Genomic DNA, 71,684 nt, shown 5'->3' with positions numbered 1-71,684 from the left:
ACAGACAGACAGACACTGTAGATCAGAGGTGTCAAACTCAAGGCCCTGGGGCCAGATCCGGCCTGCAGGGTGCTTAGATCTGGCCCAAGGAACCACCCTGAAAACATTGAAGGACTGGCCTGCAGTGCCTCTGCCCATGAAAATAGAGCTCAGGAGGGCCACATGGTCTGTTTTCATTAGCAGAGGCCGTTGCGGCCAAAAACAAAGTTTGGAAGCCTGTTTTCACTGGCAGAGCACTCGGGGCCACTACAGGTGCCCTGACATGATTGACATCGAGCTAGCCACACCCAGCCTGGCCACACCCCTGTGGTTAAACGCAACCCTGACGCGGCCCTCAATGAAATTTGACATCCCTCTTGTACTAGATAGATAGGTAGATAGATGGATGGATGGATGGATGGATGGATGGATGGATGGATGGACGGACGGACGGACAGACAGACAGACAGACAGATATTCCTGACTCAGTAATAGTGCATTAAAATTGCAGTAAAAGTAGTTTGTTTTTATGTTAATAGGTCTTATGTGGTCCATCTCCAAATCTACAGGAACTCTTGCCCTGCTTTCACATCCAACTACTTGTGTTTTTTAAACAGGAATATCCAGAGATCAGGAGACCATGAATTCTAGGTCTGCCTTTGACTTAAAGCCAGTGGGGTGACTTTGGGTCTGTCTGTCTGTCTGTCTGTCTGTCTGTCTGTCTGTCTCTGTCTCTGTCTCTGTCTCTGTCTTTGTATGTGTGTGTGTGTGCGTTCTTGTGTCTGTCTGTCTTTCTGTGTGTGTGTGTGTGTGTGTGTGTGTGTGTGTGTGTCTTTCTGTCTCTGTCTGTCTCTGTCTCTCTTTCTCTCTGTCTCCCTCTCTCCCCCTCTGTCTTGCCCTAGGATGCACAGAAGAGCTTCTAAAACCCAGTCAATGGTTACCTGTCCAGGTATCCACAAGTAATCAAGATATTTGCTTGGGATTTTTTTGCATAGGATTACACATACAGCATGAAATGAGAATACAGATGGAGGTCCAGAACAGGGAGCAATTTTATTTTGTTTCTCTTCTGCTTAGCATGGAGGTGAGTTGATTTTATGTACTCCAGTTTGAAGTGCATAACGGTAGATACAGCAGCAGGGGTGGGTTGCTAACAGTGTTACTGCCGGTTCACTGCGTGCACATACGCAGTTGCCCATAAATTGTTCTGTGCATGCGCAGAACATTAGAAAAGGACAAAAAAACCATGCCCGCAATGGCATAGGCGACCGGGGAACCAGTTCGGGGGCATGGCCAGCCTGCTGTCCCTACCGGTTCAGCGACCAGTCGCAATTTCCACTACTGGTTCGCCCGAACTGGTGTGAACCAGGAGCAACCCACCTCTGTACAGCCCTACTGATTTTAGACTTCTATCTGTCCCACGGTTGATAAAATCTGCTTAGCAAAAAATGCTCTGACCTGGTCCAGTTTTATGGAGTGGTATTCAACCCTTCTCTTTTTGATGCAGGGATATTTCCATCGGTCTGCATTTTTATTTTATCGCCGCTAAATTAGCATCGTGTCTTTAAAATATATTTTAACGCGAGCAGTAAACCTAAGTGCTTTTTAACAGTTGCCTTCAAAGGCCACCACCCTGTATCAGTGATAAATCCCCTTGTAGAGACAGGGAGAAATTACATCATGCACACATTTGTTTTAGCTGTTCGATTTTGAAATAAAATACGGGGTGTTAATTGAAGTTTTTTATATGTAGAGGTAGATTTGATCACTGTAAGTAATAAAGTTTTGGCTCTGCTAGCCAAACATTTAAAGCATTAATATGCAGGAACGACAATAAATATAAAGGAAGAAAACCCTACCCTGGATCTTTAAATGTCACATAAATGGCCATTGATATATTAGCTTGTATACTAACAAGCTCATAACTTCCAACATTTTTCTAATAACGAGAAACTGCTCGCTTTTAATTATGTCTACTCTCCATCCTTTGGTTTGGGAACCAGCTGTTTTCATGGGACTCAGCGGTTAAAATACCTGATTCAAAAACATTCAAAAATTTAACTGAAGAGGTAGTCCTTCACTTATGACCATTGTTGAGCCCAGAATTGTCATTGCTAAGCAAGACAGTTGTTAAGCAAGTTCTGCTCCATTTTGCAACCTGGCTTCCCACAGTTATTGTGAATCCCTGCAGATGTTAAGTGAATAACTCCATTATTAATTAAATCTGGCTTCCTCGTTGACTTTGCTTGTCAAAAGGTCGCAAAAAACATGGCAACCGTCATAAATATGAATCAGTTGCCAAGCACCTGAGTTTTGATCATATGACCAATGGTCATGTAGAAAATTAGCACCCACTCGTCTCCTAGCAGAATGAAATATTCTAGGAAATATTAAAAAGGCAGAATATTACCCTTAAAAGAGAAATAAAAATCTTAAAGGAAACAGAAACACAGCCTAGGTGCCAGCCTATCTATGAGACACATGACCTTCACCCTCAGGACATAATAGGATTAGCCCTCCACCCACCTAGCAGCAGCGTTCACCACATGGCAACCGGGGATATGTTACATCAGCCCCAGGTTCAAATAAATTTGATTCAGATAAACATGACTCCATATGGGAGTCTGACAACAACCAATAGAATACATGTCCTTGCCACAGGAACAGGAAGCTCAAAGGCAAGGCCCAAGAGAGGGTATAAATAACATTCACTCTCCATTCCATGTGTTCAGCTACACCAGGACTTCAAACCCATGTGGTCCTGTTCATCAATAAACCGTCTTTCCAATCAGCCTCCATGTTTCCAGTGTCTTTCTCCCCACTTGGAACTGAACCCAGATGGGTATTTCTTCCAACAATCGTAAGTATGAAAAACTCACTTTTTTAGTACTGTTGTAACTTTGAACTGCTGCTAAATGAGCGATTGTAAATCAAGGACTATCTATACATTGTTTCATACTACCAAAGATAAACCCACCTATATTACAAATGTGACTTGCTTCCATCACTTCACTGAAAAAATCGAATTCATAGGTATTTTTTTAGAAGAGTGACTCTGCTATAAGACCCAGGACCCCAGGGGGAAATCTTGAACCCAGGACTTGTGCAGCTGACATAAATATTCATCGCCATATAGCAGTCCAGAGAAAAAGACAAGAGCTTTTCTCTTTTCACCTGCCTTTTGGCTGCTTACCTTCTTTTGTCTCTAAAGAGAATACAATTTAGCGGTGGCCTCTAGTGGAAAAGGACATTTTTATTTTCTGAATTGTCTCTATCTCAAGACCCCCACACGTGGGGAATTAAGTGCATTGCTTCCTCTCTTTCAAACTTGAACTGAAGCTAGGTCTCATGTTTCAATCCAGTAACCACCGTGAAAGGGATCTTGGAGTTCTAGTGGACAACCATTTAAATATGAGCCAGCCATGTGCAGCAGCTGCCAAAAAAGCCAACACAGTTCTAGGCTGCATAAACAGAGAGATCAAGATCACGTGAAGTGTTAATACCACTTTATAAAGCCTTGGTAAGGCCACACTTGGAATACTGCATCAAGTTTTGGTCTCCGTGATGTAAAAAAGATGTTGAGATTCTAGAAAGAGTGCAGAGAAGAGCAACCAAGATGATTAGGGAACTAGAGGCTAAAACATATGAAGAACAGTTGCAGGAATTGGGTATGTCTAGTTTAATGGAAAGAAGGACTAGGGGAGACATGATAGCAGTGTTCCGATATCTCAGGGGCTGCCACAAAGAAGAGGGAGTCAAGCTATTCTCCAAAGCACCTGAGGGTAGGACAAGAAGCAATGGGTGGAAACTAATCAAGGAGAGAAGCAACCTAGAACTAAGGAGAAATTTTCTGACAGTTAGAACAATTAATCAGTGGAACAACCTGCCTCCAGAAGTTGTGAATGCTCCAACACTGGAAGTTTTAAAGAAGATGTTGGATAACCATTTGTCTGAAGTTATGTAGGATTTCCTGCCTAACCAGGGGTTGGACTAGAAGACTCTAAGGCCCCTTCCAACTCTGTTTATCTATTCTAACCAGGGTTGTCAAGAAAGAAATAGCCAACTTGTGATCTTCTATCCTCGGCGGTTGTGGCTGCCTTGCATTTGCATATATTTTGAGGTTTTTTTTTTTGCTGTAGCCGTATCAGTGGAATAATACATACAGATAACCTTCGACCACAATTGAATCCCCAATTTCTGATTTATGACCTTTCTTGCCACAGTGAATTAAGTGAATCATTGATGTTGTTAAGTTAGTAACATAGTTTTTCAGTGAATCGGGTTTCCCTGTTGAACTTGGCTTGTCACCAGATCGCAAAAAGTGATCACTTTGTCAGGCCTAGAAGCCATCTTTCGCATTGGGCCTTCAGGCCTGCCACAATTAATGCTGTGGGAAATTGGGAGGGAGGATTATATGGAGTATGGGAGATGTATAGTCTAAATAACATTCCTTTCTCACAGAGTCAAGGTCATTCTGCCCTGCACCTGGAGTGGCATGACTGGGAGGCATCTCTAGTTATGGACGGTGCCTGATTGGACCATGTAATGGACATGTGGGTGCTGGACAGGGACTTGAACTTTCACTTGGGTGGGGAAAACCTGGAAGCTTACAGATTCGGGTTTTCCCAGATGTGACAATATGACATCTCTAATAAAACGGAACTTTGAGGAAACTCAAGCCTCGGAGTCTCCTTTCGTTGGGGGTGTTACTTGAACCCTGACACACATGACTTCAGGATACTGTGACCATCATAAATATGAACCAGTTGCCAAGCGTCCAAATTTTGATCACATGGGTATGGAGATGTGTTCTGACCCAGGCTTCCTTAGAAAGCAAGAAGCAAAGTCTTGGTCCCGACAAAACCTCTTTTATTTACACGACTGTGAATGCCTTTGATTCACAGTCAACAAGGCTTAGCAAACAGTCTTTCAGAGGAATATTTATCCACACGCACCTTATCTCATATGAAGTGCTGCCAGATAACTAGTTTCCAAACACAGGGCAAAGCAAAACTTGGCACAGAGTCTCTTATAATCATAAATAGAACTTTCCAGACCAAAGGAATGAATTATTTCCTGAAAAAGCCCATTCCCATTCGCTCCTCTTTTGTTTCCTATGGGAGGGGCCAATCACCTCCAAAGTGTGGCTTTACTTCCAAGTCGACCCTGCTTTCTTAGTTGTTCTTGTCTTCTGGCAGCTCTGTGCATGCGCAGACTGGGAACAGGCTCCAGCTGTTTATCTGCCTCACTGCTGTCTAGCTCCAAAGGCAGCTAAGAACTGCCAGATGGCTTTGGGCCCATCTCTGCCTCTGATGCAGAGCCCTCATCTGAGCTTAACTCAGCCCCCAGAACTGGCTCATGTTCCTCCCCAACCTCCTCACTGTCCGACTCTGCTGCCAGCTCTGCTGGCTGCCGGTGGGCCACAAGAGGATGCTAGGAAGGTCGTAAGTGTGAAACATGGTCACAAGTCACTTTTTTCAGTGCTGTTGTAACTTCAAACAGTCACTCAATGAACCTGTGCGGGGACTACCTAGACTATGAAATTTTCCTAGGAGTTTACCACAAGGTACACAGAAGTTTTTGTCCTGTGACTTTTGCAAACCAAAGCAATGTGAATTAGCACCCTTGGAGTATCTGAGTAGGTTAGTGAGACAACCACTCCCTGGAATTCAAGGCACACGGAGTAGAGCAACTCATCCATTCCTCTTTATTAACTTTGTCTGTGCTGCTTTAGAACTCACTTATCACTGCCCCGGCATCCACTGGGATGCTACCCCATAATACAATTTATTCTCTTGGCGGCTGCATTTCTCTCGGAAAAGTCCCGGAATGGAGGAACACGGAACTCTATTAAGTTGCATCAGAAGCACTAAGCGTCACGAAGCAACAAGGTCAGGGTGAAATAAAACCGTTTTCTTAGGGACTGGTACAGCAAAGAGCGGTAGAGATCTGGTGATTAATCTTGACAACTTGCACTGGAAAGACACCAGAAACCCAACCTTGGTTCTTTTGTGGATACATTAGTGACGGTGATAGGTTGTTAAATGGCATCTACAGTATGTTTTCAAGCCTTATAGGGACACTTTGCTTCAGGGAAGCCTTGCTGCCATCAAAGAAAACAGACTCACATTGAAGGTTGCAGGAGCAGATTGGAAGCGCAAAGATGTGTGCAAAAGCAGAATAACAGAGCTGGAAGGGACCTTGGAGGGCTTCTAGTCCAACCCCCTGCTTAGGTAGGAGACCCTAGACCTGTGATGGCGAACCTATGGCATGCGTGCCACAGGTGGCACACCGAGCCCTCTCTGCGGGCACGCCAGTTGTCACCCCAGCCCAGGTATGTGCGCGCACCTCCCACCGGCCAGCTGGTCTTTGGATCTCTGCCACGTATGTGCTTTCTTTTAAAACTTGGCTCAAGGCTCATAAATTAATTAGGTCATCTTTCTTACATATATATGATGGGCTGATGGCATCTGCATATAAAAGGTACAAAAATTATGAGCCAAAATACAGATATTCTCACAACAAAAATGTTAGGAGAAATAGAGAAGGCTCACAGAAGTAAAAACACAATTCTATTTTTATTTAAACATGTATAACAAAGGGCTGACAAACAGACGAGCTAGTGATCTGGAAATAATTAATATAACCACATTTCCTTATAAACTAAAAGAATTCTTGTGTAGTTCTATGTACACACAAATAATTAAAACAGACTCTCCTTCATCTATTTGTCCAAAATTTTGCAGACTTTGTCCTCTTAGTCTTAAAACGAAGCAATAAAAGGAAATCTTTTATCACTGAATATTTCCTCCAATTCTATTAAAATTAAAAATATTAGAAGCAATTGTGGTTTTTCCCGGAGATTCATTGAGGCAGAGGAGGTTTTAGATTTCCAAATCTTACTTTCGGTGAAGTTTCTGTTTTGAACGAGGGACTGTATTAAATCGTCCAAACAACCTGTTTTTAAATCACCAAGCTGGTCCCCCCAGTCAATTAAGTTCTTGAATACAAGTACTCATCTTATTGTATGTTCAGATACAAACAAAAAGCTTCTATAAACATTTGGAACTTAATGCAGGGATCAGTTAGTGCACCCCAAGAAATGCCCATGTTGATCAGGGCAAGACAAGAAACAGTGGATGGAAACTAATCAAGGAGAGAAGCTACCTAGAACTAAGGAGAAATTTCCTAACAGTGAGAACAATTATTCAGTGGAACGACTTGTCTCCAGAAGTTGTAGATGCTCCACAGCAGAGGTGGGTTGCTATCGGTTCGGACCGGTTCGGGAGAACCAGTAGTGGTAATTGGGCGTGGGTCGCCAAACCAGTAGTGATGGCTGGCTGGCCACGCCCCTGAACCAGCTTGCTCCCACGCTTGCCCTGCCTCGACTTCGCCACATGCATCCACACAACTGCCTCCTAGTTGCCTACATACACTGCTTCGCAACCACTGCCTCCTAAGTGGGATTGAGCCTCTCCATCTCCTTGATGCAGGAGGCAGGAGGTGGCAGTTTCGTTTGCTGCCTGCGAGCTTGGGGGGAAGCAGCCAAGTGAGCATGCCAGGATCTGCCGGCTGCCTCTAATATGCACTTTACTTGTGAGCAAGTTTACTCATGAGCAGGGTGCTCAGCAGCTGGCAGTTTTCTGGCTTGCTCACTCAACTGCTGCTCCCCCTGGAGCTCACAGGCAGTGAACAACACATGCTTCAGACCCTCCAGCTCTCCTGCGTTCAGCTTGGCGTGGCTCGGGTTGTTGCTTTATTTGGCCTTTTTTAAAAAAGTTTTACAGCATATTTTATTTCCCATCTCCAATCTGAAACATAAATTTGCCAAGCCACACCCATAAAGTAAGCCATGCCCACAGAACTGGTAGTGAAAAAAATTTGAAACCCTCCCCTGCTCCAGGGACGTCAGGGACAGTATACAGCCAGGGCAGTGGGAGCAGGCCCACCCACAATTTCCACTACTAGTTCGGGCGAACCAGTCCAAACCGGCTGACTACCACCTCTGATACTCAATCACTGGAGGCTTTTAAGAAGGACTGGACAGCCGTTTATCTGGAATGGTAACGGTCTTCCTGCTTGAGCAGAGGGTTGGACTAGAAGACCTCCAACTCTGTTATTTTGATCAATGGTCACTCTTTGGAATGAAGGTAGATAATCCAACAGAGAGTAGAATTCCACAAATGTCCTAGAAACAGTCTTAGGATGAGCTATCAAAATGCTCTAAATCACAAAAGGAATGTGCATTTTATTTTATTTTTTAGATACAAGATTAGGAAGCGTTGATATAAACCAGCTCAATCATCTACAGGCTTGCTCAGAAGTCAATCCTACCTAACTCAATGGAGTAGATTGAGTAGATGTGCATAAATTTACGGTGATGATCTTCATTAGGCTGTGGTGCATTTTGTAATTTTCTGGTGAAATCTATGAACATTTAAAGCACGATTAGAGAATTAAGCTATGTATTTGTTTAAGTTAGCGGTCACCAACGGGTGGTCTTTGGGCCACTGGTGGTCCACGAGAAAATTTTGGTGGTCCGCAGAAAAATTATTTGCATTTTTTATATTGCACTAAATCAGGGATCCTCAAACTACGGCCCCTGGGCTGGATACGTGCAATGAACGCTTGTGTTGCTGCAGAGAGTCTCCCCCTTCGGGGTCTTTTTGGACAAGTCGGAGGGGGGCAAAAATTCTGACTTGGGGTCTGCTTCAGCCTCCTGGTGTGGGGCTTTGGGCGAAGGCTGGAGGGAAGCGCCGCTGGTGGTAAAGAGCCGGAGGGCCTTGTTCCAGTGGGACTGCCTCATGGCCTGGAATTGGCTGACCATTTCAGCCCAGTAAACCTCCAAATACCAATAGCTGGCCTTGCACTCCTGCAGGTCTTTCCTCTGCTTGGAAACCCTATGATCATGGTCCTCAGTGAGGTGCTTCAGCTGAGCCTCCTTCTTGGTCAGATCCAATTTGAACTGAGCTGTTTTGCCAACTCTTTTTCACAGTGGCTGCTTAGCTCCAACAACTGCTTCCTGTTGAGGCCCTAAGGAGCCCGGGTGGGCAGGTGAGGAGTGGCTGGGAGGGGAGGGGTGAATAGAGGCTGGTGAGGTACCCCTTCACATGAGTGACATCAAGTTAGCCGCAGCCACCTAGTCACATGACCACCTAGCCACACCCGCCCAGCCAGTCATTAGGCAGATCAAATTAGTGGTCGGTGGGATTTAAAATTATGAATGTAGTGGTCCCTGAAGTCCAAAAGGTTTAAATAACTCTGTCTAAAAGGCCTGAAAAAGTGGTTATCATTGTCACACTCATCAAAAGTCTCAGGTACTCATTCCAATGGCTTCAAATTTAATAATATTTGAATTTAGGAGCCACTGCTTCTAAAGGCAAACCCACGACGACTTCATTCTCTTGCAAAAACAAAAAAAACAGAAGGATGGAGCAAAATTGTTGGCCACAATTCTTGGGAACCAAGGAACTGTCCCAATTCATACCAGCTGAGATTTCTTGCTTCAATTATTCCATTTCAGGCTGCAGAAACAGGGTCTGGATTGGGTCTGCTTTGACACTGTTCATGTCATACCGTTTTAGTAGAAGTGTAGGAGGTGTAAAAACCTAGAAATATATGAGGGTGGAGGTTATGGGTTGGTTTTCAAACATTTCATTACCAGGCTAGATAACATCTTCAGTGGAGATTTAGGGAATGTCCATGTCGGTGTTCTTCTGTTTATAAGGGCTTCAGGTGTGGGTGTGTCAAATGTTTGTCCAGTCTATTTATGAAAACCTCCAGTAATGAAGGACCCACAACTCTGAGAGGCAAGCTGTTCCATTGATTAATTGTTGTCCCTGACTTCTAGGTTGGGTCTCTGTTTAACAAGCATAAGACAGGACAGCTTTGAAGAACCATATCATTTTTTTTTATTTTTTGTGAAAAAGAAACTGAGATCTATGAGCCAATCAGGACATGGTGTTCTTGGTGTAAGTATAAATAGCATCACATTTAACTTGGTCCTGAAGTATAGCGGGACACGTTCTGTTGTGTATTTTATACAGAATAGAATAGAATAGAATAGGATGGGGTGGGATGGGATGGGATGGGAATGGGAATGGAATGGGAATGGGGATAGGATAGAATGGGATAGGAAAGAATGGGATAGGATAGAATGGGATGGGATAGGATAGGATAGGATAGGATAGAATAGAATAGAATAGAATAGAATAGAATAGAATAGAATAGAATAGAATAGAATGCAGGGTAGGATAGGATAGAATGCAGGGTAGGATAAGGTAGGATAGGATAGGATAGAATGCAGGATAGGATAGGATACTTTATTGGTCAAGTGTGATTGACACCCAAGGAATTTGTCTTCGGTGCATAAGCTCTCAGTGTACATAAAAGCTATAAGTGATAAATCATGATCACAGCCATCATAAAAATAGGTTCATCATAAATCATAAGCTACAACACTAATTCTTTTAACCCTACATCATTTCTTTGCTAGATGGATTGAGTCCGGGCACAATCCCATCCTATATCGCTGTGTTTTTGATGTCGCATGCATGTGCAGATAGCGCGTGCAAGCAAATTGCCATGTTTTGTGATGCCGCACACACGCGTGCACGCTCACGTTTCCGGTACTGGGCGAACTGGTAGTAAAAGTAAGTGAATCCCACCCCTGTTTGTGATGTTTGTATTTTATGATTGTAACCATAATTTATCACTTTTTGCTTGTATGTACACTGAGACACATCTGAGACAAATTCCTTGTGTGCTCAATCACACCTGGCCAATAAAGAATTCCATTCCATTCCCATCCCATCCCATCAGTGGCGTAGCGTGGGTTGTCAGCACCCGGGGCAAGTAATTTGCGCCCCCTAACCCGAGGGCGGCCCGACTGCAGTTGCCCCTTGGTCGGCATCAGTCAAGTGAGGCTCTCCATGCTGGCCTCCTGCCTTCCTCCCGAGGAGGAGCTCGACAGGGCAGCGGGAAAAGGCTCGACTGAAGGGAAGCAGGTGCCGCGGGGGTGGGAGGCGCACCGGGGGCTTCGGGAAGGCGCCGGCTCCCCGGGGCGCTCCAGGCGGAGCGGGAGGACGCGGTGGCGTTGCAGCCGCGGGCAGACGGAGCGCAGCGCCGCTCTCCTTCGGCTCCCGCGGGGGTGGTGCGGCGGGTCTTGGCGGCTCCGCTGGGAGGTAGCCGGTGCGCAGGAGGGGCCTGGGCGGGCCGGGGCCGGGGAGCTTAGTTCGCGGGCCAAGCCGGGCGCGGAAAGAGGCGGCCACAGTCCGGCAAAGGGCGGCGCGGGGCGAGTCAGGGCGCCCCCCCAGATGTTGCGCCCGGTGCGGCCGGCACCCCCTGCACCCCCCACACTACGCCACTGCATCCCATCCCATCCTATCCCATCCTATCCTATCCTATCCTATTATTGTTGTTAACATTCTGTTTTTAATTTTTTTTTATTTTTTTTTATTTTCAAAACAAACACAACACAAAGAATCTTCCTACTTTACATACTGTAGAAAATGTATCAGTTGGTTACAAAAAGGCTTTCGTGCAGCTCTTCCACAGTCATCAAGCATAATTCATATTAACTTAAGTATTTTAACCCAGATATTTATACATGTTACCATCATCTTACCTCCATTTTCATTTGACTATAATTGTTTAAAAATCCTTCATCATAAAATATATCAAGATTTAATATATAACCACATACTGGCATTTCATTTACTATTTCTAAGATCCTCCAATAACACTGAATCCTTATGGCCTATTCTAGCTAAACATCCATAATATTTAGTAACAAAATTTTCTAATCCTCCTTTCCAAATCACTGTTTACAATTTACATCCAGTTTCCTTATGTTGTATGTATGTGTGTGTGTGTGTGTGTGTGTGTGTATATATATATATATATATATATATATATATATATATATATATATATATATATATATATATATATATATATATATATACACATACATACATACATACGTACATACACACACACACACACACACACATACACATTGTTATCATTATCCCTCCTTTATTTGACTATATTCTGTATCGTAACATTTTCCCCCTAATAATCAAGACTTAACTGAATCTAACTTAGTTATTTTTTATTAACCTTTATATATAATCAAAAAGATTTCTAATCTTCCTTTCATGGGTGCCGTTCAATATTCATATCCAATTATTACTTATCATAACACTACACGTGTATACATTATTATCATTATTAATTATTTATTTGACTATATCTATTGTCACTAAAGTTCACTAAGTTTAACTAGTTTTAAATTATACACTTCCATCTATTAACCTGCATCTTTCCAGTAGCAAAAGAGTCTCATGTCTTTTGCCATTTGTGGTATCAGTCCTCTAATCATCTCCTTAATCAAATTTGTATGGACTCCTCTTAGCAACTCGTTGCTTATAAAATCTCTCATGTAATTTCAATGCCCTTCTTCTGTTTCCTTAATCAGCTTATCTTTAATTGTCAGTAGTGTTATCAATGATGTTGCTAATAAAATTTCTCTCTTTAAATCCATAAATTCTTTTGTTTTTTCTTCTGTGTCTTGCCATCTGGGGTAGAGTTCCCCTCCATTTAATTCCTCTTTCAGTATTCCACTCTTTCCATTTCAAGACAAAAACCAGTCATCATAAATATCAGTGGATTTAATTTCTTTGTGGTCATTTTCCTCTTCGGTTTTTAGGATTCTAACCTCCACTTTTTCCACTTGATAAACTTCTCCAACTTCTTCATCATATTTTACTGTTAGATGCTCTAAGTCTTCCAACTTTTTCTCCATCCTCTCAAATGTGTTTGATAATTTCTGAATTTCTAAGAATATCTTTTGCAGGCTTAAAGTTTCTTTCTGTTGTTGAAGTTATGCCATTATCTCCAGCTAACAAACACTGCTGCTCTGGCTTGGAAGGTTTTTACAAGATTAAGAATAAATTCACAATAAAGTTTTATTTTCATTTTTCTCTGGTTAAAGATACTTCAAAGGGACATCTCTATGCTTTTCTTCTTATCACTCTCTATAAACAAGCAAGTGAGACCTTGGATGCCAAGCCAGGATAATCTGTAAGGAAAGTAAAAGTGTTTCATTTCCAATACACAAACCTCCAGCCTCCGAGTAGCAGTGTTATTGTTACAGTTTTCTTTGGGTTTTTGTATCTTTTTTATATTTCAAGTTTAAAAAAGGTCCGATTCTTGAATGAGTTAGAAAAACACCCACAGTAATGAAAGAGGAGAATTTTAGTCCATAGGTTACAAAGAATAATAAAAGAAAAAAATAGAAATAGAAAACAATCCATTCGTTTTAAAAGGCTTGCATAAATTCCATCCATGAACATAACATTTAAAAAGTAAAGATAACCCACTGTCCAAAACCATTCAAAGCTTAATTCTGTTGCTTATTTCTTCTATTCTCCAATTTAAATTAATTTTAAGTTTTTTATAGGCAGTCTCTTTTAAAACAGTAAAAATTCCTCACCAGCTGGAAACACTTTCTCTTTTTGTATCCTTCCATTTTGGAGCCGCCCTGACTTCATCAGCATGGTGGCTGGACTTTTTGTCGCCGGCTTGAAGAACTTCTCTTGCATCGATCAGGGACTTTGCGATGTCTCTGAGATCAGCAAGACGTATTCTTCCTGTTCACCATCTCTGCGGGATGATTTAGGTCTGATTGGACCAACCAGCAGCAAAAGTAGCGGCCGCGGTCTCGGAGCATCGAGACCGCATGTCCCTATCATCACAACATTGGGTCCTCCTCTGTTATTAACATTCTTGGATATCAATTTTTCCCTTCAGCATTTGATGCTGATCAGCTGCAGCCAACTTCTGTGACACAACATTTTGCCATTTGTTTCGTCACCAATCCCTCCTCCAGTTTTTCAACTTTCATTCAAAGCACTTCACACACTGTCTCAAATTGTGCTGCTAAAATCCACATTTCAGAGAAGTGATCTTTGTGTGGTTTTTAACCCTGAAAACTGGAATGGTTTGCCTCCTAGAGACCTCCCTCTCCCAATTTACCCATAATTAGAGGGTAAATCAGGGGAGGGGGTTAAAAAATATCTGCTACTAGACAGAAGCCATTTTTGTCATCACTTTTCAGCAGTTTAATCTGAAGATACTAGTTGTTGTTTGCCTTGAGCTGTGTTTGTCCTGGTCTAGAGCATCCACATACTATCCATCCTGTGATTTATTATTATGAAGTTCACTTTCAGATTGACTAAACAAAAACGTTTGCAGCCTATTAAACTATATCGTCTACCGTGGAGTTGCAGTTCTAATTTTGGCTACAATTTCCACCCTCGCTTCTCTATTTCCTGATGTGATATTCAGGAGGCTGTTGCTTAAAATTAATTGCAGCTAATTAAACAGGATAAAATTAGAAGGACAATTGGACAATAGTGCCCTGGAGGCCGCTTTATTCCCAAAGGCACCAGCAGCTGGCTCTTGCATTGCTTCAAACCCACAGGAAGAGGCGATACATCATAATGTCATTTTACATTGTTATTTTCTCCAAAAACAGCAATTTAAAAGCCTCCAGTGAAATGGGGGCAACTTCACTCTAAAAAGGAAAAAAATGTTACCATTCAAGATCTTTAAGGGAAAAACAAACAAACAAACAACAAAACCCATATAATGCAGATCCAAAGGAATTGTTTCGAATGAATAATGGCATTCAATGTGTGCCATTATTTGCATGTGATGTATAATGTTGTCATAAAAGGCGAACGAAGCATTTTGGTTGCTCTGGGGGTTGATTCATTTTTTATTTTGGGGAATCTTTGTTCAAAGTAGGTCGGAATGTCTGCAAAATGTTTCTTGTTTTGCCAGCATGGAACTTATATCTCATTGGAGATTTATGTTGTGGCCTGCCTTTACCTTTACCTTTATTTTTGATTTTTATACCGCCCCCTCTCCCCAAAGGTGGCAGAGCTGGTGGCAGATTCAGACAGTAAGGAGGTTGGCATCCTAAAACCTCCCTGCTAGCAAAGGACTTACCCGGGCTTCCTTTTCAGAGCACGGGGAGATGGGCGGTATTTTGCGCTGTCCGTCTCCCCATGCTGAGAAAAGCAACTTCGGGAAGGTGCTTTGGTGGCAGCAGGCATTCTAGAACCTGCCTGCTAGCAAAGGACTTGCACAGGCTTCCTTTTCTGAGCACGGGGAGACGGGCAGCATTTTGCACCGTCCATCTCCCTGTGCTCAGAAAAGCAACTCCGGGAAGATAGTTTGTAATGAGGTTGTAATGAGGGGTCCTGGGTGCTCTCTGATCTTGGTGCAGACATTTCATTACCAAACTAGGTAACATTATCAGTGCTAGAAGGGAGTGGGGTGGGGGGGGGAAGGAGAAGAAAGATAGGACAAAAAGGAGAAAGAGAAGGAGAAAGAGGATGCAGAGGATAGTGGGATCCTTGCTGTTTTCTGAGCTTGGTGGTTTTCTTACAGACATTTCATTACCAAACTAGGTAACATCATCAGTGCTAGAAGGGAGTGGGATTGGGGGGGAAGGAGGAGGAGGAGAAGTAGAAGGACAAAAAGGAAAAAGATAAGGAGGGAGAGGACTGTGGGGTCCTTTGGTGTTCTCTGAACTTGGTGGTTTTCTTGCAGGCATCTCATTACCCAACCAGGTGTCATCATCAGTGCTAGAAAAAATGGGGTATACAAAGAGGAGGAGGAGGGCAAGTGGTACTTGGTGTTCTCTGAGCTTGTTTGTTTTCTTGCAGATGTTTCATTACCCAAACCAGGTATTATCATCATCATCAGTGCTAGAAAGAGTGGGATATATTGAGAGGAGGAAGAGCAGGGGGGGAGGGAGACGACAGCGGTGTCCTTGGTGTTCCCTGAGCTTGGTGGTTTTCTTCCAGAAATTTCATGACCCAGCTAGGAATCACACCAATGACAATAAAACATCTGCAAGCAAACCATCGAGACCACAGGGCATTTATTTCTTCATTTATTAAATGTATATGCCTCCTGCCTCGTGGTCATCACGAACTCCTCATCAGGACCTTCCACAATGACCAGCCTCAGAATTACATCTCCACAAACTCAAATTTTATTTATTGTGTATAGAATATTTTTAATGGTTTTATTTTAATTTATTGTGTATAGAATATTTTAATGGTTTTATTTTAATTTATTATGTATAGAATATTTTAATGGTTTTATTTTAATTTATTGTGTGTAGAATATCTTTTTTTAAATTATTTTTAGGGAATTTTTATTTATTTATTGTTTATAGAATTTTTATTACAAGAAATGTTATTCCTTTTTGCAAATGTTTTATTTGTGATGCAATATGTTGCTTTTAAGTGTACAGGTTGGTGTATAGTTTATGTGTCTCAAGGTGGCTGCTTTTCTATGGGCAGGCCAGGTTGGTGCAAGGTAGCTTTGCCAGATTTTGTGTGTTTCTGTGTGATACCTGGTTGTTTAGGTAATTGTGAGGTGGTTGCTGGTTCTGTGAGCTTCCTGGCACTGTCCTTTATAATTTCCCACAATGCCTTGATGGTTTTTATTCCAGTGGCTTTGTCTTTCCTGTTCTTAGGGTTAGGGAAAAAAACTCATTTCATCTGCACTCTTTTGGGGGGAAATTGTTATTTTGGGTGTTTTCCTGGCACTGTCATAGTTTGTGTGTGTGGGTGTGTAATGTCCCGCAGTTATCTACACATTAATAACGATCAATTGCTAATAATATTTCCTTATACATTTTAGTGATCTTTCCTTACATAATTGGTGTTTTATTTCATACTTTCAGATTTCTAATTGCTGTTTCTGTTAGTTAGCAATTGATAAAACAAATCCCATGTGAAAAAGTATTCGAAGCCTTCCTGATTTTAATTGTCAATTTATTCATTCCTGCACATTCTAATATTTATTCTTTTTCATATCTTTGTTTTTTGCACTATTGTGCAAACAAAATTCCAGCAGCTGTTAACATGTGTAAAATTAAATATGTATTGTATTCCCTTTGAAATACAAGTAGTAAGTAGTAAGCCATTTACCTTCTGTAAGTAGCTCTTTTATTGTTTTGTGTATTTATTTTAATCTTATTTAAGTAGTAAGTGCACAAAATAATACATTTCCTTTTTTATATCTTCTTTTTGTAGATCATCCATTGGGGCAAAGAATTCAGTGACATCGTCTTGGCCACAACCATCTGGTCACATGACTGCCAAGCCACTCCCACCCAGTCACATGGCCGGCAAGCAACTCCCACTCGGTCACATGGCTGGCAAGCCGCTCCCACTCAGTCACATGGCCGGCAAGCCGCTCCCACAAAGCAGGCCACACCTACAGAAGAGGTTCCAAAAATTTTTGAAACCCACCACTGATTTTCTTGTAGTGTTGGATTTGGAAGATATCGTCCTCGCAGCTGTCCAAGCCTGATGAGGTCTGTAGTTCTAAATTCACCCTTGAAAGATTGTTTGCCGGGACTTTGCTAGATGCGAATGAAAGGAATTCACATTAGCTTAATAAAAACGGGTTTTGTGAAGCCTAGGTCAGAACACACTCATGCATTCAGGAACATTAGTGGCGCAAAATCCAAAGCAACGCAAAGCAAAGCTTCACCAGGGAAAAGAAGGGATCATTTGTGAGCAACATGCCACAGTTGTTGCCAAAGGCTCTGTCTCATGTTGGGATGGTGGAATGAAGGCCAAGCATCTCAACTATTACAAGCACAAGCCTCGTCTCTTATGTAAGCCTGGTGCATTACTGTCTGATATTCTATTGCAAGGAGAAGGACGGAGGCTATTAAAATTTGCCTTCAACCTAAAGCCCAGGGCAACTCATCTCTGTTGTCGTAGAAGGCTTTCACTTTAGAAAGATGACAATGTAGACCAGCAAAGTTTGGAAGGTGGCCAGAAAATGCTCCCTGGATGCTACTTCTAAATTACAGAAAGATTTGAAAGCATAAAGTGAAGTTTGTGTCTCTGGTAAATTTTGTTCCTCCTAGAAGAATTATGAGTTCTGCCATAGATAGTGGTTTGTCTGATACAGTCAGATCTGGTATCCAAATAAGAAAAGGTCCAGGGTCCTTCAAAATCAGGGGGCATAGAACCTGTATGTTAGATAGGGTAATGAAGGCACAAAAGGCAAGTGATGACAACAGCTCTTTATTAGGTCAAGTACAGGCATCCACTGACTAAGGTCTGGCAGCTCCCCTTTTTAAGGGGAAGCTGCCCAGCTCTTCAGCCAATCAGGGTCTCTCTGTTCTGCCTGAAAGGAGAGGACCTGAGTGGAGACTGCGATTGTTCTTGTCAACAACTAGAAAGGGGGAGTATCTAACACTGTAGATGTCTATTTCTTAGGTTAAGGTAAAGGTTTCTCTCGCACATATGTGCTAGTCATTCCTGGCTCTAGGGGGAGGTGCTCATCTCTGTTTCAAAGCAGAAGAGCCAGCACTGTCCGAAGACGCCTCAGTGGTCATGTGGCCAGCATGACTAAATGCCGAAGTTGCACCAAAGGTGATTCCTATTTTTCTACTTGCATTTTTACATGCTTTTGAAATGCTAGGTTGGCAGAAGGTCTATTACTTTAAAATAGGCAAATGTTGGGGTTTCCCAGAAGACAAGTTTAACAATGGGCGAAGTGGTTCAACCAAGGCTTCCTAAAGTAGCAGTTACCATAAAGGATGGTGAAGACAGAATCTATCAGGGGTGAAATGCTACCGGTTTGAGCCGGTTCGCCACAAACCGGTAGTGAAAAAATGCTTTAAAAAAGTTTTTTAAAAGTTCCTTTGATCGTGAGACCCATCTGATTGTCACACAGTGATCATTGGAACTTTTTAAAAACCTTTTAAAAGCATTTTTTTACTACTGGTTTGGGTGAACTGGGAGTAAAAAATTGCTAAAAAAAAGTTTTAAAAACTTTCAGTTGTGCCACACGATTCATATTCGCTAGAAAGCAGGCAATTGACTTGTCATAGCTGAAGAACAGACCTGGATCTAAAGTCTGAGTTCAATAGCAGGGCCTGGAACATCAGGCAATACAGAACTTATTCTTCTATACCACCATCATCAGAACTGATGAGGCTTCTTAGATGAGAAGTAAGATTACTTCTTCTTCTTTCTCCTCCTCCCCAATGAAAAAAAAAACAAAACAAAAAAAACAGTCCAGTTGCTTTTTGAAGAGGAACAAAAGCACCTTTGAGACAATTATGACCTCAATGACTGAGAATCTCCACAGACAATCAGATAACACAGTTTCATCAATGTGAGCTTTCTGGCCTCCATACGTCTTAGCTTGTTATGGCCTGATGGCAACCAGTGGAGCTGGAGTTGGACAGTGTGGAGGTTGGGGAGGAACATGGGCTAGTCCTGGGGGCTGAGGAAAGCTCAGACGAGGGCTCTGTGTCGGTGGCAGAGTGGGAGCTAGACAGCAGTGAGGCAGTGTGCGCATGTGCAGAGCTGCCAGAAGACAAGAACAACTAAGAAAGCAGGGTCAACTTAGCAATAAAGCCACACCTTGGAGGTGATTGGCTCTTCCCATAGGAAACAAAAGAGGAACGAACGGAGAGTGGGCTTTTGCAGGAAACAATTAGTTCATTCAGTCGTTTCAAAAGTGGAATGTTCTGTTTGGGCTATAAAAGACTCTGTGCCAAGTTTTGCCTTGCCCTACATTTGGAAACTAGTGATCTGGCAGCTCTCCAAGTGAGATAATGTTTGTGTTGATAAACATTCCTCTGAAAGACTGTTTGCTAAGCCTTGCTGACTGTGAATGAAAAGAATTCACAGTTCTGTAAATAAAAGGGGTTTTGCCGGGACCAAAACTCTGCTTCTTGCTTTTTAAGAAAGCCTGGATCAGAACACCAAGCAAGCAGCTTGGATGTAGCAAATAGCAATATTGTCTCCAAGTATCAAAGCATTATGCTGATCAGGGACTGGAAAATTTGTTCTGATGAAAATATCATCAGGAAGTTTGGATGTTGCCAGATACAGAAACATAATGCTGTATTGGCTCATCTGATCTGGTTGTCCTATGTTTGATTACATGTGAAGATGGTTGGGATGAAGCCTAGCTAGCTTTCTCCAACCAACCTATAGACCTCCCTCCTTGGGCTGCTTCAGGCAAAACTACTTATTACACCTAAGGTGCCATGAAAATGCTACTGCTGTGTTAAATCTTCTTTTATGCAACACAGAGGAATATTTCATTCCAAAATTGGCCTTCATCGTGCCTTTGCTTACCTCTGTTGCACATTACTGTTTGTTTGGTGCTAAAAATAAGCACATCATGTGATTGCACAACTGAACAAGGGAAAGAATATGCCACTGAGGCTGAATGTGATATTTGGATTTTTTTTTTTCCTACCTAGGTCATGTTTTGTATAACATAACTTTCATGCTCTTCCTTTCAGGGCAATCAAAGTGTTTTCCTACATTACACCACTAGAGTTCTCTAAAAGTTTTTATCTCGGGTGTACTAAATATGATTCGGTTGATGTGGGAGAAGAAATTGGAAGAAGACAGATGTAAAGGCATTTGCTGCATAATGTTCCAATATCTCAGAGGCTGCCACAAAGAAGAGGGAGTCAAGCTATTCTCCAAAGCACCTGAGGGAAGGACAAGAAGCAATGGGTGGAAACTAATCAAGGAGAGAAGCAACTTAGAACTAAGGAGAAATTTCCTGACAGTTAGAACAATTAATCAGTGGAACAACTTGCCTCCAGAAGTTGTGAATTCTCCAACACTGGGAGTTTTTAAGAATAGATTGGATAACCATTTGCCTGAAATGGTATAGAGTTTCCTGCCCAATCAGGGGGTTGGACTAGAAGACCTCCAAGATCCCTTCCAACTATTCTATTCTTATTCCATTGCATATTCTACTCTACTCTACTCTACTCTACTCTACTCTACGCTACTCTACTCTACTCTACTCTACTGTATTCTATTCTCTTAAAGAACTGGATTTATCAAAAGACAACTTAAACCCTAGGTGGATATTGAAGTTAGAGGGAGAGGATTAGCTGCTGAAGCCCATCCAGTGCAACTATTTCTTGATAACTGACATCATCATGAAGGTCATAACCCTTTAGAAAGTTGCCAAGCATCCGAATTTGGATCATGTGACCATGGGGATGCTGCAACAGTCATAAGAAAATAAAAAGCAGACAAAAGATGTTTTGGAGGGTGACAGTGGCATAAGGAAAACTGAAGAAGGAGGTTACGCCCCAACAAAGGGAAATGTAAAAGATTTCTTTGACAGTGGTTTGGGGAAAATTGAAGAGGGTGGACGTGTCAAAACAAAGAAAAGGGAGAAAACAGAAATAGAGAAGTGGGACAAAAGACTTACTAGGAAAAAAACAGACAACTAGAAATTGTTATATAGGAAAATATAAAGCTGAGATAAGGGGTTTACTCCTAAATATGACAATAAAATTGAGTTGCTAACTGATTGAATATGATAATGGAAAGATAATTAAATAAAGGTTCAAATATATGGAATATGGACATATATTCCTGATATGGGGAGATTGTAAAGCAGAGGTTTGTGATTCATTTTTATACATGATAATTAAACTGAGTTGCTAATTGATTGAATATGACAATAGATGGACAATTAAGCATGGGTTAAAATATACGAAATATGGACATATATAAAACTTCTAAGATGATGAACAAAGTGAGATCTGTACCGCTTGTTATTCTATATAGTAGATTAAGAGAATTGTAATGAACATTGAACAGTAAGGATTGCTATTTACAGATAATTAAGGGTAACCTAAACCAAGATATAGAAAAATGGAGAGGGAACATGAAATATACTTACAATGGGAAATTATTGAGATTTAAAGACAGAATCACAAAGTTGGGTGCGTGTAAGGCTGCATAATTATATAAATAGAATGATGATAATAGCTGGTAATTGTAACCACGTCTACATCTCAGCCAAAACTAGGCTTGGGGGGGGGAGGGATTAAAAGCACAATGACTATGTATGTATACATTTTTTCTTTTTTTAAAAAAGGAGGAAGATATATGTTAAAATTAAATATGTATACTGAAAAGGAATTATAAATAGCATCAACATAAAATGGAGTTCACTCAGAAGCTGAAATACACCAAGTAAATGAGATGAAGAGTGGGAAGTAGAGGAGAGAGATAAGGGAAGAAGAGAGGGATAGGAGAGAGAGCAGGGGGGAAGAGGAGGAGAGAAAGAAGGAGTGGAAAGGGGAGAGAGGAGAAGGAAAGAGGAAGGGGAAGGGGAAGTAGAGAAGGGAAGGACAACAGAGGGAAGAAAGGAGGTAAGGAGGGGGAGAAGAGAGGGAGAAGAAAGTGATGGATAAGGTACAAATGTGGTGTATGGAGAGCAGAAGAGCCAATAATTGTTTTGGGGAGTTGATGGTAAAACGAATTGATGTAAACATTTAATAATACAATACGATGTTTGTATTAGTAATAGTATACATGTGGTTATATGTTATGAATATGTGTGTGTGTGTGTGTGTTGTATTTGTGCTGATAAATAAATAAAGGGAGACTAGTATAGATCTATTTCAAGCTATTTAGCTCTCATCAGCTAGCCATACCCTTACTGGGATTAGAACCTGGGTTGTATTACATATTAGGCAGATGTATTAGCCACTAAGCCACAGGCTCTCCTCCTTATCAGCTGAGCCAGGGAAATAGGTATGTATTTGTGTTACAACCCCTGGTATGCCCAAATATGGGAGGGAGCTCACTGCTCCCCCTTTCTGTCCTTCAGCTCATTACAGAAGACCATCCAGGCAGAAAACCATATTTTTATTTTTAATGTTGCCTTTGCTATGTTTGTGTTGTATTTGTGCTGATAAATAAATAAAGGGAGACTAGTATAGATCTATTTCAAGCTATTTAGCTCTCATCAGCTAACCATACCCTTACTGGGATTAGAACTTGGGCTGTATTACATATTAGGCAGATGTATTTTAAAAATATGGTTTTCTGCATGGATGGTCTTCTGTAATGAGCCAAAGGACAGAAAGGGGGAGTAGTGAGCTCCCTCCCATATTTGGGCATGCCAGGGGTTGTAACACAACTGATCAGCTGATAAGGAGGAGATCCTGTGGCTTAGTGGCTAATACATCACAAACATAGCAAAGGCAACATTAAAAATAAAAATATGGTTTTCTGCCTGGATGGTCTTCTGTAATGAGCCGAAGGACAGAAAGGGGGAGTAGTGAGCTCCCTCCCATATTTGGGCATACCAGGGGTTGTAACACAAATACGCACACACACACACACACACACACACACACATATAGTTGCCAAGCATCCAAATTTGGATCACGTGACCATGGGGACACTGCAACTGTCATAAGTGTGAAAAAATGGTCATAGGTCACTTTTATTAGTGCCATTGTAACTTTGAACTAAACAAAGGGTTATAAGTAGAGGATTAGCTGTACTACTTCTATGGAGGAATATAATAACACAAAGTTGCAGGTCTGGTACACATAAAAAAATTATGTCACACACTTAACACTTAGCCAACCGTTTGTTGGCACTGTTGCAACTGTCATCTTGCCTCGTTTTCGCCATCCTCTGATTGTGTAGATTGTCTAAGATTGTTCCACTTCAAACAAGCAGACTTTCTAACTTATTTCTCTTCTGCACACCCCACCTCTTCCTTCTGCAGACATGCCACTCACAAAATCCACCCTGATATTCTGCCAAGGTGTCCTTCATTTATTTTCTAACCCTGAGGTTGTGTTTTTCCCTTTGATCATCTAATCACTCCCAGGCAGAATAACAGAAGCACACATTATTACATCTTCATATTCACATAATAAGTGAAATAAAATGTCCTGCCTCTTCAGGTTGTTCTTTGGTGCCCATTTACAGGGCAGACTTTGTTTTCAAAATCTGGAACAGCTTCACTGAAAGAGGAAAAGTTGTTATGCAGCCCCAATTAAGAGAGAAGACAAATAATATTTTGTGCATTAAAAGAGAACCAGCGTCCTTCCTTTGATGGCAGCAGTAAAAGATGATCACTTCAGGTCAAACCTTTTCTCCCATGAGTTAGAACATAGAACATAGAATAATAGGGTTGGAAGAGTTCTGGGAGGTCTTCTAGTTCAACCCTCTTCTCAAGCAGGAGGCTAAATATCATTTTAGTCAATGGTTGTCCAATCTCGTCTTGAAAACCTCAAGTGATGAAGCACTCATAATTTCCTTCCTTCCTTCCTTCCTTCCTTCCTTCCTTCCTTCCTTCCTTCCTTCCTTCCTTCCTTCCTCATAGAATAATGTAGCTGGAAGGGACCTTGGAGTTCTTCAAGTCCATCCCCCTGTTCGAGCAGTAGGCCATGTATCATTTCGGTCAATGGTTGTCCAATCACTTCTTGAAAACCTCAAGTGATGGAGCATCCATAACTTACTTACTTACTTACTCATAGAATCATGGACCTGGAAGGGACCTTGGAGTTCATCACGTCCATCCCCCTGTTCGAGCAGGAGGCCATATATCATTTCGGTCAATAGTTGTCCAATCTCTTCTTGAAAATCTCCAAAGATGGAGCTGCCACGGGAGGTACACCGTTCCACTTTTAAATTATTCAGCAATGTCTCCTCTGCTGTAAAGAGCAAAAGAAGAAGAAACAGATACTTAATGGAGAATCTTTTTTTTTAATTTTTGGGAAGGTGAAGAACCTGGATGTTGTGAAGACTTTTGCTGCTCCATTTCATTTACTATCCCATGGGCCACCTGCCAAAACAGGAAGGAATTTTCATAAATTCTGCTGAAAGTTTCTATGATCTTAAAATGAGGTTGGCGCGACCCAAAAGAAAAAGTAACTTTATGTCTAATGAACTTCCCTGATAAGGGTGAGATTTCATCGCCTTCTGGTTTGAGGTGTAATTAAGGAGTCAGAATATTAACTCATATAATCTGGGCTTGCCGTATTATCATATTTTGGGTTGAAATCTAGAAGGTTATTAACATAATTTGAGACTGATCTAAATATAGGTGGTATACTTTTCCCCTGAAAGATACAGCCAGTAGTTGGAATCCATCACGCCACCAAAATCAATAATTTTCAGTGTTGGCATTCATTAGATTTATATTTCATTTAAATTCCAGGTGCTGTTGCCTTCCCACTAAAGGTGGTTCCTATTTTTCTACTTGCATTTTTTTACATGCTTTCAAACTGCTAGGTTGGCAGAAGCTGGGACAAGTAACAGGAGCTCACTCTGTTACGCGGCACTAGGGATTCGAACCACCGGACTGTCAACCTTTCTGATCAACAAGCTCAGCGTCTTAGCCACTGAGCCATCACGTCGCAGGTCCTCAAATACCTGTACATAAAACTCTCCTCAAACTGTTGTCTCTCCATCAATACATTTTGTTGAGTGTCTGTGAAGGAGTGAATATAATATGTAACCAGTGGTAGGCTGCTGCCGGTTCGAACTGGTTCGGGTGAACCAGTAGTTCTGATGATCAGCTGGCCCCACACACTGGCCCCCGCCCTATCCTGTCCTATATTTCCATCTTTGTGGCTCAGCTGATTCATGTGGCACAGCTGATTTCTGCTGTTCTACTTACCAGTGCTGTCTTAGAAGGTAAGCAGCTGAACTGAATGCTGCATACAAGCGCATTAGGCGCACGGTCACCAAACCAGTTGTTAAATCGGTTGCAGCCCACCACTATATGTAACCCCCTGATTTATTTGTTTTGAATGAAAATGGAAGAAAGAAAAGGGCAGTTTACTATAGCAAAAACAGTTTGGTAGTTTATTCATATTGACTTACAGATAGTCCTTAACATATGACAATTCTTTTAGTGATTGATCAAAGTTACGACAGTGCTAAAAAAAAAACACCAGTGGCTTATGAGCGGTCCTTTCACTTACAACCCTCACAGAGGATCCTCAGGTCACTTGATCAGAATTCGGCAACCTACCTAGACGGAATACGGATTCAGAATCCTAGGGTCACATTATCACCATTTGCAGCTTTTCCAATAAGCAAGAGCAATGGGGAAAACCGGATTTATTCAGTGACTGTGTAATTCACTCAGTGACCACAGTAATACGCTTAACTGTGGCAAAAAGGTAATCAATGTGGATGTAACTCACTTATGAGCCATGACAGGACTCACTTCAGAGCCATGGTGGCACAGTGGTTGGAATGCAGTATTGCAGGGTAACTCTGCCCACTGTTTGATCCTGACCGGCTCAAGGTTGACTCATCCCCCCCCCCATCCTTCCGAAGTGTGTAAAAGGAGGACCCAGATTGCTGGGGGTAATATGCTGACTCTGTAAACCACTTAGAGAGGGCTGTAAAGCACTATGAAGCGGTATATAAGTCTAAGCGCTAATGCTATTGCTAATGTTTACAAAAGTGCAGTTGACAAAATGGCTTAGCTCTTAAAAGACTGGAGTGAATTCAACCAGTGGTCTGTTAAATTATGTTGCTATGTAACATATGTAAGCTTATCCATACAGATATGCTTTCTGTCCCCATAGCATTTTTTTAAAAAAACTGATGGTTATCTTTCATAATTTTATTTTTATGAAGAAATTTGCAAATTTAGAAAGATTCTAGTAAAAAGATTGGCCAATGTGAAATTCTCGTCTATTTCCTTCCTCCCAAATCCAATCAAACATCCTGCCCCCGTTCCTCCCTGCTGACAAGCTGTCCTAAGCCAGAGGAGCCTGGGCTGCCTCGTCCTGCTTCTCCCTGCATTCTTCCGAAGCCAACCAGGCCACCCCCTCAACCTCCATCAGCCCCAGCTCCTACTCATCCTCCTCCATGGATTCAGGCTCCAATGAGGGTGTGACACACTGGGTGAGGGTTGTACAGGGGAAATTAGCTTAACGCAGGGGTGTCCAAACTTGGGAACTTTAAGACTTGTGGACTTCAACTCCCAGAATTCCCCAGCCAGCCTGGCTGGGGAATTCTGGGAGTTGAAGTCCACAAGTCTTAAAGTTCCCAAGTTTGGACACCCCTGGCTTAACGCGTCGCGTGGGAATCTTCAGACTCCACCCGATGTCTCTGCAATCACTTCTCTCAGTAAAAGTTCCTTTTGAAATACCATTTGTTTCAAGAGTCATGCTTTCTTGAGAAGATAGCTGAGACAGGTCCTCACGCTTATTTCTTTGCTATGATTTCATATTTTATTTTAACAAATCCGACTGCTACTGTCCACAAACCCCCACATCGAAGGAAACACATGGAATTCCTAAAGATATAGTATTAGAAAATCATAGTTACATCATACCTGTGGTTGGATCTTCTTTGAAAACGTATTATTCTGAAAATGCGGAGCAATGGCATGTTGTGTTCCTTGAGTTTTCTTGCAGTCCAGCTGTTAGATCGGGCAATGGATAGGCAGACACAGGCTAACAGTAACAGCAGCTCTTTATTTAATACAAAAAGTGTGAACAATCCAGCAAAGACCTGAGTCAGTCTGACAGCAACCCTTTTATAGGGAGCTGTCAGACCTCTCAACCAATAGAATCAAACCTCTGTTCCCGCCAGAACAGAGGACCTTGGTGGAAACCATAGTTGCTATTGTAGATATCTAACACCAGCAAAATAAGATATATTTTTTTAAATAGTGCCAATTCTTGTGTTTTTCTAGAATGATTCTGAGGTTTGGAGCTCCTCAAGCAAAGATTGGACTGCTGTTTGTTTGGGACGATCTGAAGACTGCCCTGGATAATGAGGTCAGAGTAGCTAGAACAGGGGTGTCAAACTCAAGGCCCGGGAGCTGGATTTGGCCCACGAGGTACTTAGAACTGGCCTGCAAGGCCACCCTGGAAAAAGAGAAGGACCAGCCAGTGTTGCCTCTGCCAGCAAAAATGGAGCTCGGGAGGGCCATGGGCGTTCCTTGCGAGTTCTGTGTCAGGCCTGTAATTCTGTTCCTTTTAGGATCTTTGGCCTGCCACACTTTTTTAAAAAATTCTTATGCTGTTTCATTGGTAATAGTAGTTGGGAGGGGGGAATAGAAAGGAGTAGGATTGTGGAATGTATTGTTATGGGTTTTCTTAGAAGCTCAAGGTCGTCTTTTGTCTCCGCACCTCGACACCTGGCCGGAAGCAGAGGGGTGTACATGCCAGCGTGGAAGATGAAGATTGGACCATGTGATGAATTATGGGGTGTGGGGACAGATGATGAACTTTTAACTGGGTGAACCCACAGGATGTGCATTAGAGTTGAAATTTCACAGCATAATGCCAAAATGTCTGTCTTATTAAATTGGAGTTTTAAGGATAACTTTGCTTTGGACAATGATTTAATTCTGTATGATATTTGGAACGCTGACATTCTGTTTTTTTTGGCAGAGGGTTGCAGGAAGCCTTTGCAGCCAAAAGTGGAGTTCGGGAACTCGTTTTTGCTGGCAGAGTGCCCACAGGCGCCCCTGACATGCATGATGTCAAGCTGGTCATGCCCACACTGATGCGTCCCTCAATGAAATCGAATTTGACACTCCTGAACTAAAAGATCTACAAACACTGGTGGGATTCAAAAATTTTTACTACCAGTTCTGTGGGCGTGACTTGGTGGGTGTGGTGTGGCTTGGTGGGTGTGGCTTGGTGGGTGTGGCAGGGGAAGGATGCTGCAAAATCCCCATTCCCTCCCCACCTCACTAACCTGCTTTCCAGCTCCATTCTCCTGTGCAGGGCAACAAAAGAAGACCCAGCTAAGCAGCTGGGACTCCAATCAGCTGGGACTCAGGAGACAGGGAATAGATGGGGGTGGGGCCAGCCAGAGGTGGTATTTGCCGGTTCTCCGAACTCAAAATTTCTGCTATTGATTCGCCAGAACCGCCTGAATACCACCTCTGTCTACAAGGTATCTTTCAACCTTCTGATTCAACAATTCTACGGTTATCCAGTGTTATCTACGATTATCCACTGTTATCCAGTGAAGTTTTCAAGAAGAGACTGGACTGCCATCTATCAGAAATGGTTTAGGGTCTCCTGCTTTGGTGGGTGGGGGTTGGACTAGATGACCTACAAGGTCCCTTCCAATTCTGTTATTCTGTTCTGTTCTATTACAGATGTTACAAGAAAAATTAATAAAATTTTTTAATCTGCAGCTTCCATAACATTTCAATAAATTAGCGTTGAGAGGAATTTTAGGATTTATTTGTAATTGGCAGTTTGTAATTCATTATTTCAAAATACTTTAATGTGTGCATATGCCTTGAAAAGATGAAGAAAATCTGTTTAGGTGTTTGATATCTCTAACAGTAATCCAGATTAATGGAATATATATTACTAAGCTTGTACAGCATTAAAAACGATGGTTTTAAAGAAGTTTTTTAAAGCTTGCATTTAAAGGATTAGCTGGCACTTTTTAAAAGATTCATGTGTAATCTTGTTCCTCTATTTTTTTTTAATGTCCAAATCCTTCATTTGCTTTTATTTAAATCTTCTATTCAATTTACTGGTAATATTTTAAATTATGATAAGAGCTAAAACCCATCTTTCAACTTTGGTTACAATTTTAGTAGTTTTTTTTTACTATTTTAATTTATAATATGCTTTTTCTTAATTTGTTAAAAAGCAGTTAATAAAATTGTAAAAAAATATCAATAAAAAGAGAACATAACTCTAAAATTACATTCCAATTCAGAAATAAGAATTCTAAAAGATACATACATATAATAGCATCGGGCTATTCTTTTTCAGGGTAAACTAAGAGCAGGAAAAGAATAAGAAGTCTAAAGCAGAAGAAATTAAAAGCAGAAGATAAGAGAAAAGAAAATTTTACCAAATTAAGTGTACATCAACACAATAAACTTATTCTTGTCCACAACTTTCTAGTCTTACAAAATGTTCTTACTTCCACACATCTGCCCATTTCTTCATGCATTGTCTTTTGGTCTCATGTCTCATTCATTTGTCAGCTCTCTCTCCTTGAGACTCTCATCCCTGTTCAACAAAACGTATCTTGATCTTGTCTGTGGAGATTCTCAGTCATCCAGGTCATAGTTGTCTCCGAGGTGCTTTTTCAAAAGGCACAACTGGACTGGGTTTTTTTTTTGGAGGTGGAGGAAAAGAGGAGGAAGAGGAGGAGAGGAGGAGGAGGAGGGAAAAGGAAGAGGAGGAGGAAGAAAAAGACAAAGAGGAAGAAGAGGTGGAGGTGGAGGAGGAGAAGAACAGGAGGAGGAGAGGAAGACAAAGAGGAAGAGGAGGAGGAGGGAAAAGGAGGAGGAGGAAGAGGAAAAGGGAAACTGAATTTTCTTTTTTATTGTACTTTATTGTAAGGTTACTCTAATACAGTGATGGCGAACCTATGGCACGCGTGCCACAAGTGGCACGCGGAGCCATTTGTCAGGGCACGCGAGGCGCTGCCCTGTCAGCTGGCCAGCACGCATGCGTGCGCTGGCCAGCTGAGTTCACCTTTTCAAAAACTATTTTTCGCCTTCCCCAGGCTCCAGAGGCTTTATAGGAGCCTGGGGAGGGCGAAAAGAGCATCCCCTCCCCCGGAGGCTTCAGGGACCTTCCCTGATGCCTTCGGAGCGCTTAAAACGACCCTCCGAGCAACCCGGAAGTCACTTCCGGTTTGCTCGGAGGGTGGTTTTAAGCGTTCCGAAGGCTTCAAGGAAGCCTCTGGACGGCCCTAAAGCCTCTGGAGGGCCTCCGGGGGGTCAGGGGAGGCTCTTTTCACCCTCCCCAGGCTCCTATAAAGCCCCTGGAGCCTGGGGAGGGCGAAAAAAGCATGTAAAAATGGGGGGATCGCGCGTTGTGCGCGCATGCGCACTGGGGGGTTGCACGTTGCATTATGGGTGTGGCACGCCCGCACTCGACCCCCCCTGCGCTCCCCCTTACTTGTGGCACGCGAGCCAAAAAAGGTTCGCCATCACTGCTCTAATAGAAAGGGACATGGTGGCTCAGTGGTTAAAGACATTGAGTTTGTCAGCTTGAAATCTGACAGCCCAGGTTCAAGACCCAAGTGTCACATGACAGGGTAAGTCCCCAGCTCCTGCCCACTTAGCAATTCAACAGCATGAACGTGCAAGTAGATAAACAGGTACCAATTCGGTGGGAAGGTAACAGCATTCTGTGCCACCTTGGTGTATAGCCATGCTGGCCACATGACCATGGAAGTGTCTTCAGACAATGCTGGCTCCTTCAGCAAAGAAACAGAGATGAGCACCATAATTGTTTTCTTATAGATGATTCATTACCCAACTAAGAAACATCATCAATGTTAGAAGATCCAATAGAAGAGAAAATGTGTAGTGCAGGATTGAGCTTCTAATAGTGATGATGTTAGAACATAGAATCCTAGAGTTGGAAAATATTTCAGAGGTCTTCTACACTGCCCAAGACAGGAGACCTTATACACTCCCAGTCAAATGGTTGTCCAGTCTATTTTTGAAGACCTCCAGTGATGGTGCACTTACAATTCTGGGAGGGAAGCTATTCCATTGATGAATTGTTCTCACTGTCAGAAAGTTTATCCTTTGTTCCAGTTGGATCTCTCTTTAACAAACTTCCACTCCTTACTTCTTGTCCTGCCCTCTGGTGCTTTGGTGGATAATCTGATTCCTTCTTTTCTGTGACAATCCCTCAAGTACTGGAAGACACTTACCATGTCCCTCCAATCTTTCTCCTTGAGGGGCTAGAACATTGGTCACCAACTGGTGGTCTGTGGACCACTGATGGTCCGCACGAAAATTTTGGTGGTCCGCAGAAAAATTATTTGCATTTTTTATATTGCACTAAATCAGGAGTCCTCAAACTACGGCCCCTGGGATGGATACATGTAATGAATGTTTGTGTTGCTGCAGAGAGTCTCCCTCTTTGGGGTCTTTTTGTGTGGGTCGGAGGGAGCAGAAAGTCTGACTTGGGGTCTGCTTCAGCCTCCTGGTGTGGGGCTTTGGGTGAATGCTGGAGGGAAGTGCCGCTGGCTTTGGGTGAAGGCTGGAGGAAAAGAGTCCTCAGTGATGTGCTTCTGTTGAGCCTCCTTCTCGGTCAGATCCAAATTGAACTGAGATGTTTTGCCAACTTTTTCTCATGGTAGCTGCTCAGCTCCAACAACTGCTTCCTATTGGGGCCCAAAGGAGCCCAGCAGGGCAGGCGAGTAATGGCTGGGTAGGGAGGGGCAAGTAGAGGCCGGCAAGGTGCCCCTTGGCGTGAGTGACATCAAGTTGACCACGCCCATCCAGTCACATGGCCACCTAGCCCCACCCACCCAGCCAGTCACTCCACCTTTAGAATCTCTAATTTAGGATCCAGATGGAAATCCCTTAGTAATCTCATCAAGAGATCTTTACTTGCAAAGCAGAAAAGGGAGAAGCAGCAATTCTTACTTAAAATCCTGCTTTAACCCACAGCACTACTCTTGGTAATGCTTATTTTTGGGGGCTCTGCATGTAACTTGCAAGTAACTTTAGAGTTCGTCAAGGGGGTCTGCTGAACCTAATGATGGCTCCATGGTTGGAGATGATTGCATCTGCCCAGCTTCCTAGTCCTCCCAGTGTATCTTCTGCACGACAACTTCAGTTTAGGTTTGGCCCCACAATGTCTTCACTCCCCCCGCTCCTCCCCGTCTCTGTGCATGTGGGCTGAGACAAGGTGGGAGAAATATACAGCAGTGACAGGGTTTTTAATGGCACCTCACCTTAAATGCATTTTAAAATATGTAAATCAATAAAAAAAAATATTTGTAATCGCCGTGCTAAGAGTACCGGACAGGCTGGCTGAGGAATGAATTGCAGGCTTTGGGCTCGATTAGCATACATCTCGGGAGCTGCAGTTAAGATTAATCTGTCAAAAGGGATAGTTTAGCGTTGATGAATATGACATGTGACCATTAATGATGTTGATTTTATCTCCTGAGATTAGCAAGATTTACTTCAGATGGATAATAATGTCATTTGCTTGATGCGGTAGATCTGTTTACGAGCTGATTAAATTGTGAGGCTTTGCCTCATTTCATGCTATTTGCTTTACAGCTTCATCGCCACGATCACAAAAGATGGGGATACATCCCACATTCCGTGTCACAATAAATCATTGTTTAAGATTGCAACGATGGAGTCGAGCAGTTCTGGGGGGTTTTTTTTCCACGGGCTGCACATTTCTTAATGAATATGTAATTGGGACAACATTTTAAAAAAAAGATTTGGGGGACGCATGCAGCTTTGGTAAGGAGGCCTGTTGGGATGGGTGGAAATAGGGAGCCAGCCCTCTCTCTCTTCTAATTGTGATTAAAGAAGCATTTGAGTAATTAGCTGTAACAAATTGCCTTATTATTTAGACAGAAAAATAAATGGTTGGCTTTAAAAAAAAATATTCCATGTGTTGCAAGAATTATCATCATAAATCCCCGCCAAAGTGACAGCCAAAACGACGACAAGGACAGCTTGCAAACAAAGTATATTTTATATTCTATGACCTTTAAGTAAAATATCAGATGCACTTAAAACAATAATGCACTTATTTTTTTTCTCTGTCTCCAAACATGGAGCACATGGACACATGCAAAATTTAAAAATAGGTTTGCAGGACCAGACCAAAGTTATGCCTTTTTTTCCCAACATTTCCAACGTCCCTGGAAACAAAAGCGTTTTGTCTATATGAAGTTCTTCATTCCATGTTCTTCAGACTGAATAGACCACGAGAGTCTGGCAACATGAATCGGCTTCAAGGCATTGCAACCATGTATGGTTCTGTCCTCCAACCAGGGGTGAAATGCTACCGGTTCAGGCTGGTGCGTCTGAAATGGTAGTAAAAAAAAAATGCTTTAAAAAGTTTTTTTTAAAGTTCCAACAATCAGCTGTGTGACAATCAGCTGTGCCTGATTGTTTGTGAAGTTCCTGCTTGTGGCAGGGGCCATTTTGTGTGAAGTTCAGCTGCTTTTGCATTTTGTGTGTGTGTGTGTCAGTTGTGCAGCTTTTGTGTTATTTCTGTGTAAAGTGTGATAGTTTGTTTTTGAGCTCTCTGTGCTTCTGTGAGGTTCCTGCTGGTTGCACCAAGCCAGGCCCACCCAGTCACATGACCACCAAGCCAGGCCTACCCGGTCACATGACCACCAAGTCACGCCCACTAAGTCATGCCTACCAAGCCAAGCCCACAGAACTGGTAGGGAAAATTATTGAATTTAACTACTGCCTCCAACATTATGGAAGATCCAGTACTGCTCGGAAGGAATAGCTATGGCAGCTTTGTTGGAGTTCTTTTGAAGATTTCAAATTCTCCAATATGGGCTACCTAAATCATTCTCTTCTCTCTAATCCATAGATGTGCCACCTTCAATAGCCCCTTCAGATCCATGTTGACATCTCGGAAACACCCACTGCTGTTTAATATCACGGCTAGCTTTTCAGTGCTTCAGGGCTCTACACCAAGGTTACACTAACACATTGAGTATGTTATGCTGTTAGACATGTTTTGATGTAATCACATTGTGGTGATGTTCTCACAATCAATTGTTCCTCTAAAACAAGGGTGTCAAACTCAAGGACTGAGCAGAACAGGCTGAACATTGAGAATAAAAGACAAAGAGGAATCAGTGTACTTCAAGACTTGGGGGCGATTTTATGATTGGTTAGAAAAGGGATATAAATAAAAAGGGGGGGAAGAGAAAAATAATAGAAAAAGCAACTCAGATAACACATTATTAAATCAAGGGGGGGAACAGAAAAGTATTACAATACAAATATACAACTTTAAAAAAAGGATTAAAACTGGATTTATGATAGGGAAATAAAATATGGAAGAGGAAATTTATTTTCATGTAAATATAAAGCCGGGATCGTTGGAATGCCACCCTGAAAATCCATCAAAGAAAGAAAATAAGCAAGTGCAACAACAGAAGAAGGAAGGAAGAGGAGGGAAAGAAGAAAGGGTAAAAGAGAGGAAGCAAGGGAGGGGAAATGCGAGTAGGAGAGAGGGCAAGAAGGAGAAGAAGAGAGGAGTGGGGGAGAGGGAGGGGAAGAAGAAAAGAGGAAGGAGAGGAGAAAAGAAGAAGGTAGAGAAGGGAGGTCGGGAAGAAAGTTGTTGCAAAATAAGATGGAGATACAGAGTGTCAAGAAAGCAATCCCAATTGTGTTTTAGATTGTGATAAATGCTAGAAGTCAACAGGTAAATGTTAATAGTATTTACGAGAATGTATATTTATGAATGTATATGGAAAGGAAAAAATAAAACTTTTTTTAAAAAAAAAACTCAAGGTCCGCAGGCCAGATCTGGCCCATGAGGTGCTTAGATCTGGGCTGCCAGGTTGGCCTGGAAATAGCAAAGGACAGGCCTGCAGTACCTCTTCTAGCAAAAGCAAGGTGCAGGGGAAAAAAACCCATGCCCCATTTTGACTGCCAGAAGGCTATCGAAACTAAAAATAAAAGAAAATGAGAAATGTTTTCCCTTTTGCATTTGAGCATGCAAGAAGAGGCAGGAAAGGAGAAAGGGAAAGAGGAAAGGAAAAGGTGGGAAGATGGGAAGGAAGGAAAAAGAAGGAAGGAGGGGAAGGAAGAAGAAATTAGAAGGATTTCCTAAGCCTTGGCTAATGAATACCCCAGGAGTTATCTAATACACATTTCATTTGCTGCAGGCCATCCCTAACTTTCAGCTGAGGTCTGCAAGTGATCTAACTACCCATAATTGCTACAAACTTTACACATGCATATTTCCTGTTGATAGGCATTCTTTGTTCTTGCCAGACAGACCCCACAATTACAGTCTTCCTGATTTACTTTCAAGTGTGTCCCATGACCTTGCTTTAGCAGCCAGCCCATCACAAGCAGGGACTCCTAGGTCTGGTAGCAACTTTGTCTGAATGGTAACATCAGCTGGAGCCCAGGACTGGAGGAAGGCGGTGTGTGCAGTGCACAGAATTCTGGACATGACTTCAGCAACATGTTGACCTGCAGGACTTCCCCTTGTATTAAAAAGGGGGGAAAGTGGTAATTGTGGAAAACTTTCACTTGTTCTCTTCACACTGTTCTAGTTCCAAATGCTTTCATGCCCATGAATCCAAAAGGAAGCAAATCCCAGTAAATCTGGTAATTAGCCCATGCTAATGACACTGTCATTAAGATTGTGTTAATACTTTCATTGTCCATGCCTCTCTTTTTCTGTTGTCGGTTATGAAAAGGTGTGGGGTAAATATTGGCTGATGGCTTTTCACATTCTTAGACATGGGTTTTAATTGTTTCATTTAACCCAGTATTGAATTACTGAATTAAATAAAACGATTAAAACCCGTGTCTAGGAACAAGAACATATAAAATCCTTTGATCGTCTATTTTGGATGCCATGCCTATGCAGATCTACCCAGGGTTTTGCACTCCAAAATCCAGCGGTAACAATTGTCTCACTGCATATCAGGTGCAAAGAAAGATCACTTTGGGATGCAAAAAAAGGTGTGAGGAGGAAACACCTGGATGGATGGATGGATGGATGGATGGATGGATGGATGGATGGAACAGAGAAAAATAAGGGCCCTGAAATGCAAAAGAGGCTACTAAGAGCAGAGGTGGGTTTCACATAAGTTCACCACCAGTTTGCCATATGCGTGCCTATTTGCTTCATGAATCTGTGAGTCTTCTGCACATGTGCGCAGCCTTCCGCATATGCACTTTGCTCATGTGCATGGTTTGTAAGCATGCACGTGGCTTAGAAAACATGGCTAAGTAGGACAGCATAGAGCCAGGGCAGATGGGCGGAGGGGGGGCGAACCGGTACAAACCGGCTGAATCCCACCTCTGACGAGGATACAGCACAAGAGCAGAAGGTGAGGTGATCCCAAGCAGATGTACATCCTCTTGATCAGCCTGTATTACAGAGGAAAAAAAGATCAAGGCTCTTGAACAAGGAACAAGAAGTGACTCCAGATGGATATTGCAATTCAGGGTAACTTACTAAATATAGAATTCGCTACCATCATGTATTCCTCTCTGTGTTCATATACAGATTAACAGACTTGGAAGGGACCTTGTAGGTCATCCAGTTCAATCCTCCCACACCCCAGCCCAAGCAGACCCTACACCATTTCTGACAGGTGGCAGTCCAGTCTCTTCTTGAAAGTTTCCAGTGATGAAGCTCCCACAACTTCCGAAGGCAACTTCTGTTCCATGGGTTGATTGCTGTCACTGTCAGAAAGTTCCTCTTTGTTTCTAGTTTGAATCTCTCCTTGATCAGTTTCCATCCATTATTCCTTGTCTGGCCTTCAGGGGCTTTGGGAAACAGCTTGAACCCCTCCTCTCTATGGGCAGCCCCTCAAATATTGGAAGACTCCTATCATGTCTCCCCTAGTCCTTCTTTTCATTAAACTAGACATACCCAGTTCCTGCAACTGTTCTTTGTATGTTTTAACCTCCAGTCCCCTCATCATCTTGGTTGCTCTTCTCTGCACTTTTTCTAGAGTCTCAACATCTTTTTATTAGTCTGGTGACCAGACTTTCCCTCCAAAATATTCCTCCCACATTATTTTTCTGTGGGATTATTATTGTCATCGAAATGCTTTTTTTTTCATACTTCCACCAGTTTCAATGTAGACATTTGCAAACCCTGATTGCAACCAAAGAGGAGTTAGAAATCTCCAGGCGGCTGTTGACTAGGGAGATCTCATTATTGTCCAACAGGAATGATTGAATGCATGTTCAATATCGGAGCAACCAGCTATGCGCCAGAGAACTTCACATCTGTGCCCAAATAGATGTCAGGAGCAACTGGTTGATTTATGGCAGAACTCTGTCTGGCCTGAATGATGTAGTTAATTGATCAGCAAATGTAGAGAAGGATCTTAGTAGGGATGGAATGTTAATTCTTTTTTCTGTCTCCCTCTGAAATGGCAGTCGGTGGATCTGTTATTTTCTTTTGGCTCCTTATCAGAGGAATCTTTCAGAAAGAGTTTTATATTATAACAAATTGCCTCAGGTCACCAGAATGATAATTCAGTGCATTTTGGGGGTTTCTGAAGATGCATTTCTCTAAGCGTGTTGTATCCAGGACCATGCGAATCAAAACAATGCAGCACAGTATTTTCAATGACAGTCAACTGTCTGGTAAGTACTCTATTATAGCAGTCGCCAACTGGTAGTCCATGAAAAACGTTTGGTGGTCCACAGAAAAATTATTTGCATTTTTTATATTGCACTAAATCAGGGGTCCTCAAACTATGACCCCTGGGATGGATACATGTAATGAACGCTTGTGTCTCTCCCTTTGGGGTCTTTTGGTGCCGGTCAGAGGGGGGAAGAAATTCTAACATGGGGTCTGCTTCAGCCTCTTCGTGCGGGGCTTTGGACAAAGGCTGGAGGGAAGCGCCCCTGGTGGCGAAGAGCCGGAGGGCCTTGTTCTGATGGGACTACATCATAGCCTGGATCATCTCAGCCCGCTGAGCCTCCAGGCATTGACACCTGGACTTGCACTCCCACAGGTCTTCCCTCTGCTTGAAAAGCCTATGCTTGTAGTCCTCAGTTAGGTGCTTCTGCTGAGCCTCCTTCTCGGTCACATCCAAATTGAACTGGGCCAGCTGTTTGGCCAACTCTTTCTCGTAGTAACTGCTTAGCTCCAAAAACTGCTTCCTATTGGGGACCGGGCAGGGAGGCGAGAAGTGGCTAGTAGGGGAGGGGCGGAGTAGAGGCCAGCAAGGCACCCCTCAATGTGAGTGACATCAAGTTAGCCATGCCCACCCAGTCACATGACCACCTAGCCACACCCAACCAAGCGGTCATTAGGCAGATCACATCAGTGGTCCGTGGGAGTTAAAATTATGAATTTAGTGATCCCTGAGGTCCAAAAGTTTGGTGACCCCTGCTCTAGTAAAGGGTCATCTGCTTGAGCAGGGGGTTGGACTAGAAGACCTTCAAGGTCCCTTACAGCCCTCTGTTCTATGGACCCTGGCAAACTCATGAAATTACCTTGGGTGATACACTTGCATGAGATCCTCAGCTATTGTTGTGGCTCTACACTTAAATGTCCCAAGACTTTTTTTTTGGCCTTGTCCATTAATAGGACCCTGGGTGATCTGCAACCACCACCACCCATCCCTGAACAAAGCAGGGGTTTCTAATTATTATTTTTTGCATTGAAACAATTAGGTTTGTGCAACATATTCTCAGCCATACTAAACTGTCTAAACTGTTAAGGCCAGGACTCCCAACAGTGAAAATGTGGGATGAAAGAACATCATGGGTGTTTTAAACTTCAGCATAATTTATGACAGGCATTCCCCACCTTCAAATCTCCCACTCCTGTAAAATAATATGAAAAGGGGCCAAACAGATCCATTCTGGATGGAAGTAAGGAGCGTTGAAGCACCAGATTTGAACTTGGGATCTCCACGCTGTCTCGTGGTGGCCATTTCCATCTCAACCTCTCCCAGCATCAGACTGGACAAGAAACAATGGATGGAAATTTGTGAAGGACAGAAATAGCCTAGAAATAAGGCAAAATTTCCTGTGAGTGAGAACAATTAAGCAGTGGAAACAGTGCTCTGGAGGGCCCAACCGCCTGCCCGCACTCCTTACCTGTATTTGAGCTGTTCTGGGCTTATGCGCAAGTGTACGGAGCATATGGCACATGTGTGATACTCCGCCGAGCAGCTGGAGCATCACAGAGCGTTGCAGGTGGTAAGTACACATGTGTGCATTGCGCACGTTCATGTGATGGATGCCCGGCCCTGTTGCATCGTACCGGTTGCACCGGGATCCGGAACCCACCACTGAATAGGACCATGTAAGGTTCCCTTTGCTCCTCCCTCCCATAAGCGAAACAAAACACATACACGCATAAACATAAACCTGCCAAGCTTTTGATTCATGGCAACCGCAAGGTGCATTTCTGCTTCAGCGGGAGTCTCTCAGACCCCTCGGACAGTGCCGGCCCAAATGAATTGAGCTGCTGAGTGGGGAAAAAGATATATTGTAAACCCAATCAAGCTTAATTGCCTAAAAGGCTTCATTTTGTGTGTTTAGCTCCTCCTTGTACAAGAATGCTCCTCGGAGACCGTGCCAGGAGTCAAAATCTCCTCCATCCTTTGATTTCCTTAAACCTTTGTTTATTTACGCTTAATAACCTACATTACTGACATTAAAATTCTGCTCGCTTCAAGTGACAAATAATCCATTCCGGCTTCCTCTTTTCTCTGATAACTGACCTTTAATATGGATCCAAGCTTAAAGTCTCCAAACAGTCATTTGCACATTCTCCCAGTAACATTCATCACTATTTTCAGATAATTGCCTGGAGACATCCGTCAAAAGTTAGATCCCGTATGAAAGAAAAGCAGAGATTCAGAGGGAGAGGTTACAGCTTGAGCGATTTTAAGTGAATTTTAAGGAAGGGGGCCCATTCCCTGGGTGTTTGGCAGAGGTCAGGATTAGAGCAAAAGTACAATAAAGTCTCTTTTGAGTCAAGTAGAACTCATGCTGATTTTGTGGGCTGTTTTTTTCTTCCTGGCGATGGACAGGCTCAAAGTCACGAAAAGAGTGGCACCCCATCAGCTGCTCCTTCCTGCACATGAGTAGATATCACACAGCTGCCCCCAAAAGCAGAGCTTCATATCACAATAGACAAGTGATCTGTTTCGCCCTCCTGGATATGAGAGGCATAACAATATGCCCCTCCTATATATGGCTGTGTGTGTGTGTGTGTGTGTGTGTGTGTGTTCCAGCATAACTCTGGATTGCCTTGAGTAATTTTAACCAAACTTGGTACACAGATGACTTACTTTCTGGAAACACATACAGTGGGGGGTAAGACACCCCTAACACTCCTGGGGGGGGTCTGTGTGTGTGTGTGTTCCAGCATAACTCTGGAACACCTGGGCCTCTGAAATGACTTGGTACACAGATGACTTACTCTCTGGAAACAAATGCTGTGGAGGTAAGACACCCATAACACCCCTCGGGGGGGGTCTGTGTGCGTGTGTTCCAGCATAACTCTGGAACGCCTGGGCTGCTGAAATGAAAAGGAGTGAATTATATCTACAGTGTCAAATCACAGTACTTTTGACAGTGATAGTGTGCATTTTGGATTCAAGTTCATGTGTGTCTGTGTGTCTGTGTGTTCCAGCATTACTTTGACTCGACACTATAGATATAATTCATTCCTTTTCTTATCTAATACAGGATTAGCATAAATAAATCCCCAGGCAATGCCGGGTTATCAGCTAGTATTTTATAAAATCCCCAGTCCTGCTTAATGATCTGGTGGACTCTCATCCAAGAACTGAACAGGTCCCACCATGCTTAGCTTCTAAATTCAGATGCAATCTGCCACCAAATTTGACATTATTTTAAAAGCTGGAAATCAGTAACTGTGTAGAGCAGTCGAGACCTGAGGGGTCCTTGGTGCTCTCTGAGATTGCTTGGGTTTTTTTTCAGACATTTCATTACCTCAACTAGGTAACGACTCTAGACCAGTGATGGCGGACCTTTTCGCCTCAAGTGCCAAAAGCATGCACGCACCCCCATAATTTAATGCCCCCCTGCACCGTGCCCCCTGCGCATGGACGTGTGACCCTCCCCCACTGCCCCGCGCATGCACACATGGCTTTCTTGGAGCCTGGGGAGGGCGAAAACGGCCTCCCCCGCCCCCGGAGGCCCTCCAGAGGCCAGAAATGGCCCGTTTTTTTATTTCCAGTGGGCCCAGTAGGTCCGTTTTTCCACCCTCCCCGGGCTCCAGAGCCCAGGGAGGGCGAAAAATGGCCCAACACACAAACCAGAAGCTCAGGAATGGACTTCCCTTAGACAGTTTTTCTCCCTCCGGAGGCTTTAGGAGGTTTCAGGGAAGTCTCTGGAGGCAAAAAACGGCCAAAAATCAACCCCAAAAATCAGTTGACCAGTGCACGCATGCACCGCTGGAGCTGACAGGCCAATGCCTCGCATGCCCTCGGAAATGTCTCCACGTGCCACCTGTGCCATGCATGCCATAGGTTCGCCATCTAGACTGATGATGTTACCTAGTTAAGGTAATGAAATGTCTGCCAAAATAAGGGGAAAAAAAGAAACCAAGCAAGCTCAGAGAGCACCAAGCACTCCTCATTTCAACTCTGAGCTACAAATATTCTCCATTACTAGTTGTAACTTTGTTGATGGTTCCCAGCCTGGATTTTGTGGTCAAAATAATAAAACCCTTCCTCCTCAATCACAAAAATGGTTTGCATGTTCATCTTTATTATCAGACCTGTACAGTGCTTATTTTCCATCTATGGCTGCTGTGGGACTATACCTCTTCCCCAAATAATGACCTTATTTTTTTTCCTAATGCTACAAGGTTATATAGGGAGCTAAAAAACCTTGCAATATTGACATAAGTGTCAATGTGATTGACAAGTCACGTCCAGTTATCACTGGTGTTGCCTATGTCTGTGGTTTTGTATATAATTATGTGGATGGTATGCATATGTTTACTTCCCTTTTGTCGTGTCCTCATCATACGCTTAATAAATAAATGTGATTAACAGCAAATGAAATATCTACTAGCCTTCTCCAACCTGGTTCCTTCCAGATCTGTTGGCTAGAGGACTACAAAAGCTGTAACCCAACATCTGGAAAGCATGTGTTTGGGGCAGGAGTCAGCAACCTGCAGCTCCGGAGCCACATGTGGCTCTTTCATCCCTCTCCTGTGGCTCCCCGTTGCCGGTCAGCTCCACAATTGATAGGGCTTTCATTTAGTACAGGTACAGGAAAAAGGACGGCGCACTAGGAGGAGACTCTATGGTGGGGAAATCGGACATCCTGTCAGCTCCAGAATTGAATGGAGGCTTCTGGTTAGGATCTTTGTAGCTCTTTGAGTGTTTAAGGTTGACTCCTGATTTGGGGAAAGTTGGTGCAAATTTTGGAATTGAGAATCACTTTTAGATCCACTTTTTCGATAGACTCTATCGAAAAACTGTGGAAATTCAGAATTGTTTTACAGGTGGTCTGACACCCTGGGTTAGATAAAGTCAAACTTAATTCAGATCAAAGTAGGGCTCCGGTAATCTTTGCATAAGATTGTTTGAGACAGAGGATGTAACATATCATAAAATTGGTGGTTGTACTCCAGTGATGGGTTTCAAAAATTTTTAGAACTTCCGTAGGTGTGACCTGCTTTGTGGAGTGGCTTGCCTGCCATGTGATTGAGTGGGAATGGCTTGCCAGCCATGTGACAGGGTGGGAGTGGCTTGCCAACCATGTGACTGGGTGGGCGTGGCCAACTTGTAAAATGTGGTGAAACTCACTTAACAACACTCTTGCTTAGCAACCAAAATGTTGGCTCAGAAACTCTGGCATTTGAAGCATGCAAGTCTTAAAGCTGTCAAGTTACAAGACCCTTGCACCCTTAACCCTTTAGGAAAAAAAACCCCAGGGGTGTTCAAACTTGACAGCTTTAAGACTTGTGGACTTCAACTCCCAGAATTCCTCCTCTCGCTCTTCATCTTGATGATGTGCGGACGGGCGGGGAGAGGGAGCTGGAACCAGTTCTAAACGGCACTGTAGATAGAACTGGTAGGAACCCACCCCTGTTGTACTCCCATGTTGGCTGCTCATGCATCCATCAGTTCTTATGAATTACTGTGTTTTTGCCCAGTTCTCACCAGTACCCATTCAGAGCAACATTTAGATGCGTAACATTGAAAAATGTTTTTGACGGCTTCATAAAATGTGCTTACCGTAGAGAATCTAGAATGAGTGTCAATAGTTTTAAAGAAAATTTGCCTTTAAATCCTTGTCTTGCCATGAAGCTAATCCCTAAGATAATGGTAAAGATTCCCCTCACACATATATGCTAGTTGTTCCCAACTCTAGGGGTGGTGATCATCTCCATTTCAAAGCCAAAGAGTTTTCTGAAAATGTCTCTGTGGTCATGTGGCCGGCATGATTAAATGCCAAAGGTGCATGGAATGCTGTTACTTTCCCACCCAAGATGGTTCCTATTTTTCTACTTGCATTTTTAACGTGCTTTCGAACTGCTAGGTTGGCAGACGCTGGGACAAGTAACGGGAGCTCACTCCATTACACGGTGCTAGGGATTCGAACCACTGAACTGCCAACCTTTCTGATCGACAAGCTCAGCATCTTAGCCACTGAGCCACCGGAAGCTGGCTCCTAGAACCGGGCAAATCATGTCTCAGTCCAACCTAGATTTAAAAAGATCTTGTATGGAGAAAGCTTTGTTTTAATTTGTCAAACAGCTTTCTTTGCAGTTGATCAGCAGAAAATTGACTTTTGCTGAGCTCGGCTGTGTTTCAGGAAAAACATTTCTGTCCATGCCTTCTGAAATTTGAATGCAGTTGATTAGGTGAAGATTTGTTACCACCACAGCTTACGGCAATCTGTAAAAGGGAGACACATTTTTGCCTTACTTTATGATGCTAAAATTCTATTTACAGTAATCGATGGGAAATAATGATTAAAACAAATACCAGTAACCAATCAATTGCTGGCCATTCCGACATGCTCAATAGATCATTTTATGCCGAATCTGCTAATTGCCGGGTGTTACTCAGGCAGTGTGCAGATAATGTGGTACAATAATGTAGGGTTTTTTAAACAAACATGTTTAGCATTATGGATTCGCCATTTAAACTGGATATTTTCTTGGGAACTGAAATACTTTCTTTTCAAGCATATTAAAAAATGCCCCCTTCACATTACTGCCTACATTAAGGGGACATTATTTGGACAAGGCCACTCCCTTCTCTAGGAAAATGGAAGAAATGTCTTCCTCCGGGGTCTCCTCTACCAATTACCCACGTTTCCCTGAAAATAGCGGATGGGCCCCCTCCAGTGGTCTGGACGGGCCGTCAACAGCGAGTCTTGTGAGTCCACTCTGGGAGGAGTTTGACTCTGTTGCCCCCGAGGATTTGGACAGGTTGCGTGGACGGCTGCGACCCACCACATGTTCATTGGACCCGTGTCCCTCCTGGCTGGTACTGGCATCCTGGGAGGTGACACGAGGCTGGCTTCTGGGCCTGGTGAATGCCTTGTTGGGGGAGGGATCCTTACCAACTGCCTTGAAAGAGGCGGTGGTGAGGCCTTTACTCAAGAGGCCTTCACTTGACCCAATGGAGCTAGCTAATTATCGTCCAGTCTCCAACCTTCCCTTTCTGGCGAAGGTTGTTGAGAATGTGGTGGCGCAGCAATTTCCACGTCACCTCGATGAATCCGACTATCTAGACCCACGCCAGTCCGGCTTCCGACCTGAGCACAGCACAGAGACAGCCTTGGTCGCGTTGGTTGATGATCTCTGGAGGGCCAGAGATAGAGGTTGTTCCTCTATCCTGGTCCTATTAGATCTCTCAGCGGCTTTTGATACCATCGACCATGGTATCCTACTGCGCCGGCTGGAGGGGATGGGAGTCGGAGGCACCATTCTACGGTGGTTCGGCTCCTACCTCTCCGGCCGGATGCAATATGTGTTGACAGGGGGGCAGAGATCGACCCTGAGGCCACTCTCTTGTGGAGTGCCGCAGGGGTCGGTCCTCTCGCCCCTTCTGTTCAATGCATATGTGAAGCCGCTGGGCGAGATCATCTGTGGTTTTGGGGTTGAATACCATCTGTACGCTGACGATACCCAGCTGTACATTTCAACCCCAAGCCACCCCAACGAGGCTGTCGAAGTGATATCCCGGTGTTTGGAAGCTGTCGGGGTCTGGATGGGGGACAACAGACTCAAACTCAACCCCTCCAAGACTGAGTGGCTGTGGCTACCGGCACCTCGGTTCAGCCAGCTAACTCCATCGCTGGCCATAGGGGACGAGCAATTGCCCCCTGTGGAACGGTCGCGCAATTTGGGCGTCCTCCTAGATGCCTGGCTGTCAATGGATGACCATGTGGCAGCTGTGGCAAAGGGGGCGTTCCACCAGGTTCGCCTGGTGCGCCAATTGCGCCCCCTACTGGACCGGGATGCCCTACGCACAGTCACTCATGCGCTGGTGACGTCTCGCCTAGACTACTGTAACGCTCTCTACATGGGGCTTCCCATGGGACGCGCCCGGAGACTGCAGCTAGTCCAGAACGCGGCCGCGTGGGTTGTCATGGGGAGTTCCAGATACTCCCACGTAACACCACTCCTGCGCGAGCTGCACTGGCTGCCTGTGGTTTTTCGGGTGCGTTTCAAGGTTCTGATCACCATCTTTAAAGCGCTCCATGGCATAGGACCTAGTTCCTTGCGGGATCGCATCCTCCCACATACATCCCTGCGGCCAATCCGCTCTCACAGGGAGGGGCTTCTCCAGGTGCCGTCCACTAGGCAATGCCAGCGGGCGGCGCCAAGGAATAGGGCCTTCTCTGTGATGGGCCCAACCCTCTGGAATGACCTCCCCCCCGATATTAGAACCACCACAGACTTCCGCTCCTTCCGACAAAAATTGAAGACTCACCTGTTTCGATTAGCTGGCCTGGCATAATTATAACTGTTACAACTGTTACCTCCTGGAAATATATTCTCAACTGGTATTTTAAGGGTATTGTTTTTAAATCTAATTGATTTTAGGGCTTTTAGAGCCATATTCATATTCTTCTGTACAGTTCTTTTAATTTTTTAACCTCCTCCATATGTATATGTATATTTATATTTGTATTTGTATTTATTATCTGTTATTTGTTGTGTGGACTGTACACCGCCCCGAGTCCTTTTTGGGAGAGGGGGCGGTCTAGAAGTGCGAAGAATAAATAAATAAATAAATAAATAAATAAATAGGACCTACTCAGGAAGTAAGTCCTAGCTTGATTTTTTGCCCCCAAATATATGTGGCTTTACTCCCAAGTTGACCCTTGTTCCTTAGCTGTTCCCTTTTCTTGGCAGCTCTGTGCATGCACACACTGGGAACAGGCTCCAGCTGTTCCTCTGCCCCACTGATGTCCGATTCCAAAGGCAGCTGATAATGCCAGACAGCACTGGCCCCATCTCTGCTTCCAACACAGAGCCCTCATCAGAGCCTTCCCCAGACTCCAGGACTGGCCCATGTTCCTCCCCAACCTCCTCACTGTCCAAATCTGCTGCCGCTGGTGGGCCACAACACTGTGGTCAGCCCTCCCAGAGCTCCGTTTTTGCTGGCAGAGAGTTGCAGGAGGCTGCCCAGGCCAAAAATGGAGCATACAAGGGTCGCAAGAGGCCCTCCCAAGCTCTAATTCACTGGCAGAGGGCTGCAGGAGGTCATCATGGCTAAAAATGGAGCTGAGGAGCCCGCTTTCGCTAGAAGAGTGTTCGGTCCACCACAGGTGCCCCTGAATGAGTGATGTCATCTGAATTTTGGTCATGTGACCATGGGGACCATGCAAAGGTATTAACAGTGAAAAACGGTTGTAAGTCACTTTTTTCCGTGCTGTTGTAACTTTGAACGCTCTCTAAATGAACTGCTGTAAGTCGGGGGACTACCTGTACCTGCTATCTAATGTTGACTATAACAAAGCTTGATTAAAGTTTGAGAAATGATGACATAATAAGAAAGACCATTCATCATAACACTTGGATGTTGACCAACAGTTGTTGCTCTGAAGTTTGTGGACGGCACAACGTTCTCTTTTCTAACTTACTTTAGTGTTCTGGTAGGCTGGTTATTCTTCTTTTTGACTCCTGTTAAACTGTGTGTTTTCCATTAGTTGTATCAGGGTCTACTTACCAAGAATGAATGACGTGCCCAGTGTTGGAAGGGAGCAAGAATCTCATCTAAAACAGGGGGGTTCAATCAAAGCTCCCCCCCATGTTTTGCGCCTAGATTTGGGCAAAGACTGAGATGTTGTTAGTTTTGGTTGTGCAGATAAGTTGGTTGTATGACACACACACACGCACACACACTCCAGCCCTTGGGATTTGTTTAACAACTGGGAACTCCGGTCAATGCACAACCAAGTTGAGCTTGACTGTCATGTGTGAATCCTACTGCTATCTTCAAGGAAACCAAAGGGAAGGGCGCCGTTTATTCGAGAGAGGGGCGAGATCTCAGGCTTGACCTTTCGCAAGCCGATCTTTTGATCAGAGATCCATTTGATCTCTTTGGGTCTTTGGATAGCGGGCGGTTGATTGAAAAGCATGCGGCAGAGGGCCAAAGGGTGGAGGGTTTTAGATTCCCCAAATTCCCACCATCTACTGAAAGCAACAACTAATGTCTGTGTATGCTCTCCACCACCACCCTTCCCTCTTTCTCTCTCTCTCTCTCACGCACACAAATACACCACACAATTATTCCACCCACTCTTGCTTTTCAATCTCTCTCCCTCCCTCCCTCCCTCTCATGCCTATCTCATCTTTTCATCTCAAAAAGGCCCAAGAGAAGCCAAGTCACTTCCCAATCACCCACCCCAAAGAGATTTCTGTTCATGACAGAGAAGGAAAGAGGGCAAGAGAGGGAAAACATTAAGCCCGCCGTCCCCGACTGTTCTTCTATCTACAATCCGAGCAGTTGGTGCGTCCTTAAAACCATTTTCTTCCTGGTGTCTGCGTGTCTGTGTGTGTGACACCAAAGGATGAATTCTGCCACCTATTCCCTTTGCAAGTCATGCCAGAGATTCTACATCTCCCAAACCCTAATTTGTCATCACCAGCTGAGGGTCCCAAATGTGTTGAGCTGGGGAGTTAGGCTTTAACAGATTACAGAGTAGGAAGCAGAGGTAGGTTCCTACTGGTTCAGACTGGTTCAGCTGAGTAGGTAGTAACTCGTCCTGCCATGCCCCTGAACCGGTTATTTCGGTGGTGCCATAGGCGGCGCCATCTTGTTTTTTGCTTCTGCACATGTACAGAAGCATTTTTTAGTACTGTGCATACATGCATTGCACGCATCAAACATGTGCATACACGCAGTGCGTCCCTGAGCGAACCAGCAGCAGCCGGAACCCACCCTTGGTTGAAGGGACCTTGTAGCTCATCTAGTCCAACCCCCTGCCCAAGCAGGAGACTCTACACCATTTCTGACAGATGGCAGTCCAGTCTCTTCTTGAAAACCTCCAGTGATGAAGTTCCCACATCTTCTGAAGGCAACTTCTGTTTCATGGGTTGATTGTTCTCACTGTCAGGAAATTTCTCTTTATTTCTAGGTTGAATCTCTCCTTGACCAGTTTCTCTCCATTATTCCTTGTCTGGCTTTAGCTCACCCTTCATGTGTGTGTGTGGAGGGGAGTGTCCACAGGATATAGTCAAAAAAGTCACGATAGTGGTTGCAGTGGTGTGACTGAAGTGTTTTATATATGTGGTAGCACTGTTGTGGCTGCCATCTTGATTTTTTTTTAACCTGCTGTAAAAGGCCCAGACATTTTCCCTTTGCCTGAATTACTGAGTGTTGATTGCAGCCCACAACTACAGAGTTTACCCCATAGCACACAGTCACACTAACATCAGGAATTACTGCTGCTTTGTGAATCAACTGCCTTCCTCACTTTTCAAAAAGTGATTGTTCTCATTGCATGAGGGATATAGCGGTCTCAAATCCCATTTTATCCGACAGTATTAAACTTACGCCTCTTCAAGGTTTCTTAATGCCAAGTAAGTTTTACTCCACTATAGGGAAGGGACCCATATATACACCAAATCCATCATACAAACATCCATCCATCCATCCATCCATCCATCCATCCATCCATCCATACATACATACATACATACATACATACATACATACGTACATACCGACACCCATACAACAGGCGTCCTCTTACTCCACATAGCAGCTGATTACTTCACAGGAGACCTCATTAGAGATGGTAAAATGATAAAATGAGCCGTAGTGGCGCTGTGGTTAGAATGCAGTATTGCAGGCTAATTCTGCTGACTGCCAGCAGTTCGATCCTGACCAGCTCAAGGTTGACTCAGCCTTCCATCCTTCTGAGGTCAATAAAATGAGGAGCCAGATTTTTGGAGGCAAATTGCTGACTCTATAAACCACTTAGAGAAGTCTACAAAACACTGTGAAGCTGTATATAAGTCTTAAGTGCTATTGTTATTGACTCCGCCTTCCATCCTTTCAACCTGGGTCCTCGTTGATAAAACGAGGACCCAGGTTGTTGGGGGCAAGTTGCTGACTCTATAAACTGCTTAGAGAGGGCTGCAAAGCACTCTGAAGCGGTACATAAGTCTAAGTGCTATTGCTATAAGAAGTGGTGAGGTTAGTTGTGGCACGTTGATGATGCTCAGAGACCCTCGCTTAATAACAGATGATCCCATCCATGCAAAGCCCCCAGCAACCTCCAAAGATGAAGCCTCACCCAGGCTTGGTTAATTCGGAAATTTTGAGTAATTTGGAGAACCGGCAAATGCCACCTCTGGCTGGCCCCAGAGTGGGGTGGGAATGGAGATTTTGCAGTATCCTTTCCCTGCCATGCCCACCAAGCCACACCCACCAAGCCACGCCCACCAAGCCACACCCACCAAGCCACATTACGCCCACCCAGCCACACCCACAGAACCAGAGCTAAAAAAAATTGAATTTCACCACTGCCACCGAGCCATGTCATGCCCACAAAGCCACGCCCACAGAACGGGTAGTAAAAAAAAGTTTGAATCCCACCACTGTCGCCGTCTATTCGTCGTACATTTTCACAGCAGCTTTGCTGTTGGGGTTGTCTGACCGCCAGGCAGTGTTTAGCAACCGGAGCGCGCTAAGATCGCTGTGTAATTGGACTCTTATAAAAAGACAGCGATCGGTAGCTTTTTGATGTATCGCAAAAGCTATCGATTGCTGTGCGGTTTAGGAAATGAGTGTGAATTGGTGAATGAGGGTTTGAGTCTATATTCAATTCTCCCCCCCCTCCCCAATAATTTCAGATCTGCACAACCACCACCGTTTCTTCCGGCCTCTCTTTGTTTCACTGACATTGGTTGCAATCCCCTTTAGCTCCCTCCTCTGCACGGTGACTTTCTCGGTGCTTTGTATTGATGATAAATCACACAGCCGTGTTCTAAGTGCTTGGATACTGACTCGCCCAGCAAAAATGCATATGAATCATTTCACCTTGAAAGGCGGCCGTTGTGGGACAGGAATGCCAGGAGCTGCACAGAAATAAGACGAAGCGGCTTCAGGCCTGCGAACGTGGCTGCTTTTTCCAAAGTCCCACGGTTCACAAACAAACAATCAGAGGACAGGAATCACAATTCTAGAGCATTGTGCACCAAAAGCCACCAAAAAAAAAAAAAGCGGAGCTAAGGCAAAAAATTATTGCGGCCAGTCGTAAGTCGAGGACTTAGGACCAGTCACAAGTCGAGGACTTTACAAAAAATAGTTCCAGAGAAATATGCGAAGTGATCTGGAGACTGCAATTTTGGACACTCGCTTCGCAGGTTTATTCTTCCGAAACTACCGAGCGACTCAGCCGAGCAAGAGAGAGAAGGTGGCATCTCCCAACTGTACCTCCCTGAGCTTGTTGGGCTGCTGTGGGGATCCTTCCAGGGGGTTGGACTAGAAGACCTCCACGGTCCCTTCTGACTCTGTTATTCTGCTGATTCAGTTTGACCCACATAGGAGTCCTAATGGACATTTTCTTTTTGGCTGGTGATCGGGCCAGGTTACCGCACTGACCATCATGTCAGTCCAAGTATATAGGCCAGTGAGGGCTAACCTTTTTGTCGTCGTGTGCCAAAAGCATGCATGTGCGATCCCTCCCTAGTGTGCCCTGCCCCCCTGCGCATGCATGCACAACCCTCCCATGCCCCATTTTGGTCCTAGTGGGCCTCCCTGCAGCCTCCTGGAAGCAAAAATGGGCAAAAATCTCATTCACATCCAGCCAAGTCTTTCAAGGGAGGATTTACAGTCATAGACCTTATCTGGCTTGGAGAGCTGCCAGGCCGATATCTGCAAAACTTGGCAAGGAGTCTCAGAGAGTCACGAACCAATTAAGCGAACTAATTGTCTCCTGCAAACTCCACTCCCCTTTCGCTCCTCTTTTATTTCCTCTGGGAGGGGCCATTCATCATCCACCTGTGGCCGTACTCCCAAGTCGACCCCTGTTCTTTAGCTGCTCCCTTCGTCTGGCAACTCTGCGCATGCGCACACTGGAAACACGCTCCAGTTGTTCTTCTTCCCCACTTATCTCTGACTCCGAAGGCAGCTGATAACTGTCAGATGGCCCTGGCCCCCTCTCTGCCTCCGACACAGAGCCCTCATCAGAGCCTTCCCCAGACTCCAGGACTGGCCCATGTTCCTCCCCAACCTCCTCACTGTCCGAATCTGCTGCCAGCTCTCCTGGCCGCTAGCAGGCCACAACAGACATCACACACACACACACGGACACGGACATGGACACAGACACTGCAACCATCATAAATGTGAGTCACTTGTTGAGCATCTGAATGTCAATCATGACACCATGTGGGGATGCTGCAACAGTCATAAGTGTGAAAAATGGTCACACTTTTTTTCAGCCATTGTAGGGTCACTAAATGAACTGCTGTAAATCAAGGGCTACCTGTACTGAATCCTAACCACTGTGCCACCGTAACTCCTATCCCTTCTGTGATGTATGTTTAAAAAAAAAATACTATTTTTAAAATATTTTTCAGCCCTTTGCTATTCATAGTTTGAAAAGCTGCGTGTTTGTGGACAGCCATGGGCACTACACAGCCTAAAGGGGGAAAGGGGCAAAGGTAGCTCTTTCTAAACCAAACTAGGAGCACACCGCTTGTCCATCATTCCAGAATGTTCAGTTTTGCCCCAAATGTCATATCAAGGCCTCGAGTGAATAGCCAACATGCCCCTGATTGGTTAACAAAAGGCACTGTGTCAGAGAGAGAATGCTGATTGGCTGATCTTTGATCATTGACATGAATAGTAGTGTAAAGCGTCAAATCAGGCGATTTGGGCCTTTCAAATGAACATAAACATTTATGGCAAGCTTAAGCTCTCTACAAGAATCTGGTCAACTAACAGTCAAGGGAAATGAGCGAAAGATAAGAAAGGCATTCAAGGTGGGCTGGAGTTAGATCTCTTGTGAGGGCGCAGGGACTCATGGCGCAAGGGACTCCCTCGGGCTCAGCCTTGTCTTCTCCTACAAGAAAAGAATATTTGTAACTCAGGGTTGAACTGTGGGCTCGTTGGTACTCTCTGAGCTGGGTTGTTGTCTTGCAGATGTTTCATGACTCAACTAGGTAACATCATCAGTGCTAGAAGGGAGTGGGGTTTGCTCTATGTTTATATGCTTGACCTGTGCAGAACTACCAATTCAGACCAACAATCAAACAGCAACCAAGAGCCTAATCAAGGAATCACCAAGGACACTCCCACCAACACAGACAGGGCAAGTCACTCGTATATAAACAGAGAGAAAACCCCACTCCCTTCTAGCACTGATGGTATATATCATTTTAAGCCAGGGAGACTCAGCTAGCGACAGAAGGAGGAAACGGAAAAGACCTTCCCAGAGAAGCTGGACAGAATGATGGAAGGGCCGTGATTGATGGCTGTTTTCCTGCCATTATGGGATGTGCTGAAGGAGGAGAACCACAAAGCGAAGAGAAAAAGAAAAAAGCCAGTTTGCCTCCACAGGATACCCAGTGCCCTTCCAAAATGACTTGAAATGGGGCTCGAACAGACAAAGGGTGAGGATTAGCAATGGGGACAGTTAGTTTTGTGCCAGCCTCACTCACATTTGCCCCAGGACATTACACAATACTTTAACTTAATGCCTCAAGAATTAGAGATGCAACTATAGACTAACAGAGTTGGAAGGGACCTTAATAATAATAATAATAAATTTGGATTTATTAGCCGCTCCCTTTCCAAGTAGGACTCGGGGCGGCGTACAATGGAGCATATAACATGAAACATATATAACAACACCCAACGTACATACATACACAACACACATACATACACGGAGGAGGAAGCAAATTACATCAATAGACAGTTAAAAATCTGTTTTAAAATACCCCAATTGTAAAAACCCAATAAAATTAATATTTAAGAACAATTTAAAAATAGTTTGGAGGAATGGGAAAATTACGATTGGAGGTCATCTAGCTCAAACAGGAGACCCTATACCATTTCTGACAAATGGCAGTGCAATCTCTTCCTGAAAGCCTCCAATGATGAAGCTCCCACAACTTCAGAAGGCAACTTCTGTTCCATGGGTTGATTGTTCTCACTGTCAGAAAGTTCCTCCTTATTTCCAGGTTGAATCTCTCCTTGGTCAGTTTCCATCCATTATTCCTTGTCTGGTCTTCAGGTGCTTTGGAAAATAGCCTGATCCCCTCCTCTCTGTAGCAGCCCCTCAAATATTGGAACGCTGCTATCATGTCTCCCCTGGTCCTTCTCTTCACTAGACTAGCCATGCCCAGTTCCTGCAACCATTCGTCGTATGTTTTAGTCTCCTGTCCCCTAATCATCCTGGTTGCTCTTTTCTGCACTTTTTCAAGAGTCTCAACATCTATTAGTCTATGGACCAATACTAATGGAGAATTCCAGGTGTGGTCTCACTAAGGTTTTATAGAGTGGTATTAGTACCTCCCTTGATCTTGATTGTATCCCCGTTAATGCAACTTTGGATTGCATTGGCTTTTTTGGCTGCCACTGCACACTGCTGGCTCAGTGTGAAGGAACATCCTTTGCCATTTGAAAGGCCAGGGGGAAAGGGCTGGGTAGGGGGGGGGGGTTGGTGCTGTGGCTTCAGAGGGTTCATGCACCCTTTTTTGTCCAGCAAAGTGGGGAGGGGGTGTTTGCTGGTTAGGCCGAAGCAAAGGTTGGCAAGAGAGAGATCATAACAGGATAACAAGAGTCGGAAGGGACCTTGGAGGTCTTCTAGTCCAACCTCCTGGAAGGATCCCCATAGCACCCCAACAAGCTCAGGAAGGTACAGTTGGGAGATGCCTCCTCCTTCTCCTGCCTCTCACCTGGATGAGTTGCTCCCTTGTTTTAATTTGGGAATCCTTCCCACTTCAGAGACTGGAGAAAACATACCCACATTCAGCTGCTCTGCAAGGCTTAGTTAAATGGGGGGTGGGGGTGGGGGTAGAGATGAGAAGTGTTTTTATTAATTAGGGTCTTGATGTTGTTATTCGCACAAAGTTGTGACCAAGCCATCGTAACCCCATGGATAACGTTCCTCCAGGCCTTCCCATCCTCTACCATCCTCTGGAGTCCATTTAAGCTCATGCCGACTGATTTGGTGACTCCATCCAATCACCTCTGCAGTCCCCTTCTTCTTTTGCCCTCAATCTTTTCCAGCATGAGGCTCTTCTCCAGGGAGTCCTTCCTTCTCATTAGGTGGCCAAAGTATTTGAGTTTCATCTTCAGGATCTGGCCTTCTAAAGAGCAGTCAGGGTGATCTCCTCTAGGACTGACCGGTTTGATGGCCTTGCAGTCCAAGGGACTCGCAGGAGTCTTCTCCAGCACCAGAGTTCAAAGGCCTCCATTCTTTGGCACTCAACCTTCCTTATGTTCCAACTTTCACAGCCATACATTGCAACTGGGAAAACCATAGCCTTGACTATAGGCACCTTTGTTGGCAGGGTGATGTCTCTGCTTTTTAGTATGCTGTCTAGATTTGGGTCTTGTTGCTCCCTCACACAAAAAAAATCTACCTCAGGGTGCCTCCCAAAAAGGGGAGGGTGGCTGAGATGTCTCTTAAGATACCAAAATGTTGTGCTCCCCCCCCCAATTTCTTTGGAAAAGAGTTGGGAGGATTTGAGGAGGGGTCCCTCAGCTCAAAGGGGCAGAGAGAAAAACACCACACCACCACCAAAATATTGCTGATGTTTTTATCTGTTTGAAACAGTCTAGCCTCAAACGGCTTGGATGGGACCTCTGAATTTGCTGTGTGCCTCTCATGAAAAGTTTGGAAGAGTTGGGACAGAAACCTGAAAAATATGGTATTAATATTGTGCGATAGATAGGAATTGGATATGTATACGTACTGATAGTAACTATATAATGAAAGGGATTAATGGGTAGGTAATTTGACTGATTACACATACCTATGTCATGGATATAAATGTTATTGTTGTAAGATCAAAAAAACTCTATGGAAATGAATATGCCAGAAATGTCGCACTATGTCCAACGTTTTTAATGTTCACTTAATAAAAACCTTTTTATATTAAAAAAAATGTTTTGAAGAGTTAAGAGAGGCGTCTTGCTTTGATGTTCTTCCCATTCTATGCATCCCACTGTCCTTCCCTTCCTTTCTCCATCAAACCGTTTCCTAGAACCTACCCCATCTCCTCTTCCGTGAACGCAGATGTGTTAGACACACATAACGCAAGACATAAGTACAGACCCAGCTACTCGGCGCAAGAACCACGTTAAGAAGTCGCGCTCAAAGCGGTGGGGTTAAACCTGTGGGTTTTACAAATCGTTTCGGAAAGATTGAATAGCGCCGCCTGGCGGTGCATCTTCGCTGGAAATGGGGAAATTACGCAGGGAAACAAATGAGGCGGAGGCCGGAGGGAGGGAGTTACGCCAGGCAGCGAGCAAGCGAGCATCCTTCTTACTTTCCCCACGTGCAATCTCTCTTTAGGTCATCACAAGGCGACGAGAAACCAAAAACAACAAAACGTGGCGAGGACGGGCTAAAGGAATTTACCCGTGCGTGGATTAATGGGTTACTACTAGTAATAGTAGTAACCACGGGAAGTTGCGGTTCGACGAAATGATTTTTCTTCCGACGTCTCCGGTTGATGATGCACAACGAGCGGGAGGGCAGAAGTCTTTGGGTGATGCTGGAGTCACTGGGATAACACGCAAGAATTTGGGGGTGAAAGGAGGAAGAGAGGAAGAAGGGGAGGAGGAAGGAAGGAAGGGCAAAGGCAAAGAAGAATGAATAAAGGGATAGTAATAATAATACTAATAATAAAGAAAGAGAAAAGGCAGGCGAAGAAAGGAAGAGAAAGGATTCGCAGCTGAGGCTTCACAAGTGCTCTTTTCCAGCCACCTGAAAAAAGTCCCACGCCCACGCGTCTTGTCTCTCTCCCACGTCCACTGGCCGAGGGCGATAGTCCAGGTCGTAGCCGGCGTCTCCCGAGTCACGATGCTTCCCGTCCTCGGCGCGCCGTGGAAAGCAGCCGACAGCGTTCTCTGGCCGTCTGGATGAAGACAAGCAGACAGGCCAGATTTAAAACGCGCGCGCGCGCCCTTCCGGACAGACACAGATTTCAGTTGTCGGTTTTCAAAACTTTGCCGGTGTGTGGAGTATACACGAGCGCGCAGCTCACTGGCTTTCTCCCCGCTGCGTGGCTCAGGCTGATTTCTGGCCGTCCCCAAAACACTAAGGGAGGGAACGCTTTCCCCTAAATTTGGCGTTACAAATTCTTTCTCCTGGAGCCCCAAACTTCAGTTCCCGGGACTGATTCCCCCAAGGATCGGCCGTGGGATACCACTCTGCTCTCGTTCCCCGTCCAATGGGATCTTGGGATCCCCCAAAGGGCCACCCGGATCCGACGAGGAAGGGCTGCTGTAGAGGATTTGGAGTGCAAAACGTAACCAAACGCGGAGAGATCTCGGACGTACAAAAGGAACAAATAGTGATGGGTTGGACGGATCTGGCCCCTTGGCTCGCTCTTTGGTTAAGGCGATCGCTTGATGGGACAGAGAAGAGTTTCCCCCATATTCTAGTATTTGCTAACCAGCTAAATTATTATTTTTTCAACAGTGTCCAATTCTCAAGAATTCCCTGCAGTTTTTTCTGGGCGAGGTTTTTCCAGAAGTGATTTGCCATTGCCACTTTCCCAGGGCAGAGACAGCGGCTGGCCCAAAATCTGCCAGCAGGCTTTCTGCCCGAACCAGGAGGACCGGCTCGCAATGTCCCCATTTTATAGCCAGAGGATGCCTTTTTAAACCACTTCGCATTTGCTTAAACGGCCGCGCAACATTTATAGGAGGCTCTTATATAGGCCTCGCGAGTAACTGTACAGCTTGCACGCACTTTTCCTGGCTCGCTCATCAGCTGTCCGCGTTCAACTTCAAAACCTCCAAAAACAAAGCTCCCAACCTGAAAAAACCGCTGCCTGACCCAAGAGGCTCCACAGAATAAAACGCGACCATCAAACCCACCCTTTACCCCCCCCCCCTAGGGTCGCCCAAGTCTCTTGGGCACAAACCACCCGCGCGCAATTAACTCACCATCTTCCCCATGTTCTAGGAGTCGTGGGAATTCAAGTCAAGGCCCTTCCCCGGCCTTGCCTTGCCACTTTTCCTAACAGATGGAAGAGGCCTTTCCTTCCTGGCAGGTGGGATTCTTCCAGGCCCGTACCCCAAGGCCTCCGGCTCTCTTCTCGGGAGTCGAACCCCTTTCCCCCAGTGGCGGATTAAGGCTCACTGGTGCCCTAAGCACTGACAAACTTTGGTACCCCCCTCCTTTGTACACACTGTACCAATCTTCATTTGGGGTTTCTTTTTCCTTTCTCAACTTTGGGTGTCCCCTTAGGCCTGGTGCCCTAAGCACGTGCTTAGTGTGCTTAATTGTTAATACACCACTGCCTTCCACCCCCTAAAAAAAAAAAATCTTTCCCATCCCCGTGATGGGGAACGACGGCCTTTCTCCCCGGTTGTTGGGTTGCTCTGCCCTGCTGCTGCCCATCTTTCCAGCTTGCCATTCTTAGGAAAATCCAGTTGCGTTGCAGTCGTGACTCTTTTTCTCCCTTGTTCTCCCTTCCAGTCGTAGTATTAGGACCATTGCCATTTCTTCTTTTTTTTCTTCCTTCTTTCTTCTTCCTTCTTCCTCCTCCTCCTCCTCCTCCTCTAACCATGCCTGTTCAGATCACTGCGGAGTGTCTATCTCCCTGCAGGATTTCTCCCTCTTTCTCCGTTTTTGCTCTGCGGAGGCTTCGTGCAGAGCCGGTGCTAAGTAAGGGCCTTTTGTCCAGCTGCAGGGCTCTTTTCTAACGGTTGCTTCGCGAGGGAAAAACCAGGGTTAGCCCAGCCGTGGAGGCGCCTCCCCGACAGCCCTTGAATAAGAAGGGCGCAGAGAAGCCCCTGAAGAAATTGGTTCCAACGCGCAGCTAAGAAGCTTCCTCGGCCGGCTTTGCGTTCTCAGTCTCGATGCCTTGGGCCAGACTTAACTCCGGCGCAGCTGAACTTGAGTCGTGGGAACGCCGTCCACGGGTTCCGCCGCGGAGGCTGCGGGCCGTCTCCAGCCGCAGAGATGCAAGCGAGGCCGGCCTTTGCTCTCCTCGCAGGGACGCGAAAGTCAGTTGCCCCACCCCCACCCCCACTGTCCCTTCCTCCTCCTCCTCCCGGGCTTTTCGCTTCTCAAACAGATGGCGCTTGTCCGCTAGGCCCCGGCAAGCTTGCAAAGGGACGGAGCCTTTTTCCTGGTGGGGAAGAAGCGGCGGGGGAAGCGAGAGAAGGTCTGCAAGGCCGCTTTGGCTTCTGTGGGCCTGTAGCGATTTGTGCCACGCATCTCCTGGTCCTTGCCAAGCGCCGCCAGTCCCTTGAAGTCCCGGCTTTTAGGGTTAGGCCAGAGAGGAAGAAAAAGCTCCGAATGAGAAGGAAGGTTTCGCCCCGAGCACCACAAGGCTGACTTGGCCCAAGTCTTACCCCGGCATCACGCAGACTTACTTAACGGCAGACCTGTTAAGACCAGGGGGGGAGAAGAAGAGGGAGGGTTACCTTGGCTTGTCTCCATTGCCCCACCTTGAAGACTGGGGCGCGCTGTACGATCCAGGGAGCTGCGCCCAGGAATGACCCCTTGCAGATTTTTTTTACCCCTGCTCAGGTTGCCCAGAGAAATCGGGGCGAGGTGGGGGGGGTTGACAGCCTTAGCTGACTCAGTAAGGAAACAACTTAAGAGCTTGTTGTTGTTATTAAAACCCTTTTTTGTTTTCCGACGTTCTCTCTACGCGTGTTCCCAGAAGAGGATTTTTTTTGGTTTCTGCCTTGTACTTTAAAAGAGAATTTTGGTTCCCTTTTAAAAACCTCCCCGCGATACATAAAAACACGTCAACAAGTGTCCTTAGCTCCCAATTCTTCAGGAAATCCAATCCTTTGCTTCTCGGGCCAAGCCACGACTTATGTCGCTCACAATCACACTCTCTCTGCTGGCCGTCTCGTCTCCCTCCCCTTAAAAAAAAGCCCTTTGATTTGTGAGTTATATGAAGAGCCAAAGCCCCTCCTTGGCCCCCTAAGACAAAAAAAAAAGCAGAGCGAAAATCGCCATCAAAGGCGAGGGATGGACGCTACCGCGGCAAACCGGCGCCGCAGCTTGCAACGAAAGGATCGTCCTTTCGGGGTCGTTAGAGTGAATCCCGTCCCAAGGCAATTCCGCACCACCACCACCCAAGTCACAGCCGGGGAAAGGTAAACTTTTGCAGAGCCTGAGCTGCCCGCCTCCCCCCACCGCATCCTCCCACCCCACCGCGACCAGTTTGCTCCTTCGGATCTGCTAACCGTTTGACCGAGACGGCGGAACAAAAAATAACCCTCGTTAAAGAATAATAATAATAAAGGTTTAAAATGTTTCCGTGCGACGCTCGCCTCTCTCCTCTTTGCTTCCCGCCCGTCTCCTTTCCTTCTTTTCCTGCAGTCAGCCTGCCTGCCTTCGTTTTGTTTGTTTGACTTGGGAAGTTTTACAGCTTCGCCAGCAACCCAGCCTACCTCGACTTAAAACCATTACGAACCGATTGTTAAAGAACTCAAGCGAAATACTGTTTTGGGTGCACGCAGAGACATATATCTCTGCTTTTATTCCCTTTTGCAAGACAATGGATAGGCCCAGTTGCACATCTTTGGAGTGCCATTTACATCCAAAGGGGGGGGGGGGGTAATCTTTAGCAGCTTTTTCGTTTTTGTAAAGATATATTGCTTTTCTGCTCCACCGTCCCTGCAGTTTTCCTGGATCTGCTTTTTCAAAGACTAACTTTCCCTTTGCATCCAGCGCTGCGTAAGAACGCAAACGGATTTGGAAAGGTAAAAATCTGTCCGGATTGAAGGTAAAAAAAAAACAAGGCCAAAGCCGCCTTCTTACTACTTCCAACTTCGAAGAGGGGGAAATAGTAGATGGGAATAAACTGGAAAGGGTAGCCAGAAAGACGTTCTGAAGTCGGCTCACCACCTCTAAGTCGGCAGCTCTTGGTCTTCAACTTGTAGGAAGAAATCTACTCGGAAGTAAAAAAAAAAAAAAGATCAGGCCGCAAGCCTGATAAATAAGCGATTAAGCATCTTCCTCCCCTGTTCCCATTTTAGGAGATGGGACTTCTTACAATTCCCCCGCCCCCCCCCAATCCAGAGCTACGACCCCCCTCCCTTTTCGACGCAGCTACTTCCGCATCAGTGACCAGGGGGATTAGGGCTTTAGTCAGGGTTTATTTCCAACCCACAACTCCTGGCGATCTGTCCCTCCACGTCCCCGCGTCCGCATTCACACAAGAACGACGAAACGGGTCGCTGAAATGAGCTCCCTTACTTTGGCACACACACAAAAGGTCACGAAAAAGCACTCTTAAAAGCAAAGGGATTTGGTTCACACCGCGAATCCAGCCCAAGACTTCCGAAAGATCCTTTAAACCCAGAGTTAATTAACGCTAAACCCAATGTAGCATGTGCGAATGTGGCCGCGGCGGCAGATCTACGGGTTCGTCGCTTTTCTGCCACAACGGATCTAACAGATTTTGTAGATCTGTTTTCCCCGGCTCTGCCTGAAATGAACTCTTTTACGAGTGCGTTTCGCCGCCTCTTGGCTTTGCATCCATCAGGCCAAACTGACCTGGGTTTCAAAATATTCCCCCACCCCACCTAACTAGGAATCCGAGGGACTTCCTCCCTCGTGTTAAAAAAAAATATATGCACCCCACGTGTCTCTTTCTTCATTTTTCGCTCCTTTGGGACGAAAAAAACCAGACCATCAGTGCCATAAGGTCGATCTTGGCTTCTCCTGAGCAGGTAGGTCTCTCTTGCTCGGGCCAAAAACGGGATGGGACGAGACCTCATTCCACCCGCCAGCACGATTCCTTCCAGAATCTGGGCTGGATAGTGACCCACGTTTCCCTAAACGGAGCCAGGAGTTCATTCGCCACGCGTAAAAGCAAAACAAAACAGGTCGCGCCGCGACCTTCCTTTCCTTTTATAAAAGCCCAGCCGTGCTTCCGCGCCTCGGTGGGCAAATCCCAGAAAGCCAAACGCCTTCCTTTTCCCCCTTAAAACAGAAGCTGACTTCTTTTGTTTTTGTTTTTTGTTTAAATTGCCAGTTCTGCTTAATAACGCTGCAGCGGCAATAAGAAAAGTATCGGGTACTAATTAAACCGGAGCATAATCAACCTTCAATGGCTGCTTCTCTTCCTTTACTTTCATCCGCCCAGTAATTAAGAGCATTTATAACAGACTCCAAAGGTTATTTCAAAAGAAAAGTAAACCTTTTTTTAATACATCAAATATACAGAATTTTAATCTTTTTAAAGCGATACATTGTCTTATTATTTTAAATACATGACGTCACCCTTGTTCCTGTCCTAGCTACAGGGTGGACTTAAAAATTAAAAAATAGTCAAGTGTTTCTTTTAAAAGAATAAAAATAAGGCAAACGGAGGTTTTTGGAAAAGAGTGGTTGGTGGTGGTTGGGTTTCTTTTCTGTCAGGATACATAGAAAAAATACCAATTCTCTCTCTCTCTCTTGTCACTGGATACATCTTTGAAAAAAAATCGCTGCAATTTGAAAATTGGAATAGACAAATTGCAAGTTAAGCCGCGTTGTTCTTGGAAAAAAGAGACATGCATTGAGGGGGGGTTTGCCCCACCCACCCACCGTTAAATAAGAACGTACAATACAGTACAATCATAGCAATTTTAAAGTAACATTAAAGAGAAGACCTCTAGTTCTCGTTTTCTTTTTATTGATTTATATTCTACAACGGGTGTTTCCACTTCGTTTTGTTTTGTTTTCCTTGAAGCCTATTCGAGCTGAAATTAGCTAATGCACTTTTTTTAATGGATTCATCGTCCCGCTTGAAGCTAACATAAATAAATACAGTGCCCATGGATCCAGTCCTCAAGATGAACACTATCTTTATATATATATTTATTAAAAAAGGTCCAAGTTTGCAATTTGTCTGGTCATCCATTCTTTAAGAAACTTTCCAAAGGACGCTGGGCCGTCTTTCCTTCCCCAACCCCCCAAGAAAGCGTGGCTTCAAATCCACCCCACTGATGACGTCCCCTTAAAGGATCACCAAAAAACAACACCCCAACCCAACCTCAGGCGGCGACACCCCCCCTCCCCCGGGAAAAAACTCACTGGTATCCCAGCGCGGAAGCTGTCGTCAGTCTTTGCCCATAGAGTGCGTAAGGGGAGTAATAAGGTCCAGTGGCGGCCGGGACCGGGACGGGGGCTCCCGGGGTGGGCAAGGGGCTCTTGGAGTAAGGATGGTAGCGGCTGCTGAGTCCCAAGGCGTGGTGCGGGCTGCGCAGAGCCAGCGCGCCGGGGCTGCCCGGCCCACCGGCCGCCGACGTGGGGACGTGCATGTGGCAAGCCATGGCGGCGGCGGCGGCGGCGGCGAGCGAGCTGGAGCTCGGGTAACCGGAGAGGAGTTTGTCGGCCGGGCCGGGGAAGGCCGTGTGAGTCCGCAGGTGACTGAGCAGCTCCTCCGAGGTGGCGAAGCGTTTGTCGCAGGGCCCGTTGGCCGAGACCCAGTTGCAGCTGTGCGGCTGGGGGTCGTTGGGCAGCAGGAAGCCGTAAGGGTAGAGTGTGTGGCCGGCCAGCGACGGCGGGCCGGCGTGGAGCGGCGGCCCTGGGTAAACCAGCGGATAGCCGCCGGCTTTGAGGGCTTGCTCGTGGGCGCAGGAGGCGGCGCCGGCGGCCAGGTGGCTGGCGCAGTGGTAGCTCAGGCAGTAGGGATCGCGGCACAGGCTGGCCGTCATCACCGATGGCGGCGAAGCGCCGGCCAGAGGGCTGGAGCCCGCCGCTTTGCCGCCGCTCCCGCCGCCGCCCTTGCTGGGGTCGAGCGCCACGCCCGGCGGAAGGAACTGTGGAGGGTAGCCGGCGTACGCCCCGGCCAAGGAGCCTGGGTAGCTCATGCCGGCCGGCGGCAGTGGGAAAACAGTCTGGCCCGGCTTGTAAGGGGAAACGGGCGCCACCAAGCCGGCGGAGCCCAGCACAGCAGCGGCCACCGACGATGGGACGGCACTGCAGGGCGAGTCCGCCGTCGAGCAAGAGGAGGCGGACGAAGCGACGCCAGCCAATAGCCCCTTGGCGCCCTCGTGGCTCTGGCTCAGCTCGGCGGAGAGGACGCCGCCGCCGCCGCTAGAAGCCAGGCGGGCGGCACCGTCGGAAGCGCTTTTGCCGCAGCTCTCCGCCGCCTCTTTCTTCTCCGCCTCGCCGCCGCCGCTGCTCCCACCGCCGCCCTTGCTCTCCCCGCCGGGCAGCAGGCCGGGCGAGCAGGCCGAGGCGCTGGAGCTGGGGCTGCCTGTCCTTGGCGTGAACGGCGGGCAGGTGGCGCTCGGCACCCGGAATCCCGATTTCTCGCCGCTGCTACCTCCGCCGCCACCCGAGCTCCCTCCAGAGGCGGCCCCGGAGCCTCCGCCGCCGCCCGACGAGTCCTTCTTATCCGCGCCGGGCTTGGAGTAAGGCTTGAAGCTGGACTTGTCCTCGGCGCCGATGTCGCTGAGCTTCAAGGGCCCCCCTTTGGACGACTCCTTGTCGCCGCCGCCGCTGGACGTGACGCTGGAGAGCTTGGAGGAAGGCGAGGGGTCCGGCTTGCCGATCTGGGAGCAGGTCTGCGCGAGGAGAGCCAACGGGCTCTTCTTGGCGTCCAGCTGCAGGAGGCCGGGGGAAAGAAGAGAGGGAACCCTCAGTGCCGGCATTGAGCCCCCCTCGACGCCAACCCCCCCCCCCTTTGAAAGCCGCCGCCGCCGCCTGCGGCATATCCTCTACGCCCCGCGTCCCGCCCTGCGAGGCAAGCCGAGGCCGGCGCTCTGCGCTTCTCCCCCACCCCCTCCAGGCACCCCGATCGTCCGTCCACCCCACCCCAATTGGGACTCCTTGGCGGGCGCCGCAGAGACGCCGCCCCGAGCCCTGCTTCGCTCAGCCCTCTCGCCCCGTGGCTGCGCATCTGGGGAGCCCTTTGGATCTCCGCAACCGCCCCAAGACCCTCGCTGTGCCCAAAGGGCTCTTTCTCTCTCACTCACTCACACACACACTTAGACACTCACACACTTTCTCACACACACAAACACACACTCTTACACTCATTCTCTCACTCTCTCTCTCACACACACACAGCCTCCCACACCCCCAAAGAGGCCCGGGCGCTTCCTTTTCCAAACCCTCCCTCCAACCGGTCAAGGGCTGCTCCGTTTCAGGTTACCGTCCCTTGGATGGCAAGCTGGTTCCATAACCAACAAGCCCGAAGGGTGGGAGGAGAGATTGGGGGGGGGGGGGGTGCGGCGGAGGGGGCAGGAATGAGCCCGCCGATGAAGTGGCAAATTCCTCCGGAGGCCCCCCTCCCCGACCGCCCCCCCCCCGTTCAGAGCGAAGAGAATGCAACAAAATGGAAAGGCCGGGGCGCGCCTCTCCCTCCACTAAGGGGAGGCAAGGGACGCAGGAAGACTAGTCCGAAGGGTCCCCCCTCCAAGAGCTTTTAGGGGTAACCCAGCCAATCCCCCCCCCCCCACAAATCGCGCAGCCCGCGCCATTGCCCCAGGCTGGACGACGATGTGTGTGTGTGAGAGGGGGGAGCGTAAGGGGGGGTGATTGTTGAAACGAAGCAAGCGCCTTACAAAGGATTGCACCCCAACCCCCCCTCAACACACACCAAAGGACGGGGAGGGGTCCTGTCCTCCCCGCGTGCCTTACCTCGATCGGGCTGACCGGCGTGGAAGGCAACGGCTGGAGATACTCGGGATGCAAAATGTGTCCCGTCCGTGCCGTAAGCATTTTCAAGACTTTGATGGGCAGACGGTTGGCTTGGCGCAAAGGATCCGAAGGGGGGATGGCGTGGAAGAAAGCTTTGCCGCCGCCGATAAGGTTCCCGGCGAGCCCGCTCTGCCAAGGGAGCTCCGCACCGCCGCCGCCGTTTCCCAGTTCTGGCGCGCCTCCTCCTCCTGCGCCTCCTCCGCCTCCGCGCGGACTACTTCTTATGGCAGAAAGCGCGGGGACTGTAATCATGACCCAAAGGCTCGCATGAAAACGCGCGGGGTGGGGGGGCAGAGGCAGCCAGCGGGAGCGCCGGGAACGCGCTGCTCAGGGACCGAAGCGGGGCGTCTGCAGCTTCCAATGGCGACTTAAGGGGACCGAGGAGGTGTGGGGAAGGAGGAAGATTACCGCCCCCTTTGGAAAACCGGGAGCAGCAGCAGCAGCAGCAGCAGCCGAGGCAGCAGATTCCTGCGAAGGTTTTTCTTCTCCCTTTTTCAGTCTGTCTTCCTTTTTTTCTTTTCAGTCTTTGCCTCCCCCCACCTCAAATTCGGGCCAAAAGGGAAAGTTCGAGTTTCCAACCTCAGGAGACCCAAGGAGAAATAAATCCGTGGGGTTTTTTGCGGGTGTGTGTGTGTCCCGGGGGGAGGAGGGAGGGGATGGGGGGAGGGGAAGAGCCCGGGCTTGTCTCCTCCGCCGTTCACCGCCCCTTTGCCCGGCCCGTCTTCTCCTCCTTTCTTCCTTCCTTCTTTCCTTCGGTCCTTCTTGCTTTCTCCTGCTCTCCGCGCCCCAGCCGCTCTCTTTCTCTTTCTCTCTCTCTCCTGCCAGGCAGCCAGCCGCTGCCCCACCAGCCTCGGCTCTGGCAGCGAAAGTGGCTTCCCGAGCGAGCTGAATTAGTCGGGAGATTAAAGCCTTTGCCGCCTTCCAATCAAATGGGAGCCCGAGGTGATTGGAGGGTCAAGGGGATGTGACGTCACGCTCCCTCTTCAAGGGCTTTTCCGCGGCCGACGACCCCCCACCCAACCCACCCACCCATCGTTCTGCCCGCTCCATCCACCCAGCCTCCTGCCTTGCTCAGCAGACCTCGTTCCCTGCCCGGCCTGGCCTTCCTGGGAAAGACACCCCCACACACACTTTTCCGGGCTCCAGACGTGTCGCGCGGGGCTTTTTCCCTCCCCAACGCCCACCCTGCCTTTTTGGTCGGGGCCGGGACCGCAAGATGCTGCCTGCCCCAGGTTGGGACAAGATCGGTGGCTTTGGGGGCAAAAAGAAAAAAGGCGCCGCGCGTGTTCTCCGTGCAACGGCCCCAGGCTCAGTTTATATGGGTGGAGGGGGGAGAGAGAGAAAAGCTGACGGGGCCTGGATCGGATTTCCTCCGGCACGAAACGAAAAAAAAGCAGGAAAAGTCCCGGGCCTCCTTCCAAGACGCCAACCCAGCGCCCTCCAAGCGGAACTGGAGGGGCGTGGGGAGGTTCCACGCGGGGATTGGGCGAGGCCGGGGGGGGTCACATGAATGAGGCCCCTCCCCCTCCCTCTCTCCTCCTCCTCCTGCCGCCCCTCCCCTCCCGGCCAAGGGAGGGGAGAGGCTGAGGAGGGGGGAGAGGCGCGCTCTCCCTCGGTTCCTCTCCTTCATCCGCTGTCAATGCTCTCCAACCGCAATCCATCAGTTATTTGTCAGCCCCTGTCAATCCTGCCTTGATTTATGTCAGGTTGTGTTGCTGATTACAAGCCTGGTGCGACTTTGAAGGAAGGAAAGGGAGAGAGAGAGAGACAGAGAGTGAGCGGAGGGAGACAGACAGCAAAGAGACAGACGGACGGACGGCTTCCCTTGGAAGGAAGGAAGGAAGGAAGGAAGGAAGGAAGGAAGGAAGGAAGGAAGGAAGGAAGGAAGGAAGGAAGGAAGATGGATAGATAGATATATGATAGATAGATGATAGATAGATAGATAGATAGATAGATAGATAGATGATAGATAGATAGATGATAGATAGATAGATAGATAGATAGATGATAGATAGATAGATAGATAGATAGATAGATAGATAGATAGATAGATGATAGATAGATAGATAGATAGATAGATAGATAGATAGATAGATAGATGATAGAGATATCCCCCCACCGGGCGATGAAGCTCCGGTTCTTCTGCGGCTCCTGGTACTTGGAACTGCAGGAGGCCCCTGGATATCCGCGTTAGCCTCCCGTGGGACTCCTACCCTTGGTGTTACGACTACCGTACGACCTACAACCACCGGTGCTGATAGTTAGGCGGCTGCTCTTAGGACGCCTTGGCTGCTCTTCGCCAAGGGCTGCTCCTCCCTCCTCCTTCCGCGGTTCTTTGAGTCCCCATTCTCGGAGGTCTCTGGAACAGATTTCCTTAAGGGATCCATCCAGAGCCGACGAGGACTCCTCTTGGCGCCGGTTCCCTTCTGGGTAACGCAAGGGGCCCCGCCACGGCGCTGTCCAGGCCCAGCCAGGAGTCCCGCAGCGCTGCCTGTGCTTCCCACTCGTTTGCGTGACTTTCATGGGGACCGCAGGGATGCCATTTCCCCGAAGAAGGCCGAGGCCTGGGCAACTCCCCCGGCGCGCAAGGACTGGCTTAACGAATGGGCCTGATGGGCATTTGCCCGGTTGCCCCACGAGCCTAGGGACCCCCTACTAAACTCTGTCTGTTAACCCTTCAATGCACCTTGTATCCTATAAAGCAGTGGTTCCAGGGGTCGTCTAAGACCATCGGAAAACACATATTTTCGATGGTCTTAGGAACCGAGACACCAATTTTATGGTTGGGGGTCACCACAACATGAGGAACTGTATTAAAGGGTCGCATTGGGAAGGTTGAGAACCACTGCTATAAAGACAGCAACGTATTTATTACACTTTACTGCATTTTTTTAAAAAAATCATACTAACATTGATGGATAGAAATTAACAATAACACTGAGAAATATGTCTTTCATTTCATTGCCCATTTGCATTTTTTATTCCTTTGAGTAGTTGTCCTAGGGGCCTCAGTACACTGCTTTGCCCGGGGCCCATAATGCTGTTAAGACGGCCCGGGGGGGGGGGATTCAGGGGCGGCCAGCCTTCAGACGAGGCGGGGTCGCCCGGGACAAGGTTGGGCCTCTTTGTCGGTCCAGGCTATTCGCCCAAGAGGCCTGCGGGATGACATGAACTGTGGCTGCCGTCCAAGGCTTTCAGCCGCCGGCGCAGGGACGCTTGGATGCCGCTTCCGTTTCACCTGCCCAGGAGTGGCCTGGCTCTTTTTTCCCCCCTTTCCAGCATCCTCTTTCTCCGGTCTCCCCCTTCTCGTTTTCCTGCCACGGGCCCGAGACTTCTACCCCGACCCGAAAACCGGGTGGCCGGCCTTCTGGAGTGACGGAGGAGCCCCCGGGCAAACGCCAAACTCGATCCGCTCTGATTTAAAAAGAAAAAAAAACCATCGGATCGAATTGCAAATTTTCGCCAACTTTCGCACCACCGCCTCCCGCAGACTCCGACCCCCGATCGCCCTAAACGTTTGGAAGCAAGGACGCGTGGGAAGGAAGGCAGTTGCGTGTCTGCAATAGGTTCCTGTCGCTTCTCTGTGGGCTCCTCTCTTTTTTCTGGGGACTCGCTCCCCTCCTCAGCATAAACCAGCACAACCCAATAACTTCTCCCAGAAAAAACCAAAACCTCCCATAAGTAAGGTGAACGCTGGCCAAGATTCACACCTGTCCCTGACTTGCTGCCAGGTGTTGGGTGTAGGCAGCCCTTTCGCTCGGAGCGTGACCAGCTGACCCGTAGCCGCTACGACAGTAAAACCTCCTGAGAAGAAGGGGGAACTTTCCTGAGGGCAGCCGGTGGGGAGTCTCTTCTGGCCCCCGGAAGGCTCTAGAGAGAGTCCCCGTCAAGCAAAGCCCCCGCTTGGGCCTTGCCTCTAAAGCTCTCCGCGGCTCAGCTTTCAGTTGGGGGTCACCTTGGGAACCCCACGCCCGGCTGGGCAGGCTCGGGCTCCCCTTCTTTCCAAGCGAAGGGCCAGTGCAATAGGAGCGCCCTTCCCCAGCCTTCTGGCTGTAACAACGAGGAAGCATTGGTGGGGGAGAGGCGAAAATGTGGATGTCGGGGCCGATTTTCCGCAGGTTCCTGTTGGTCCCTCTCGGCTTTTTCCTCCGAGGTACTGGCTCAGAGGCTTGGGAGACGCCGGACTTCCTAGCCGAGGCCGTTCACGGAGAGACCGGCGACAGTCCCCGCTTACCTCTTTTCCTGAACCGCGGGGTGAGGGAGCCTCCCAGCCAAGTGGCTTTCGAGGCCGGCCGTCTTGGCCCCTTGGTTTTGTTTTATTTTGTTTTTCTAATTGTGAATACTGATAGATTTGCTGAGGCCGGGAGAGAGAAAAAGGAAGGAAGGAAAAGAAAGAAAGGTAAGGAAGGAAGGACAGACAGACAGAAAGAAAGAGAAGGAAAGAGAAAGAGAGGGACAGAAAAAGAAAGAAAGAAAAAGAAAGAAAGAAAGAAAGAAAGAAAAAGAAAGAAAGAAAGGCAGTTCTTCATATTGCCTTCATTTGCATGAAAGTGCCCCGACCAGCTGTTTTCCTAACCGGAGCAGAGCGACTTTTCCCCGGTTGGTGTTTGCCCGCCCCCCCAGGGTGAAAGAGTAAAAAAGATTAATTGTCTTAAGGTAGCGTTAGATGTGGGAAAGGGTTTTTTTTTCTTCCCCCTGTGGAGCGAGCGAGCGAGGCAGAGAAAGAAAGGAGAGGAGACGAGTGGGAGGGGAGGGGGGTCGAGGAGAGGCCTCGTTACAGTGCTTAAAACAGAAGAATCAAAGGTGAGCTCCGGGACATGTGTAAAACAAGCATCGTATTGACGTGCAAGAGAGAGAGGGACAGAGAAAGAGAGAGAGGGACAGGGGGAGGCAGACAGACGGACAGACAGAGAGAGAGGAAAACATCGAAAAGCGAGAGTGGGTGGAATAATTGTGTGGTGTGTTTGTGTGCGTGTGTGTTTGTGAGAGAGAGGGAAGGGTGGCGGGTGGGGGGCATACACAGACTAGTTGTTGTTTTTAGTACATAGGGAGATTCGGAGAATTTTAAAAAGTAGTCCCATCCTTTCGGCCTCTCCCGCGCGCTTTTCAATCAACCGCCGGCTTTCCAAAGGCCCGAAGAGATCAAATGGATCGACGATCAAGAGAACGGCTTGCGAAAGGTCAAGCCTGGGATCCCGCCCCTCTCTCGAATAAGAACTGCGCCCTTCCCTTGAGAACGTCCCTTCGCCTCCTTGCAGACCTTCCTTGGGGCGCCAGTTGCAGAAGACACGGTAGTTTCCTCGGCGATAGGAGTAGGATTCCCACATGACAGTCAAGCCCAACTTGGCTGTGCATTGACCGGAGTTCCCGGTTATTAAACGAATCCCAAGGGCTGGGTGGGGTGTCGTACAACCGGCTTATCTGCATAACCAAAACTAACAACAACGCTCCCCGGGCTGAGAGGAGGGGGCCACCATTTGGGTTTGTGTGATTCAGCTGGTTGTGTTATTTGGCTGTCCAACTAACCTCCGTTTAGAAAGGAAATTGAGCTTTGCAACACAATCGCCTTTCACTTTTCTTTCGATATTTTTTTATTTTATTTTAGTGACGAATTCTCCATTTTTCCCCTTTCCCCTTCTTTCCAGCAAACTAAATCGGGGTGGGTGGGTGGGTGGTAAGACCCTCAGTCTTAGGACGCCTCCATCAAAGCGAAGGGGGTGCCTTCTTTTCCGGGCTGGGGGGAGGCTGTGAAACACACACACACCAAAGGATTAATTAGCAAATGCCAGTCCACACTTTCGTTTACCTACCAGCGATCGGCAAAGATGTCAAGTCGATTTTATTTGCACACAATGGAAATGATTTATTTTCACCGAAGGAGGGGGGAGGGGAAGGGGGCGTGGGCTGGCAGTTATTTGAAGAGGGGAGAGCGAAGGGGAAGAAGTTGGGGGAGAAGGAGGAGGAGGAGGAGGAGGAGAAGGTAAAAAAAAGTTTGAGAATGCCTTGAACTATTCATTGTCGAGATGGCTAATCAGTATTGAGGCTGGAGGGCAATCGGG

At 46.2% G+C, this 71,684-nt stretch overlaps 1 protein-coding gene across 5 annotated transcripts; it reads right to left on the bottom strand.

Annotated features, from left to right (window-relative positions):
- Positions 1-44,166: 44,166 nt before the first annotated feature.
- On the bottom strand, positions 44,167-66,648 carry ZNF503 (zinc finger protein 503). 5 transcript variants are annotated; one of them, XM_081954406.1, is made up of 3 exons: positions 65,566-66,646; positions 63,010-64,526; positions 44,167-44,198 (listed from the first exon to the last, which is right to left on the bottom strand). In XM_081954406.1, the coding sequence occupies exons 1-3, from the start codon at positions 65,875-65,877 to the stop codon at positions 44,189-44,191; spliced, it is 1,839 nt and encodes a 612-aa protein (XP_081810532.1). In that variant the 5' UTR covers positions 65,878-66,646; the 3' UTR covers positions 44,167-44,188. The 5 variants fall into 5 exon arrangements, with proteins under 5 accessions (XP_081810532.1, XP_081810530.1, XP_081810529.1 ...); XM_081954404.1 differs by lacking the exon at positions 44,167-44,198 and adding an exon at positions 50,743-50,848 and having other exon boundaries at positions 65,566-66,647; XM_081954403.1 differs by lacking the exon at positions 44,167-44,198 and adding an exon at positions 56,483-56,869 and having other exon boundaries at positions 65,566-66,648.
- Positions 66,649-71,684: the final 5,036 nt, after the last annotated feature.

The sequence above is a fragment of the Natrix helvetica genome (assembly GCF_964273705.1).
Source record: "Natrix helvetica genome assembly, chromosome: 5".
NCBI lineage: Eukaryota > Metazoa > Chordata > Lepidosauria > Squamata > Natricidae > Natrix > Natrix helvetica.
The sequence above is the reverse complement of the archived record's forward strand: the minus strand, read 5'-3'. Positions and strand labels throughout refer to the sequence as shown.

Bases quoted from the DNA above. Each gene is read 5' to 3' on its own strand.
- ZNF503 (XM_081954403.1), bottom strand. From the start codon at position 65,877: ATGATTACAGTCCCCGCGCTTTCTGCCATAAGAAGTAGTCCGCGCGGA. The intron at 64,527-65,565 runs GTAAGGCACGCG...GGCCTCCTGCAG, and splicing joins CGCCGGTCAGCCCGATCGAG to CTGGACGCCAAGAAGAGCCC. The intron at 56,870-63,009 runs GTGAGTTTTTTC...GTCTTCATCCAG, and splicing joins GCTTCCGCGCTGGGATACCA to ACGGCCAGAGAACGCTGTCG.